This window comes from Canis lupus, chromosome 10, assembly GCF_048164855.1.
Source record: "Canis lupus baileyi chromosome 10, mCanLup2.hap1, whole genome shotgun sequence".
Taxonomy (NCBI): domain Eukaryota; kingdom Metazoa; phylum Chordata; class Mammalia; order Carnivora; family Canidae; genus Canis; species Canis lupus.
The window spans coordinates 51,405,006-51,475,968 of record NC_132847.1 but is presented as its reverse complement, the minus strand read 5'-3'; the positions used below and the strand labels follow the sequence as shown (position 1 = coordinate 51,475,968).

General features: G+C 39.9%; 4 protein-coding genes across 5 annotated transcripts; 3 read left to right on the top strand and 1 right to left on the bottom strand.

Moving 5' to 3' along the window:
* Positions 1–967: 967 nt before the first annotated feature.
* Positions 968–12,945, top strand: NDUFB6 (NADH:ubiquinone oxidoreductase subunit B6). Its single transcript, XM_072841619.1, has 4 exons — positions 968–1,393; positions 4,662–4,754; positions 9,012–9,056; positions 12,752–12,945. The coding sequence occupies exons 1-4, from the start codon at positions 1,214–1,216 to the stop codon at positions 12,818–12,820; spliced, it is 387 nt and encodes a 128-aa protein (XP_072697720.1). The 5' UTR covers positions 968–1,213; the 3' UTR covers positions 12,821–12,945.
* Positions 12,857–14,175, bottom strand: SMIM27 (small integral membrane protein 27). Its single transcript, XM_072841620.1, has 2 exons — positions 13,956–14,175; positions 12,857–13,608 (listed from the first exon to the last, which is right to left on the bottom strand). Exons 1-2 carry the CDS (start codon positions 13,998–14,000, stop codon positions 13,501–13,503), a joined length of 153 nt encoding a protein of 50 aa, XP_072697721.1. The 5' UTR covers positions 14,001–14,175; the 3' UTR covers positions 12,857–13,500.
* Positions 13,815–25,084, top strand: TOPORS (TOP1 binding arginine/serine rich protein, E3 ubiquitin ligase). Of its 2 annotated transcripts, XM_072841616.1 has the most exons (3): positions 13,815–14,001; positions 15,473–15,667; positions 21,839–25,084. In XM_072841616.1, the coding sequence occupies exons 1-3, from the start codon at positions 13,999–14,001 to the stop codon at positions 24,770–24,772; spliced, it is 3,132 nt and encodes a 1,043-aa protein (XP_072697717.1). In that variant the 5' UTR covers positions 13,815–13,998; the 3' UTR covers positions 24,773–25,084. The 2 variants fall into 2 exon arrangements, with proteins under 2 accessions (XP_072697717.1, XP_072697718.1); XM_072841617.1 differs by lacking the exons at positions 13,815–14,001; positions 15,473–15,667 and adding an exon at positions 16,029–16,347.
* Positions 25,085–34,871: 9,787 nt separating this feature from the next.
* On the top strand, positions 34,872–70,724 carry RIGI (RNA sensor RIG-I). The gene is made up of 18 exons (XM_072841618.1): positions 34,872–35,221; positions 36,736–36,870; positions 41,519–41,700; positions 42,679–42,826; positions 43,762–43,875; positions 45,308–45,406; positions 45,829–45,982; positions 46,918–47,176; positions 49,395–49,557; positions 51,412–51,531; positions 54,908–55,065; positions 56,262–56,397; positions 57,581–57,729; positions 60,088–60,178; positions 63,403–63,573; positions 64,701–64,852; positions 67,882–68,025; positions 70,102–70,724. The coding sequence occupies exons 1-18, from the start codon at positions 35,116–35,118 to the stop codon at positions 70,396–70,398; spliced, it is 2,778 nt and encodes a 925-aa protein (XP_072697719.1). The 5' UTR covers positions 34,872–35,115; the 3' UTR covers positions 70,399–70,724.
* The last annotated feature ends 239 nt before the right edge of the window (positions 70,725–70,963 follow it).

Sequence of the window (70,963 nt, the reverse complement as noted above, 5' to 3'; positions counted from 1 at the left end):
CTTTAGACTAAATCGGTTACATTGTATATATTCAGAGACGCCTACCTTCTATCCCTGTCTCCTCTCTCCTATTCCCTTTCCTCCCCTACTGGTAGCATTTTAAAACAAAACAATAGTTTCCTTCCTTTTATTTTTAAAATATAAGCAAACATATATGTATATTTAGTATTACTACCACTCTTCTCTTTTGGGATAAAAGGTAGCATACTGGGATCCCTGGGTGGCGCAGCGGTTTGGCGCCTGCCTTTGGCCCGGGCGGTGATCCTGGAGACCCGGGATCGAATCCCACATCGGGCTCCCGGTGCATGGAGCCTGCTTCTCCCTCTGCCTGTGTCTCTGCCTCTCTCTCTCTCTGTAACTATCATGAATAAATAAATTAAAAAAAAGGTAGCATACTATATACACTTCCCTCCACTTAGTTTTCTTTCACTGAATATATTCTAGAGATCATTCCACGGTTGCATATAGAGCACCTCATTCCAGTGTTGCACCATAATTCATTCAACCAGTCCACTATTGAGGAATTTGGGGATAATCTCCAGCATCTGATTGTAAATAGTGCTTCAGTGAATATGCCTCATATTCTTTTCATATTTTTACCACCGTATCTTTGGGATAGAGTCCTCGACGCGGGATTGCTGGGTCAAAGCATGAATGTGCCAAATTCTGTTAGACATTTAGCTACTCTTTCTGCCTCCGCCGTCCAGATGAGGGAGCGGACTGAGACTGCCCAAGGTCACTTTACTAGTTACTCACACAGCTGGGGGCGTAAACTTGGAAGTACCGTCCTCCGCATTCTCCAGGTCGGGGGAAGAGGAGCACCAAGGCGGGCGAGGGGCTGAAGAATCTGCATTTGGACCTCACATTCATCGGATCACACCCTCGTCCTCCCAGGGCCGAGCACGCCACTCCGACCTGGGACCTCCCCTGCTTCCTTCTTCCGGTCACGCGGCCTCGCCTTCTCCCACAGCTAAGACGCGCCGCCACCCCGCTCGCGGGTAATCGCCGCGGAGACACTGCGCAAGCCCAGCCGCCGCGCGCAGATTGCAGCCGGGGCAGGGGCAGCGGCAGGGGCAGGAGCGTGGTGACGTCATAATGGCGCGCCGCTCCCGGCGTCCTCGCAAGGTCGCCTCGGAGCGGGGCTGGCTGCGCGCCTAAGTGACCTGACGCTGGCCGGGGACGCGCCCGGTCCTGCCTTGGTGCCGGCGGCGACATGGCGGGGTACACGCCAGACGAGAAGCTTCGTCTGCAGCAGCTCCAACAGCTGAGAAGGCGATGGCTAAAGGACCAGGAGCTGAGCCCCCGGGAGCCGGTGCTGCCCCCGCAGCGGGTGTGGCCTATGGAGAAATTTTGGAATAAGTTTTTGCGGGACCAGACCCCCTGGAAGAACGTGGTGAGTGAGGGGCCTCCCCGGCGCTGATGCTCGCGCCCTGCTGCGACCCCCAGCCTGGCTGCTGGGCGCCTCCTGCCCGTTGTGGCCACACCAGGGACTGACATCACTCTGGGCCGGCAAGGCCAGGCGGTTCCTTGGAGGAGAACCAGGTTCAACCGGGACTTAGGCTTAGCAGGTTCGCTAACTTGTCCCGAGAGTCCTGGGCTGGAAGCTCTGGAGTTCAGGAGCACTTGGAGCTTTGGCAGAGTCCTGCCCTGTCGCTGTCAAGTGTGACGAGAAGGAGGCGACTCTTTTTTTTTTTTTTTCCCCATTTGTTTTTATGGAAGTTCAGTTTGCCAACATAGAGTATAACACCCAGTGCTCATCCCATCAAGTGCCCCCCTCAGTGCCGTCACCCAGCCACCCCCGCCCCCCGCCCACCTCACGCACCCTAGGTTCGTTTCCCAGAGTTAGGAGTCTCTCATGGTTTGTCTCCCTCTAATTTTTCCCACACAGTTCCCCTCCTTTCCCTTATAATCCCTTTCGCTATTTCTCATATTCCCCATATGAGTGACACCATATAATGTTTGTCCTTCTCCGATTGGCCTACTTCACTCAGCATAACACCCTCCACTTCCATCCACATTGAAGCAAATGGTGGGTTTTCGTTGTTTCTAATGGCTGAGGAATATTCCATTGTATACATAAACCACATCTTTATCCATCATTTTTCGATGGACACCGAGGCTCCTTCCACAGTTTGGCTATTGTGGACATTGCTGCTAGAAACATCGGGGTCCAGGTGTCCCGTTGTTTCACTGCATCTGCATCTTTGGGGTAAATCCCCAGCAGTGCAATTGCTGGGTCGTAGGGCAGGTCTATTTTTAACTCTTTGAGGAACCTCCACACAGTTTTCCAGAGTGGCTGCACCAGTTCACATTCCCACCAACAGTGTAAGAGGGTTCCCCTTTCTCCACATCCTCTCCAACATTCGTGGTTTCCTGCCTTGTTAATTTTCCCCATTCTCACTGGTGTGAGGTGGTATCTCATTGTGGTTTTGATTTGTGTTTCCCTGATGGCAAGTGATGCAGAGCATTTTCTCAGGTGCTTGTTGGCCATGTCTATGTCTTCCTCTGTGAGATTTCTCCTCATGTCTTTTGCCCATTTCATGATTGGATTGTTTGTTTCTTGGGTGTTGAGTTTAATAAGTTCTTTATAGATTTTGGATACTAGCCCTTTATCTGATATGTCATTTGCAAATATCTTCTCCGATTCTGTAGGTTGTCTTTTAGTTTTGTTGGCTGTTTCTTTTGCTGTGCAGAAGCTTTTTATTAAGTCCCAATAATTCATTTTTGCTTTTGTTTCCCTTGCCTTCATAGGTGTATCTTGCAAGAAGTTGCTGTGGCCAGGTTCAAAAAGGGTGTTGCCTGTGTTCTTCTCTAGGACTTTAATGGATTCTTGTCTCACATTTAGATCTTTCATTCATTTTGAGTTTATCTTTGTGTATGGTGTAGGAGAATGGTCTGGTTTCATTCTTCTGCACGTGGCTGTCCAATTTTCTCAGCACCATTTATTGAAGAGACTGTCCTTTTTCCAGTGGATATTCTTAAAGAGGCAAATCTTTGCTTAGGTTTTGCAGAATGATAGAAGGATTCACTTGAGTGAAAATTCTGTAACTTTAGTTATTTAAGAACACCTATCTGCTTTTTAAGGTTGAGGTTATAGAGGATAACACTACACTCAACTACTAGAAGACACAAGGAGCCTCTAACTGGTCATCTAACCCCATGTGATCACCATAAAAGATGGTGGTATGCTTAATGAGTAATATTCAAGAACCACCTTTCTGAACTACCACTATGTACTTTTAACACACTGTTTAATTTAAAAGTGACATTTCTGGGCTTTACACTACAGAAAGTCACTCATTTAAGAGCTGTCTTTATTTTCAGGGTCTCTGGACATTTTCTTAGGTCATTAAATTACATCAATTTAAGTGATGAACACTCTTATCTCAAAATTGCTTTCAACAAGCCACGACATTGACTAATATAATAATGGTAGTGACACTATTAAGTAACACTTGAGTACTTACTTTCTGCCCTGCATTTTGCTGAGGGTGTGACATGTGTTACTTTATTTAATTCTTTACTTCTGTAAGGTAGAAACTACTCCAAATCCTTAATTTAAATGTGTAGTAGAAAATGAGACCTACAAAAATTGAGTGATTTATTGGTGGTCACAGAGTTAGGAGTTGAAGGAGTTCACATTGAGATCCAAGTGTATCTACTTTCTTACTGTGCTACCAAGTCTTGTGCAAATTTTTCTGAGAAAGTGGTATTAGATACTTATTTATGGTGGTAAAATTAAACTCTAATTCAACTTTGCTGTCACCTTTTGTATCCCTGACATTGTCCCTGACATTGTTGATTTTGGCAGCTACTGGTTGAAAGTGGACATCCCACCCAACAGCCAGTGGTATAAGGAAGTAAATAATTATTTTAGTCTGTTTTTCCATACTTTGAGTTAATTTTCCTTCTATAATCATATATACTATAGCACCTAGGGTCTAGTTATCCCTGGTAATATAGGTACGTTTCAGTCAAATTGGCTGCCTCATGAAGGTTCCATTTTTAGTTCTATTTTACCTTTCTTTTTAAAAATAGTGTACTTGAAAGCATCTTAAAGTGAGCTTGGAACACCTCTATCTATTCCAGTATGTAAAACGTTCTTTTTCAAGCTTTGGTGTGCTCAGGGTTGTGCCTTATACCTAGAATGGTGCAAGTGATGTTGATTGTATCTGAAATTGGTAAATTAGGGGGTTGACTTTATCTGAAAAATTCTGTAGGTTTGATTATTCTAATTAAATTGGTTAAAGTTATTTTTTCATTATTTATGCCATGTTTATCTTTAGTAAACTTATAATAAGGACATTTTAAAAAGTCTTTAAAATACATACATATATGTATATACATGTCTATGACATACATATCTATGACATACATATCTATATCTATATATATATATATCTATGAATACCTTACTGTAGCTTTGCAAAATAGTAATTGTCTTGAGCCTTGTTTGCTCTGAACTCTGTAGGTATGCCCTAGCTGGTCCTTTGTTTAATAAAAATACTTAAATGAGTGAGGTTACTTACAGACTGTAAGGAAATATATAGCAAGTAGACATTTAAAAATAATCATGAAATTATTATATCATTGATGCATTTTTTCTGCCACAAACATAAAAAAATGAGATACCTGATCATGTATGTTTCTTTTCTCCCCAGATTTACAAGGTATACCGACACAGTATCTTTGCTTTTACTCATGTACTTATACCTGCCTGGATTGTTCATTATTATATCAAATATCATGTGAATGTAAGTATGTTTTAAGTATGTATTTTTCAGAGTTATTTTTAATATTATACAAAATTATTTCCTATGTGGGCATGCCTTACCCTGCTTTACTTAGGGGAAATAATCTGCCACTTAAAACTGATTTTGAAAAATAAAAACAAACTGATTTTGAACTACTTTCAATAAAATAGTTAAGTAAAAGTTTTATTGAAACTTAAGGAAAGTGTGGTTTTTAATTTAATTTTATTTTTTTTAAGTTTTATTTATTTATTCATGAGAGACAGAGAGAGAGAGAGAGAGAGAGAGAGAGATAGGCAGAGACAGGCAGAGGGAGAAGCAGGCTCCATGCAGGGAGCCCGATGTGGGACTCGATCCTGGGACTACAGGATCATGCCCTGGGCCAAAGGCAGGTGCTAAACTGCTGAGCCACCCAGGGATCCCTGATTTTTTTTTTAATTAATCTTTATATTAGTTTATTACAACTTGAAGTGCATTTTCTCATAAAAACAATGTTTAAATGATCAGAATGAAATCAACCTCATAATACTAGTGTAAACTTGGGGTTCTAAGTAGGAAGGGAGCAAAGAATTTCTGCTCCTTTTTTGAGCATAGATATGATACAGGATAAAGTCAAAATAGACAAAGGTTATCTTTGTTATCGTCCCATTTCCCTTCCCTTCATTCTGATTTTTCACCATTTTCGTTCTTTAGAATCCAGGATGTCCAAAAGCTTGAACTTTGTCATGGGAAGATCTTGCATGTGGTGATTAAACTGAGGCAGTTGCCATATTTTAAAGTCAAGGGATAGTCTGGTATAGGTGTTGGATCCAAGGCAGGGTGAAGAAGGAGTACATTTAAGGGGGCAGTGGTGGCTGCCCAGCATGGAGTGTTGTAATCCAAACCCATTCTTATATCCAGTGAGGTTATTAGGTCCCAGGGAGAGGTGGATGTTGGGGGTGGTGGTGGTGAGTATACCTGTTTGAAGAGCAGCAGTGGTAGTAACCTGGAGTAGGATATTGGAACCTGAGCAAGGGGAAGAGGACATCTGTAAGAAGGATGGTTTGGGGCAATGATGGAGTGGCAGTCTATAGTAAGATGTCAGGACCTGAATGAGGAAGCTTTGCATTTTTCAATAAGAGAGTGAGTTGATAAAGTGCTATATTTAGGAAAACATAAAAAACATTGATATGATGGGGGTAATTGAAGGGAGGAAAGTACTGATGTGAGGTAAATCAACTAGAGACTGTTGCAGTTTAATAGATTTTAGTTGATGAGAATCTGGTTAGGGTGAAGATAGCAGAAATGAAAAAGAAGAGTGAAGCCCGAAGACTTTTTTTTTTGTATGACAAGCATCTTATTTTTAAAATTAATTTTATTTCATTAAATTGCCAGAACACATTGTTTAAGGAAGACAACTCAAGTTAAGTTGGGAATGAAACCAAAGTTCAGAGGCAGTTAATGACTATAAAATTTTTAGTCTTGGAAGTTATATACATAGGGTTTTGGAAAGGAGTAAATTTGTATAGGAGCATGTGCTGTCAGCATCAGTATTAGGGATGTCCAAGTGGACATGGCCTGTCTTCTATGTTAGAAACATGAAATTAGTGGAGGCTGGTAGGAATTAGAGTTGGAGTTTAGTGTTTTCACTTTATAAACCAACAGAAAATCTTCCTGCAACCATTAAAGAGGGCTAACAATTTATATGTCTGAGGGTCAGAGGATAGTTTGTTTCTCTTGTTAATGGGCTTGTGCAAAATTTTATATTTATTTTCACCTGCAAGTCCACAGGCTATTTCATAATCATTATATGTCTGTTATTTTTTTACTGTCTTAACATGCAAGACTCTAGAGAAGAAAAATCTATTACTACTGTAAGTGCAGTTTTTTTTTAAGATTTTATTTATTTATTCATGAGAGACAGAGGCAGAGGGAGAAGCAGGCTCCTTGTGGGGAGCCCAATGTGGGACTCGATCCCGGGACTCTGGAATCACCCCTGAGCTGAAGGTAGACACTCATCCACTGAGTCACCCAGGCAATCCAGTACAAATTTTTATTTTTTTAAATATCCAAGAGTGGTTTTTATGTTCAGAAAGAACTGTCCACAGTTACCTGGAATATAAATTAAAATTCAGTTTCAAATTTAAAAAATCTCCTTTTTTCCTATTCTTTATATTCAGTTTAAAAATTCTGTTAAATTACTTATACATCTAGTAAAATATGAGCAGTCTCCTTTGTTTGTTCTTATTATCTTTGGAGTAATTCAAGTTGAACTCTCCTAAATTCCACTTACAAATATAATCATATTCTCTTACATGTTTTAAGCTGTGTTTAGACATTTTATATTTATATGTTGAATTTTGTTTTTAAGCATTTATAGGGCAAGTTAATGACACTAGGAAGCAAAATCTTTTTAAACTTATGGTCACAAGCCTCAATCAATTATGCAATTTAACTAGAATCCTAAAACTAATCTTTTAGAACCTCTAATTGCCAGATTGATTACCTTAAACAATACAAATGTTCTAAATAACAGAATATATGGATTGTCCTGGTATTTTAAGAATTTATTAAATTTGACATCTGTTTATTCTCTAGGTTTAATCTTTATTATATCTATATTTAACTAAATTTTTCTAGAATTGGAAAAACATCTTCTAAGAGAAGTAGATTTAATAAGGTGCTGTTACTGGTTTGACAATTAGAGACTTTAATGTAGTTGCTTATCTGAGGGAGTCATACTTCCAGGAGATTTTTCCTGAGCCACAGATGGACATAATTAGCTAAAGGTTTTAATGTCAATAGAGGTCCCAAAATTTCTCCCTTACCTTATTCCTTCTCTGGATTTGGGTAGATCTGCATCCTCATTTATGTTGTAGCCAGTTTGCTTCAGTTAACACCTTTACTGACTAATTGAATTTTACATTCTAGGGACATTTCAGTGTCTTCTTGCCTCTGGCCCCAGTACTTCAAAGACATTTTAATGTATTTACATTGTATTCTGAATTTATTTCCTGCTTGTGGCTCCAGTTTGAGTCTTAAATTATGCCAATCATCTTTTAATAAAATTTTGTTCGTGTGATATCGTATGCAGATGTGTATGCTTAATAAATACATTTATTTAACAAACATTTTTGGTATCTCTTGTGTGCAAGGCACTGTTCTAAACATGGGGATATAGCAGTGAACAAAGCAGATTGAGTCTCTGCCCTCATGAAATGTTTATTCTAGTCTTGAAGACTGGCAATAAATAAGGAGGCATATAATGTTATAGGGGGTGATAATCTATAGAAGAAAAACTAAGCAGGGTAAAAGACTAGATATCTCTGGGAAAGTGCTGTTTGAAAAGAAACATAGGGCAGCCCAGGTGGCTCAGCGGTTTAGCGCCACCTTCGGCCCAGGGTGTCACCCTGGAGACCCGGGATCGAGTCCCATGTCGGGCTCCCTGCATGGAGCCTGCTCTTCCCTCTGCCTGTGTCTCTGCCTCTCTCTCTGTGTGTCTCTCTCATGAATAAATAAATAAAATATTTAAAAAAGAAAAGAAAAGAAACATAAATGAAATAAGGATATGGACCAAGCAGATATCTAAAAGAACATTTCAGGTAGAGGAATCATTTCATATAGGGGCCCCGAGGCACAAGCAGACCCAACTGATTGCACTAATAGCAAAGGAACTACTTTGGCTACAATACAGAGAGAGAGAGAGAGAGAGAGAGAGAAGATCAGATAGCCAAGGGCCAGATTGTATTGGGTCTTAGGTATCATAGCAAGGACTTTGGTTTTTGCTCTAAGAATTCTGAAACTTTGAGCAGAGGAGTGGTCCATCTTAAAAGAATCACTCTACTCTGCCATGTGGAGAGTAGACTAAGAGGGCATGTGTGGACACCAGGACACTAGTGGATAAAAGAAATGATAGAAGCTTGAATAACGGTAGTAGTACTAGGTAGTGAGAAATAGTTGGATTCATGATATAATCTCAAGATAGAAACAACAGCATCTGCTGAGGAGTCAAGGTTTTTGGTCTTTCAGACTAGGAGAATGAAAGTGCCATTTGCTGCAATAAGGAAACATTTGGGGGTGGGGGAGATTACAAGCTGGACCTGGTTAAATTTGAGATGACTACTGGTGATAGCCAAATAAAGATCTTGAGTGAACAGTTGAATGTAGGAGTCTGGAGTTTGGTGAAAGTTTGGGGCTTAAGTTAAAAATTTGGGATATGATCTATTTTATTTTAGAAGACAATCTAAAACTGTAATTAACAGAGCATTACTTTTATTGCAGGCAAAACCATATGCCATTGTTGAAAGGAAGCCCAGAATATTCCCAGTAAGTCCTAATATATCTGATTTTTCTTTTATTACTTTTCTCTCTTTTTCTCCCTAAGTGATCATTAAAGTGCTCCTTTCTCTTGTCATTATAAGTTTGTTTTGTACATTCTTGTAAAAAAAAAAAAAAAAAAAAAGGAGATACTGTAAGGCAGCAGTTACAGTTGAAAATGGGAGGTGGGCATATTTCTTTGGAAGCTGGCTGTAAAATTTAAATGACCTTTATAGTCCTAAAGTGAACTGAAGATACCAACAGTTTTTTACTGGTACCCTGTTTCATGTAGGGTTGAGGATTTAGGGCACTAGCCTGAGCAGACACTTGAGCATGTAACAGCAACTGAATTCCTCTGCTATTAATTCCAAACTGTCATTTCTAAGGGCAGTTTGACATTAACTTCTCCATTTGTGGATTTTATATCTGTTAATGTGTACTTTAAGTTTTGTGTTTGAATATGTAAGCTATTATCCTAATTTAAAGTTGAATCTTTTCAGCATTAAAAGATTACATAGTCATCAGTTGGTATTTTTACTGGTTGTTTGTGAGGTTATTATTTAAGAATAGCAAAATACAGATTAGGTTCTTGTCCTATTTCTAGTCATAGGTAGATAATGAACTACCATCAATCTTTAAGTCCTGTGACTTTAAAAAGCAAAACTCGGTGTTGGTTCTTGCTTCAATCAAATGACATGGTCTCATTAATCCATTATCATCTGCAACAGAAGGGAACTTTAGGGCAAAGCACCAAAATCTACTAACCCTTCAGGTGGACCTCTGCTTTAGGAATTAGGGGATTTCTTCTATATTTTGTAGCATATAATTGACATGTGTCAGGGCCTTGGTAGTCTCAAAATAGCAAATTATCTTACTGGTTTCACCAGTTGAGTAATTTATTTAATCTTCCATTGAAATAATTATCACTTACTTATTTTGCCATTGTGTTCAAAGGAAAAGAAAGTGAGGCTTTCTTTAGAAGACCACAGTGATCCCAAAGCATTTTGCCTAGTCCTGTATTTTTTTCGCCACTCTTCTTGTTTCTGTGCCATTGACCCTTTGAGAAACTTCCCCTGTGAGGACCTAAAGAATGCTCATTTGTACATATATTAGAATAGGATAGGCAGTAACAAACCCTCAGATCTCAGTGGCTTAACAAAACAAAGGTCTATTTCTTATTGACATCTTAGACTGATACACATCAGGTGATCTCCACAATCTTATAGTTAATGCCATCTAGCCTATGAGGCTTCCAAAGATCATGTTAAGGCAGAGTGGGTTGAACATCTCAGGAGGATTTTAAGGTCTAAGCTTGGAACTAGCTTAGTGCATCACTTCTCTTCAGATCCTATTGGCCAGAACTCATTGTCATTGTCACATAGATCTATGTGCTTTCTTTTTTTTTTTTTTTTTAAGATTTTATTTATTTATTCACGAGAGACACAGAGTCAGAGACATAGGTAGAAGGAGAACGCAAGCTCCATGCAGGGAGCCCAATGTGGGGCTCGATTCCGGGACTCCGGGATCATGCCCTGAGCTGAAGGCAGACGCTCAACCACTGATCCACCCAAGTGCCCCTCTATGTGCTTTTTTTTTAAAATATATTTCCCAGCCTACTATGCCTGGAGTCTGTGCCCCAGTCCATCCTTCTAATTACCAAATAGCTCTTCGTTTCCTTCTCCCCACACATATAATATAGTTCTTTCTCTACAGGGAAATCCGAGTCCTGTACCTTCGCTGCAACCAGCCCCAAATGCAGGATCTCCAGACATTGTACAGTAGTGTCTGCCAGGGTTAGATGTGACTTCTTTTGGAGATCTGAGGGTCAATGAACTAAGAAGGCCAGTTTAACTGTATGCCCTGTCTTCCCCTCACTGCCCCCAAACACACCCATTGCTCAGTGGTGGAATTCGGCAAGCAGTCACTAGTTCTTGGCATTCCTAAATCCCAGTGGTCAAACATCAAGGCTCCTAACCGAGTGCAGTAAGGTAGCTGAATGGGCACTGATTTTGTTTTCTGGAATACCTTTGTTCATTGTTCTTCCTGGCTCCTGGCTCTGTCCATCCAGGGTTTGGGGTTTTTGTTTTTTTTTGTTTTTTTTCTTTTTCTTGTCCATTTTCAACCCAAACTGGACAAGCCAAGATACTTCCTTCACTTATACCTCATCTTCATGTAAAAATACTGTCCATTTTCAACCTAGACCACGTCTAAAATGGATACTGGGAAGCATGTCCTTCTTAGGGTTGGATAGCCTTTAAAATCTGCCTCCTGCACACAAGGTTGAGTGCCAGAGGTTGTTTTAAGCTCAAACATTCAAAGACTTTTGTTGCCTATATGTTTATTTGATCTAATTCCCACAACAGTTGGTAATTATGTAAAGAAAAATACTTGATGGGAGTCTATTTGCTTCTAGTCAGTCTCACATGCATCTGTACTTTGTGTAATTGCCAAGTTCTCTCATTTCTTTGTACTCATACAGCTGCCTCTTTAACTCCATGGAGTTATATGGAAGATATTTGAAGAACTGGTTCAAGATCAGTCTGAACTTTGCCATAGGACAGAGTCCTTTTGTTTGGGTTTTATTGGGCTTCTGTTTCTCAATATGTCTTCATTGTTAGCTCTTAGTTTTTAGAGATTCAGAAAGTCTTATTTTCCAGTACTGCAAGGTCCTGAATTTTTTCTTCTTTCCACTTTTGTATCTCCTCTTAAATCTGCCTCTTCTTGCCTGAGCTTATATTTCTTAAAGTACATTCCCAAGGTAGCTAGTAGTAGTCAAACATACTATAACTTTTTTTTAGCTACTTCTCCCAGAACCTCAATTCATTAGACACTTTGCTTCCAAGTTACTACTGCCCCATCTTTTAGCCTCCAATTCCAGCATCCTTGCCTCCAATGTTAAGCCAGTGCCATTGGTTTGATTTTTATTACAGCAGCATTAGTACCACTTTAAGGTAATGCTAACTGTAATGCTAACTGTGTAACAAATTACTCCCCAAATGTATAATGGCTTACACACAATAAAAGTCAAGGAATGGCAAGGGTGGGGTTGGGGTTATTTCTAGTCTACCCAGTAATTCGTAAGACTGTTAGGCTCACAAAATCTGTCTAAAACACAAAGCTGAAACTAAAGCTAAGTAATTTGCCTAAAATGATACAGCTTCCTAGAGAAGGTTCCAGAATTCTCACCACTTGATTCTGGCTCCAAAGCCCATGCCCTTTCTACCATATACATTGTATCTAGGTTTGAAAAGATAACAGTGAACCAGCTACCCAGGCAAAGTTTGCATTCTGTCTCTCATATCTGAGTCAAATAGTAAACAGGTGGGAATACATTACCTCCTTCTATTGGACTGAAGCTGTTTCCTCATAACTTTTTAAGGTTTTTCCTATTTCTTGAGGCTATACAAAATAAACATTATCTCTTTATCACCTATGAAGACCACTTTCTTGCTCCTCTGGAAATTTTGAGTGAAACTTCCCCTTATACTTCCTTCACTTATACCTCACCTTCACGTATACTTTAATATTCTGAATATTGCTCATCTTTGGACAGCTTCTACTTTAAGTCTCTTTCAAAATGTGAATGCCACAACTGAACCACATTTTCCTTGTGAGATCTGACCAAGTGAAACTATCATCTCTGCAGGCAAGATTTTTTTGCTAATGCATCTTTGTTTTTTGTTTGTTTTTTGTTTTTTTTTTAGGGTGATATAATTCTGGAGACTGGAGAAGTAATTCCACCAATGAAAGAATTTCCTGATCAACATCATTGAAGATTACTTTAAGATTTCAAAGGCATACAAAAAAAATTTCAAAGGCATATGAGGCCACGTTTATTGATGCATTACTGTATTTACTGAATATATTTTCTGGAAAAGTAATAAAGTTTACTCTGAGATATGTGTGGTCTATTTCTTCACAAATATTGTACAATTTGCAACTCTTTGAGTTATTTAACAATAAGTAAAAACTGGACAAGCCAAAAAAATATGAGTGATTACCTTTTTCTGACCATTCTTGACTTGAAAAACAGGATGTAGAAAGTAGTCACATGCCAGTTTTTTTTTCTTACATGGTACTTAATCTTATGTGAAGGTATGCAACAGAATGAAATGTTGCAATAAACAAGTATAAGAACAGCAATTCCACAGACTGTTTTAAAGAAGACTGAGGCATTTTAAGAGGTACTTTAGAAGCTCTAGGTTGAAAAGCATGTCATTCCATCTATGGTCCAGTACTCAACATGCTGTCAGATCTAGGTTGGTTTGTTTTATATAAGAATGTAAAAGAAAACCTCTGTGAGAATTAGATTGGTGGTGATTATAAAGGACTACGCAAAAATAAATTTATAAGCATCGCATAATGGATTTTACTTTATATCTAGACACGTGCCAGGGAAGCATCAGGTAAAGAACTATGTGAACAGCATTAAATCCAGAGGAATTACAAATATTCATCCCCAAGATCTGTCTGGGTATTCCTTGCTTAGCTGTCGTCGTGCAGCTACTGTCGATGCATAGATGACATATCCCCAGGAGAGCAATACGACTGCGAGGAGCAACTAAAAAAATGCAAGAGAGGGAATAAAGGCCAAGAAAATTACGTAAGTGATAATTCAGTTCCCTCCCTCCCCCCGCACCGACAGGTCGCCGAGGTGGTACGTTGCTAAGGTGAGAATTACAGTGAAAAACTCGAATAAATGGGGTCCCGGAGGCAAGAACACCCTGCGCCCTTACGTAAGAAGCGGAAGAGCGTGTCTTCCAGGAAGAGGCGGAGTCGAGGTGAGAGAGTGAAAGCCTTAATACAGGAATGGATTTTGGAGTTTCTGGGCGCTGAAGAAATAGGGGGCCTTCCGCCTGCGGGCCTAGGGAGTCGACACCGTGGAGCCCCGCCAGGCCAGGGACTTACCACTGAATAAATCCAGTCCAGGGTGCGGCGACTCACTGGCTTCATGGTAAGGAGGCGGCGGCGGCCTGCGGGAACGGAGGGAAGCTGTAGGCCCTAGAGTCACCTCCGGGGCGGCGGCTGCCGAGCGGCGGCAGCCATCTTTCAGCCGGGCACGAGCGCCCGCCCCTCGCCTCCGGCAGCGTTTCCCATCAGCCCGGCCGGCCTCTTCCGCCCGGAGCTGGAGGCGGGCTCACGTGATCCGGGGGCCTAGCTCGCCGTGGGGGGACAGGGTAAAATAAAGGAGGAAACGTGTTAAAAATGGCCTTTTCCGCCACTTAGATGGGCGTGCCTTGTCAACGGGTCTTTCCGTTGCAGTGCAATATCCGTGCAAGATAATATGCCGTCGTGTGCATTTAAAAATTATTTGAAAAAAATGATCTTCATTTTAAGTATGACACGGGCTTCTAACGCCGGAGAGATGAACATTTCCACCCGCATTTCTTTCCACGTAATACAGAGAGACGTTCGCATATTCATCATTGACTTAAGAGTACCACCCACTTTTATATAACAGCGACGAGTCGTGGTGGGGAGTCCCTGTTCATTGAGCCCTTCTTCCTGAAACAAAAGTCTTGGAGAACGCAATGGCTTGTGGAAGAAATAACGTAACTGCCAATCAACAAGTGTTTTTTGAGCGCTTTTTGTGTGCTTAGGGCGGTAGCACGTGTCAAATTTCAGCCAGAGACGGCATTTTGTACGCGGGCGGTTGTAGCAAGTCCAGCTCTGCAATGTTTTGGGACGCTCTGGTGTGAGGTCTGTGGGTAGAACGGGGCAGTGGGCCGCCTTAGGCCCAGACGTTCTGTCCCTGTACATCTCAGATATCACCTAAAGAGGGCTTTAACCCGGATTCCGGGGAATGGGGAAGTGTAAAGTATTCCTTTGAGAGGAAAAAGCTTGTCTTGGGAAGATTTTAAGGCCCCGTTCTCTTAGGTAATGCCTGTTTACCCCTGGGCTGGAGTAGATTTCTTTACGAAGACCGCGTAGGACACTGCTTGGGCCCTGGCTCTGGATTCCATTCGAATCCCAGAGTTCTGTCCCCGCTGTGCAACTGGAGGCGGTCCCTTCCCCTCCAAGTAACTCCGTTCCTTTTTACACTGGAGATAATTTTAGCAACTTCTCGCAGAGTTTGGTCAGTTTTAAACGAGACCAAGCTAAGTTAGGAGCGAACGTCAAGTATCGCGCCTGTAGGCCCCGGAAACTACTGGTAACGAGAGTGATGGTGGCGGTTAGTGATTTGTGCCTGGGCGATTCTCGGAGCTTTTACGCCCGGAGTAGGGGCGGGGGCGGGGGCGGGGGGGAAGGGCCGGGGCTCGGGCGAGCATTCTAGGCCCCGCCCTCCATGCCGGCCGGCGCCTTTCTACCGCGCATGCGTTACGCACGCGGGTGTTGTGTTTTGACGCGCGGGGAGCTGCGGAGGGGGTCTCGTTTCTGCTGCCTCCCCCCAAGCTGCCATTGGTGATGAGCGCTTTACGTCACAGGGGTCGCAGCAGCCGCCGGGGTCTCCGCTGTCTCGCGAGGAGGGTGAAGCGCCCCCGCCTGCTCCGGCTCCTGAGGGCCGGCGGCGAAGTCGCCGGGTGCGCCTTCGCGGATCCTGCCGTCATCGACCTAGCTTTCTGGGCCGCCGGGAGCTTGGCTCGAGCGCGCCAGCCGGGCCTGCGCCGGTATCCTCCGAGGTGAGTGAGATTCGGAACAATGGGGCGCGGGGGTCGGGAGGGGTGGGCCGGCCGGCGCTCCGGGCCTGGGAAGAGGCCCCGGCACCGGGGAGCTGCGATCTGGGCCTGAGGGGCCGGCCGGGCCTCGGCGGGGCGGGGCGTCGGGGCGGGGCTGGCGGCGGGCGGGCCGGCGGCTCCGGTGTCGCACCTGTGGATTTGTGCCGGCGGGCGGGGGAGGGCTGCGTTTCCTAGAAGCCCTCCCGAGGGGCGCGAGCCTGGCGGTGTACTGGAAAGAGCTCGGCCTCGAGGGGGTGCGGCGGGGGGGGGTGGGGGTGGGGGTGGGGGTGGGGAGCCCGCAGCGAGCACTGCGTTCGCGTCTCCTCAGAGGTGTGCCGGAGGTTAGATCGAGCGTCCTCCTCTCACTGCCTGCCTGTAAAACGGGAGGAGCAGTGTTGTAGTTCGTGTGATTATGTAATGCACGTGGGGCTCATCTGCGGTCCTGGCCGGTGGCCGTTCTCAGCCGGAGGAGGCCACTGTCACCGTGCTGTTACACGTAGGGGGCCGGGCTCGCCTGCCTGTGGTTTCTCCGTCCTTCCAGTCAGGGCGGCTTTCCTCGCGGGCTGCCGAGTCGTAGCCTGGAAGGGGGCAGTACTGAGGTGAAGCAAACAATGCCTTAAGGGCAAAAGGGAACAGAATTTTCGGTAGGTAAATTTCAAGATTATTTAAGTTAAATTAACAGTTACCCGAGATTTAAGTTAACGGCGAAGTTTGGGTTCTTTTTTTTCTTTCTTTTTTTTTTTTTAACTGTTTTTATTGCTTGTAGTCCATGAGATTCAAAGCTGTAGTCAGCCAAAACCATCATGATTAGCTGGAATGAGTGGCTTTAGCGGGGAATGGTTCCCTAAAAGTTCTTTTTATGTCTGGTATTGGAATTAAAATTTATAAGACCTGGTTAATAGATCCTTTAAGATCCGAATGATCCTTTGGAACTGGTGATTACATTGCAGTTGAAGGAGGTACAGTGATTTCGCTAAGGTAATAAAAAGAACCCAGATTATTTTTTAATACTTGGGGTTTATTCTAGTGCATCTTATTTTGTACGCTTTTTAGCCGCCTTGCGTGGATATACGAAATGCAGTAATTATATTTAGAAAAAAAGATGATTTGTGGGCAGCCCCGGTGGCACAGCGGTTTGGCGCCGTCTGCAGCCTGGGGTGTGATCCTGGGGACCCCGGATCCAGTCCCACGTCGGCCTCCCTGCATGGAGCCTGCTTCTCCCTCTGCCTGGGTCTGCCTCTCTCTCTGTCTCTATGAATAAATAAATAAATAAATAAATAAAAATTTAAAAAAAAGATTATTTGTTATAGTTTTCCTGAGTTGTTATAATCAGCTATAGGTGATGGAAAGGACTAAAATTAACTTTATTTTCACATGGGGTAACAGTATTAAATTCTTACCCCATACTAATCATGCTAAGAGTTTACATAGAGTAATATATGCCTTCACACAACCATCTTTTCAGGCGGGCGCTAGTACTTAATCGATTTTAGAATTGAGAAATTTTAAGGTTTTGAGAAGTTAAATAATTTCCTCCAGATCACACCATTAATAAGTGGTTTTGATTTTCACCCTGGCTCTGCATTAGAATTGATATCATTCCCCTATATGTAATCACCATTTTTGAATGTCCAGTTTATAATTTAGCCTTCAGCCCTTGATTCTTCACCCCCCCCCCCAATCTATTTTCCCTAGGTAAGTATGCTTGTTAATATCTGAAATTCCCCCAAAATGTGACAGGAAGCATTCTTACCTTGTTAAAGCCAATAGGTTTAAAATTTGGGGAAGGTTTGGCTTAATCAGTGTATCCTAAAGATGATAAACTTTATTTAGAATTTGGGAGGCTTGGTTAAGGAAATAGGATCAGAAGAACTGATTTTTTCTTTATGTTTATGGAAAATTAACTTGAAGTCCCAATTCCTGGAGTGCCAGGATACAGAAACCTTATTGCAGGCTTCTAGAACCTGAAGCATTAAATCTGCCATCTGTTCCACCTTTGCTACTTAAACCTAGAATTTATAAAGAAACTAGTCATCTTAATCTGTCCCCTAGCTTGTATTATGCCTTAATTTGTATTTTTAAGGCCACTTTATGGAGATATAGTTTATATTCCATCCATAAAGTTTACCTGTTTAACGTTTGTAACCCAGTGGTTTTTAGGGTTTTTAGTATACTTAGAGAGTTGTGCAACTATAATTGAACATTTTCATCATTCCAAAAATAAACTGTGTAATCTCTCTCCCTCCCCCAGCAACCAGCAGTCTATTTCCATCTATAGATTTGCCTATTCTGGACATTTCATATAAATGGCATCATACAACATGTGGTCTTATGTGACTTTTTTTTCTCCATTTTGCCTAATGAAAAGTTTCCGTTCTTATTGTAGCATGTATCTGTTTCATCTTTTTTATTGCTCGATAATATTCCACTGTACGGGTATACCACATTCTATTTTTCTTTTCATAAGTTGGTAGGGTTGTTTCCACTTTTGAGCTTTTATGATAAATGTTGCTATGAATATTCACATGTAAGTTTTGGTATGGACAGTATGTTTTCTTGGATGGGTATTTAATTCCAGGGTCATATGGTAATTCTATTTCATTTGTATCCCAGCAAATATTTTAGCAAAAATTTTTTTAAAGTAATTTCTACACCCAGTGAGGGGCTTGAACTCATGACCCTGAGATCAAGAGTTACATGCTCTACTGGCTGAGCCAGCCAGATGCCCCATTAATAAATGTGTTAATTTTAGCATTAGTGATGCTTTTGAAGGAAAATCTCTTATTTGATGATGTATATGCATTGCCACTGTTTGATGTTTCTGATGAATACTGTTTTTTATATCTAAAGATATTACTATGAGAAATACAACTCTATTTTTTTATATCTTATGGATGTTCCTGATCATTCTTTTGCCCTATACTATACTGTTGAAGTGGTTAACAGGCTTATTATAAAACTAGGGAAGGGAAGAAAAGTTGTGTTTTTGTTTTTAAGATTTTATTTATTGGAGAGCGAGTGCATGCACAAGCAGGGCCAGAAGGAGAGGGAGAAGCAGACTCCCCGCTGAGCAGGCAGCCCCATGGGGGGCTGGGGCTCAGTCCCAAGATTCTGGGATCGTGTCCTGGGCCAAAGGCAGATGCTTAACTGGCTGAGCCACCTAAGATCCCTTCCCTTAAGATTGCATTAAAAAAAAAAAAAAATTCTACTTAGTTGAGATTTTGTTTTAAGTTTACTACCTACAAGTTTCCTTTAATAAAATGCATTCAGGGTTGTATTTTTTATGTGAACTGCAAATGTTCAGTAAACACTACAGTTTTGTATTTCCATGACACAAATCAAGGTACAATGTATTAACTTTAAATTCACCAGTCTTTTAAAAAAGTCTAATAATCTCTTTATTATATAGAAGGGCAAACTAAAAAATCTAGATTTTATTGAATGTTTCCAGTTTATAGTTTTAGGGGAAACGTGGTCAGTCCAGATTCTCTGATAACCTATCCAGTTTCTCTCCACTCTTCATTCCTTCCCCTAATGTACAGACTCTGTGATCCTAAAAATTTTTATTTTTAGGCTTTTTATTTCCTGGGAGGAAGAATAAAAATGTTAGAAGTAGGAGAAAATGCCGAGAAATTTAAATATTATTAAGGTTTAGATATATTAATGACAGTTATTATTGTATATAGTTAAATACATTAATGAAAGCAGTTTATTATAATTACATGCTGTTTAAGAGCAGTGGTGATTTCTGTATTTCTAGTCTAGAAAATAAAAGACTAGAAATATTTGGATCCCTGAAGAAACATTTGTTCAGTATTAATTGATTTCCTATTAAGTTATGTCTCTGAGAAAGTTAAGATGCCCTTAGATGAGCAAGTTTAATTTGAAATTTCTGATGAAATAGTTACATTTCACAATCATGAATTTTGTTGTGGGTTTGTTTTTGTTAGAATTTGGTATGGCCAGTTTTTTGGTTTTTTTTTTTTTAGATTTTATTTATTTATTCATGAGAGACACAGAGAGAGAGAGAGAGAGAGAGAGAGAGAGAGAGGCAGAGACACAGGCTGAGGGAGAAGCAGGCTCCATGCAGGGAGCCTGATGTGGGACTCGATCCCGGGACTCCAGGATCACACCTTGGGCTGAAGGCAGGTGCTAAACCGCTGAGCCACCTAGGGATCCATTCCCTGGCCAGTGTTTAGAAAGTTATAATTCCATTAGACTAAATTGATAGCAGTTGACCATTGATGGAACTTTCTATGATAGAGGAGGTAGAGAAAGATGAATAATAGGCCCAGGAAACCTAAAGAAAATTTTTTTTTTTTTTTTTTTAAAGATTTGATTTATTTTATTCATGAGAGACACAGAGAGAGGCAGGGACCAGGTAGAGTGAGAAGCAAGCTCCATGAAGGGAGCCCGATGTGGGACTCGATCCTGGGATGCCAGGATGACGCCCTGGGCCAAAGGCAGACTCTCAACCTCTGAGCCACCCAGTCGTCCCGAAAGAAACATTTTTAATATATACTCAATGATTAATATAGAGTGCAGCTAAAGAGTGATTTATAAGATAACCAGGCCAAAAATGTGATGCATACCAAATTTCAGCTCTGGCAAATTTGCAAGTTAATGGGTTGGGGCACCTAGGTAGCTCAGTTGGTTAAACATCCATCTGCTTTTGGCTCAGGTCATGATCCCAGCATTCTGGGATCAAGCCCCCTGTCAGGCTCTCTGCTTGGTAGGGGATCGGGGAGCCTGCTTCTCCCTCTCCATCTGCTGTTCCCCCTGCTTGTGCTTCCGTGTGCGCTGTTTCAGACAAATAAATCTTAAAAAAAAAAGGGGGGGGGTCAACATAAACTGATACATTTAAAGAAAACAAAACTAATTAAGATTCTAGTGATCCTTGTGGGGAAAAAATAACAAGGGAAGGGCACTGGAAGCATGATTTCTTTTTTTTTTTTTTTTTTTTTTTTTTTTAATTTTTATTTATTTATGATAGTCACACAGGGAGAGAGAGAGGCAGAGACATAGGCAGAGGGAGAAGCAGGCTCCATGCACCGGGAGCCTGACGTGGGATTCGATCCTGGGTCTCCAGGATCACGCCCTGGGCCAAAGGCAGGCGCCAAACCGCTGCGCCACCCAGGGATCCCTGGAAGCATGATTTCAAGAAACATTGTGGCTGCCTTTGGATTAAATAAAAAAGCTCAAAGACTTAGTAATGTAAGGAATCAGTGAGGAATTGAATATAGTAGTGTAACCATAGTATAATAATACTAACAGCAACTAATATTTACACAGCAGTTGCTAGGAGCCAGGAACTATTCTTTGGACACCTTTACATATATTATTTCATTTAGTCCTCACTAAAAGATACTCTCTCTGTGTGAAAGAATCTTCCACTAAAAACTACAGAATTGGTTTAAACAGGTAAACTTGTGGTATGCAAATTATCTCACCGTAGTTATGTTTAAAGGTATACATTCAGTATTTTACATAAATAAAGCAAGTCAGTAGTCTATATTGCTCAGGGGATATGTATGCAAGAACTAAAACAATAGATAGAAATAACACCAGCTGAGGACTGTGGTGTTTTTGGTTTTTATTTTCTAGAGGGGGATAGGAGGAGAAGATAAGGGATATTTAAAAAATATTGAAATAGCCATGAAAAAAATGTTGCTAAATCTGAGTGGTGGATACATGGGTACTTGGCAGATTGTGTGTGTGTGTATAAGTATATAAATATATATACCTTTATATATTTATATGTATATAAAATTCTTTTTGGTTAAATTCTTTTTTAAAAGAACAGAATGCTACATAATATTTGAGAGCTTCCTGGGTACCAGGCACCTTTTCTAAGGTCTTCATAAACCCTGTGATGCAGGTTCTATTATTGCTGATACATAGTCACACCACTGGTGTGAAACCAGGATTCAAACCCAGGAAATATGTGACTTTTAGAGCTTGTGTTTTAAGTACTATATGACTATGTTACACTGTCCCTTCATATTACAAGGTTAATGAGCTACTCAGCTATTTTCACCAAAGTATGTTTCACAATCATTTATTTGAATTTTTTTTTTTCAGATTTTAGTCTGTTCTTTTTTTCTGGTTACTGATGTATTTTTTTCCCTTTTACAGATAATGGCATCAGCTGCTAAGGAATTTAAAATGGACAACTTTTCACCTAAAGCTGGTACTAGCAAATTGCAACAGACAGTACCAGCTGATGCATCTCCTGATTCTAAGTGTCCTATATGTTTGGATAGATTTGATAATGTGTCTTACTTAGATCGCTGTTTACATAAGTTCTGTTTTCGCTGTGTACAGGAGTGGTCAAAAAACAAAGCTGAATGTCCACTATGTAAACAGCCCTTTGATTCTATTTTCCATTCTGTGAGGGCAGAAGATGACTTCAAGGAGTATGTCCTAAGGCCTTCATATAACGGTTCTTTTGCAACCCCTGATGTTCCACGATTTCGCTATCGTACAACTATGACAAGAGATCGAAGTGCTTCTGTTTATTCACCTAATAATACTATGAGTAGAAGAACAACAACTCCACCAGATAGTGGAGTACTATTTGAGGGGTTAGGCATTTCAACAAGACCTAGAAATGGTGAAATTCCTCAACTTATGAGACAGATTGCAGTAAGGAGGCCAACTACTGCAGATGAAAGATCTTTGCGGAAAATTCAAGAACAGGATATTATTAATTTTAGACGAACTCTTTATCGTGCTGGCGCCCGTGTTAGAAATATTGAAGATGGTGGTCGCTGCAGGGATATTTCAGCTGAATTTTTCCGTAGAAATCCAGCTTGCCTTCACAGATTAGTCCCCTGGCTAAAACGTGAACTTACAGTTCTTTTTGGAGCTCATGGATCTTTAGTGAATATTGTCCAGCACATCATCATGAGTAATGTTACTCGCTATGACTTGGAAAGTCGGGAATTTGTGTCTGACTTAAGACCATTTCTGCTTAATCGGACTGAGCATTTTATACATGAATTTATCAGTTTTGCTCGATCTCCTTTTAACATGGCAGCTTTTGACCAGCATGCTAATTATGATTGCCCTGCTCCTTCATATGAAGAAGGTAGCCATTCTGATTCTTCAGTCATAACAATATCTCCTGACGAAGCTGAGACTCAAGAGTTAGATATCAATGTAACCACTGTTAGTCAGGCACCGTGGGATGATGAAACTCCAGGGCCATCTTACTCAAGCTCAGAACAGGTACACGCTGCCATGTCTTCCCTTTTAAATACTTCTGATAGTTCAGATGAAGAACTTGTAACAGGAAGAGCCACATCTCAGATACAAGGAGTACAAACTAATGAAGACCTCAATAATGACAGTGATTCTTCTTCAGATAATTGTGTCATTGTTGGGTTTGTTAAACCACTAGCTGAGAGGACCCCAGAACTTGTTGAACTGTCCTCTGATTCTGAGGAGTTAGGCTCTTATGAGAAAATGGAGACTGTGAAGACACAAGAACAGTCTTATAGTTCTGGTGATAGTGATGTTAGTAGATGCTCATCTCCACACTCTGTCCTTGGAAAGGATGAGCAAATAAATAAAGGTCATTGTGGTTCTGGTAAAAGAATCAAGTCAAAGAAAGAAGAGAAGCACTCTACATCATTGTCATCTCCCAGAGACCTGAGCTCGTCTATCAGAGGAGACAGGGTGTATTCCCCATATAACCGTAGACACAGGAGGAGGGGAAGATCAAGAAGTTCAGATTCTCGTTCCCAGAGTAGAAGTGGGCATGATCAGAAGAGTCGTAGAAAGCATCATGGGAAGAAAAGGATGAAAAGCAAAAGGTCTAGGAGCAGGGAGAGTAGCAGAGCTAGAGGTAGAAGAGACAAGAAGAGATCAAGAACCAGAGACAGCAGTTGGTCAAGAAGAAGCCAGACTCTCTCTCTCAGTAGTGAAAGCACAAGCAGATCAAGATCTCGTAGCAGTGATCATGGTAAAAGAAGATCACGGAGCAGAAATAGAGATCGTTATTATTTAAGAAATAATTATGGAAGCAGGTATAAGTGGGAGTATACTTACTATAGTAGAAACAAGGACAGGGATGGCTATGAATCATCTTATAGGAGGAGGACTCTGTCCAGAGCTCATTATTCCAGACAATCTTCAAGTCCAGAATTTAGAATTCAGTCCTTTTCTGAAAGAACAAATGCTAGGAAAAAAAATAATCACAGTGAAAGGAAGTATTACTACTATGAAAGGCACAGATCAAGAAGCCTGTCCAGTAATAGATCAAAAACTGCATCTACAGGGCCTGACTGGGTAAGAAATGAAAAGCCCGGAGGGAAACGAAAATACAAAACACGGCATTTGGAGGGTACTAATGAAGTGGCTCAACCTTCTCGTGAGTTTGCTTCTAAAGTAAAGGAAAGTCATTACCAAAAGTCCTCATCAAAATTGGATGGCAACCACAAAAATGAGAGTGACAGCTTTTCAGACAGCCGATCATCAGACAGAGAGACAAAACACAAAAGGAGAAAAAGGAGGACCCGGAGCCTAAGTGTAGAGATAGTTTATGAAGGCAAAGCTACTGATACAACTAGGCATCATAAAAAGAAAAAGAAGAAGCACAAGAAGAAGCATAAGAAACATCATGGGGACAATGGTTCACGTTCGCCAGTTGTAATTACCATTGACAGTGATAGTGATAAGGATTCTGAAGTAAAGGAGGATACAGAATGTGACAATAGTGGTCCTCAGGACCCTCTACAAAATGAGTTTTTGCCTCCTCCCTTGGAACCATTTGAAGCTAAAGATGTAGTTACAATAGAAGATGAATTTGGCATCCTAGACAAGGAGTGTAATATTTCCACACTTAATGACAACTTGAATAATGCCAACAAAACTGTGGATGATATTCCACCCCAGGCAGCTTCGGTTGAACAAACTCTTGATGTAAGAGAAGAGAGTACTTTTGCCTCTGATTTGGAGAACCAGCCCAGTAATGTTGCTATTCACACTGAGCCATCAAGGCAGTTGCCGTCTCCACGGACATCGTTAATGTCAGTATCTCTTGGTAGAGACCACGATATGTCTTAAAACTGCCAAAGCATCTCATTGAGAATTCTGATGGTATAAAAAAAAAACAAAAAACAAAAAGAACAGTGTCATCTACTGCAGTCTATTTAAAGATGACTTTTGGTGAAAACTCTTAGCCCCTTAAAAATATTTTAAGTAATTTTTTTTTGTGTTAAAAATTTGTAAAAATCATTATTTGTTCAAAAAGTATGTATGTCCCACCCTCAGAGATATGCACTTTTAAGTGAGGAAAATGATATTGCTAGCAGTTTATTTAAAACTTGGGATCCTTTTTAAATAAAAAAATATAAATTTTAGAAGTTATTTCATAAAGCCATATGGTATTGACATATTTTTAAAGTAGTCAATGAGTATTTTTGAATTTTTTTTTTTGAGAGTTATTCTGGAAATGTGTTATAAGCTAGGAGAATCCCTTTGGACAGTTTATTTTTCTTCTTAAAAATTTGTATGATTCAAAACCATTTCTTCAGGTTAAATTGAGGCATTTTAATCTGCACAGTTTGACACCTGCCAAAAGAAAAATTTAAATATTTCCTTTATATACTTGTTTATCTGGACTGCCAGTAAAACAGATGTGTATTCAACAAAATAAAAAATAAAACAGTAACACTTTAAAACAATCTAGAAATTTTCCTACGCAGTATTGCCTTAAAAAAAAAAAAAATCGAATTACTTGAACTACTTAGAGGAGCTAAAATCTTCAAAATAGTTAAGGGTATACTTGTTAATACTAAATTTCAAGTGATCTGCATTTTAATTTAGTTCTTTAATCTGATTATGAGGAATATCTTCAGCAGAATGCAGCTATGTAGCATTTAGCTTACTAAAAACAAAAGATCCTTGCCAAAGTTCTTTTACATTGGTACTTACACACAAAGTAATTATGTTTATGTTTTATTCTGTTTTAGAAATGACAAATTGCTCTCCATCTATCCTAAAATAAGATTGCCAGTGAGTAACAGAACTTGGATTAAGTCTAATTCAGCCTTCAGTTTGCCTTGCTACCATATTCATTTGTTGTTCAACAGAAATTGGGATGCCTGATGTGTGGCAGGTTCTATACTATGTTTTTAGGGTTTTAGTGGTAGAACAAAGCAGATACGCTCCTTGCCATCGTGGAACATATATGTAAACATTACAAACCATAAGTTCTTTGGAGGGAAAGTATGATTTCCTAGAAGAGCATACAGTGGGGGCCTAATCTCATGTGGAAATGATGGCTGAATTGAAATTCAGAAAACAGATGTTAGCTAGGAGTAGAGTTGTTCTTAGCAAAGGGAAAGACATCCAAAGATTCAAAAGCAGAAGGATAGCCTTGCATATTCCAAGAATTGAAAGAAGGCAAAGTTAGTCACAGGGCAGAGTGTGGCACTAAGCTTTGTAGGTCATGTTTGTATTTGTCCTAATGGCGGTAGGAAATTCTTTTAAACGACAATCAGAATTGATGTTTGCAATTTTTATAAGATTAGACATTGAGAAATTATGGGAAGACTATAGTTGATCAAGGAATATAATTTGAAATTATGATTTTGTAGTTTAAGTATTAAAAACAATGCTATTTTATTTTCTGATCTTACATATTTTTAAACATTTAGTGAAAACCTATCTTAGTGTTGTCAGTTAAACACATGGATCTCATCTTAATACGTGGCAGCATCATATCATCCTCTTAGGGGTTCAGGCCAAAAATTTCCCGGTCTTTGATTCTCCTCCTTCAGCCCTCTCATTCAATCCCCAAATCCTGGTCACTAAATATTTCTAATGTCTCTACACGGTTATCCAATCTAGGCAGCCATGATCTCTTATCTGTGCTTTTACAGTGGGTCGGCCTGCATCCAGTGTTGCTCTAAACCTACCTGTTTGCCTCCAGCCTTTCTTGATGTAGCAGTCAAAAGATTTTTTTTTTTAAGTTTTTGTTTTGTTTCATTCCCCTATTTAAAAATCTTTCAGTAATTTTCTGTTATTCTTAAGATAGTTAATGAAAGCAAACAAAAATCCAGCATAATATGGTTTACATACCTCTGCCTAATCAGATTCTGGTTCATTGTCAGCTTTTCTCTCACCTCATTTGTGCTCTGGCCATCCTAATCTCAGGTCTATGGAGGTGCTGCTCCCTGTTAATGCAGAGCCTTCATGTGGATCTTTCTTCTGGAAACAATCCCATCCTAAAGGAAAGCTTCTGGTAAAGTGTGCCGTCCTCCATTATTTTCCCTCAATTATTTACACTCTCAATAACCTTGGAGTCCTGTAGTAATTCATTACTAAGTGTTCTCTCACCTGTCTGCAAGTTCTTTGGCAACCATATGTACATTTTCTGGTAAACCACTTCTGTTTTCTTTCATATAGGAAATATTTAAAGCATTTGATGGATGACTAGATAGTAGGGATTTTAAAAATTGGGACCTGCTGTCTGCTTTTAGAGGGTTCCACTGTCTTAACTTTTAGCCTACCAGTATATTCTTTTAAGCTGTTCACCTGATTCAGTGTGTATGAGATATTTTATCTTAACCTTAGATTTTCAGTGTCTTTTTTTGACTTTTCCTTTGTTTAAAGGAAATGCAATCAAGCATTTGCACTTTCTCGTTCGTCAATCCTCAGATTGACAACAAGAAAACTTTTTATTACTTTTACTTCCCAGTCTCAGGAAACTCTGGGAGCCAATCCAAGGGCCTCCTCAACCCGTTTAATGTGTAATAAGATGGGCTGTGTGTACAAAGGGGCAACAATTTATTCAAGGTAAGCTGATGGCCCATTCTTGCAGGTTCTTACATCATGGGGAATAATTGCAGTCCTCTGCCAGTGGGATGGACACCCAGAGCTAGTCAGAAGTTTCAGAAGATTCTCCAAGATACAAAAAATCAAGTATAACCTGGTTCAGTTTGTCACCAGCCCCAGTATCCCCACCAATGTCCCCACCAGTGACAGTAGGGGAAGGGAAGTAGAGGGAGAAGGGTTACTCTTCACACACCAGATTTCATCAGAATTCTGAGCATGGGTCCATTTCTAACATCAAACTCATTGAGCTATGCACAATCGAAACATTAACTGATTAAATTACTATAATGTAGCTATCACTGAGACCAGAACTTATGTAGTAGTACCCTCTTACCTGTAAAGGATAAGTTCCAAGATCCACCAGTGAATGCCTACAACTAGATAGTACCTGACTTTGTATGTACTGTTTTCTATACATACATACCTATGATAAAGTGTATGTTAGGCACAGGAAGAGATTAATAACAATAAAGTTGGACAATTATAGCAGTACACTGTAATGAAAGTTATATGAATGTGGTCTCTCAAAATAACTTGTACTTGCCCTTGTGATGTGAAACGGTAAAATGCCTAAGGAATGAAGTGAAGTGAATGACCTAGGCATTGTGATGTAAGCATCAGGCTACTGTTGACCTCCCCATACTTCAAAAGGCTTCCGAATCATAGTTGACTGTGGGTGAGGGAGCACTATTCTATAGACATGTCCATTGTTTGATGCCTTTAGGAAAACCTGTGTAGGAAGCTAAATCATGATTATTGTGTATGCAGCCTACTTTCAAGTGGTTCAGAAAAAAACTGCGTATATAGATGGAGATGGTGATAAAGTAAATTGTGGCAAAATGTTAAAAATTGAGGGTAAAAATGTAGGAAGTCTTTATACTTAATTTTTGTAGTTTTTCTGTAAGTTTGAAATAATTTCAGAACAAGCTAATAAGGGCAGCCCCGGTAGTGCAGCAGTTTAGCGCCGCCTGCAGCCCGGGTTGTGATCCTGGAGACCTGGGATTGAGTCCCACGTCAGGCTTCCTGCATGGAGCCTGCTTCTCCCTCTGCCTGTGTCTCTGCCCCCCCACCCCCAATAAATAAATAATATTAAAAAAAAAAAAGAACAGGCTAATAAAATTACCCTTACAGGACTGCAAGGTTACCTGTGTGCGTGTGTCAGAGTTTTCAGCCATGTATACTCAGCAAAAGGAAAATGTCAGACAAACATGCAGTAACTATTAAAGCCACTTTGTGAGAAAGAGCCAGAGTCACTAGGGAGGTGTTCTGGTCCCATTTATAAGGCCAATCCTGTTGAGATAAGGATCTTAGTCTGAGATACACAGTTATAACTGCTCTTGTTTCCATGCTCAGAAGCAAGCTGTGAGGGGTATAAAATCAAAGGAGAGTTCTTAAAAATTTAGGATGGAGGGAAGACAAGCTTTCTAGGAAGGAGATCCTGGGACAGGAAAAGTTTAAAGCAAAGCAGAGTAGTAACAGATGCAGCAGAGTTCCTGAATGGTAGAGCACAGAACACAGGTGAGTGGATTCGTGATGGATAGAAGCAGAGGCGAGTCTTATTACTCTAAAGTGACTGAAGTAATGCACATTTGTGAGTAGATGTGTTAAGATGAGGTGGTTCATACTGTAAAACCTGTCATCCTGTCTTCTGAGAGAAGTGGGTCACAAAACTGGGCTTCAGGAGAGGAATGAGAAAAAGGCCACTGAGGGTCATGGAGAGGGTTAGCTAAGAATCACTGATGAGTGCTGAGACCAGAGGCCTCCCCTTAAAGACACAGGATATTTTATGGGACACCATAAAATGATTTTTTTTTCCTGGTAGCATTCACCACTGCGGGAGCAGAAGCAGAAACCAATGTTGGACAAATAGTATGTACTCAGTATTTATACAGTGAATGAATAAATGGATGGTTTATGGTTGGAGTTCTGAATGTAACTAGTAAAAGAGGGAGGGACAAGGGAGTTGAGTAAGCTACTGGTGAATTGATGCATTCTGGCATCTTGGCTGTGTAGGGAAGGAAGTGAAGCTATGAGGTGAGCAGGGGGTTGAAGAATTTGTTTTCCAGTGAGGTTCAAATAGATAAAATGGAAGTAGGTGTAAGAAGCCTGAAGAAATTGAGAGTGCCTAATTCTAGGTATCATTGGAAGTAACTAGAATGGGTAGGGCTGGAGTTGAAGGTAATTGGAATTGTTAGTGTTCAATGAGCTGGAAGTGTCCTCTGCATGAAAGATACTGTGGGTGATAGGAGATAAAGGATGGAGAAGAAAAGGGGGAGTTGTGTCATGGGTATTATATCTTGTCCTTTAAACTATGCTTGTGTTCTGCTGTAGCAGCTGGCACGTGTACAAAGATAAAAACTTGGTAAATAATTGATTATTCTGAGTTTTTAGTCAATGCCTGGAACATTTACATATTAGAAAACAGTATGTGAGATAAGACCATTTAAAAAAGTACAGTAAGATTGGTTTTTACAAGGTCATGGAACTTAAGAAATTCTTACTCTACCTGCCAGGGGTATTAGGGGCCGGTAAATCCTTTGGATCTATACCTGAGAAAAGCAAGAGACCAGGAAAATGGAAGTTGTTAGATCAAGGTCTGAGTTGATAAATTTATCCCCATAAAAGCTGCAGCTGTGATGTTTACCAGAACATTAGATGATGTACTTTTATACAGACACGAGGGGGGCAGATTTTGGTATCTAATATTTGCTTAGAGTAGGCTGCTTCTCTGACCATCTGTACTTTAAATAGGGAAGCAGTTCTCTCCTAGGCAAAAGGATATCTCTCTGCTTTTCTGTCTCTAAAATTCATTTATTCATCAAACATTGAGTACCTGTGGTTCAAGTCTGTGCTAAATGCTAGGAGTTTAACAATGAATAGGGTGAAACCAACAGGAATTTTATAGAAGGTGGAAATGGAACAATTAAATTTGTTCTTAAACAACCAGCAGTAATGTAGAAGTTTGTGGAGTGGGGAATCCTAGATGAGACACTGCTTGAGAAACTGCAGTAGCTCAAACCAGAAATCAGAAGGACCTGTAGAAGAAGAATAGGGATCCAGGGGAGAGGCTGGACTCAGTAAATTTCTGCAGTAGACTAGACCCAATTTGAGTACTGAGTAGATGAGGATGGGCTATGAGAAAGAGGGAAAAGTCTGGTATGAGATTTACCACCACCACCACCACCACCACCACCACCACCCCACCCCATGTGAGAGTTTGATGCCTGAGAGTTCAGTGATAACATTCAAGGTAGGAAATAAAAGAATAGGGATAGTTTGGGGAGGACATTTCAGTTTGATATTGAGCTGCCTAGAGCTGCACTGCCAGTATAGTAGCTACTAGGCACATGTGAATATTATTTGAAATGTGGATAGTAAAACAGGAACTGAATTCTAAATTTTGTTTATTGAGGCTCATGGCTACCATATTGGCCAATACAGATAGAGAGCAATTCCATCATCACAGAAAATTCTTTTGGACAGCATGGAGGACACTCAGGCAGATGAAGATTTCCAGTGGGTGGCCGGAAATAGTATGAATCTTGGAGGAGAGATTGGAACTAGGGAGGTGATTTAGGAGTCACTGGGAAACTAGGGAGTACTAGTGAGGTTGTAGAAGTGGATGAGCTCTCCCAGAGAGTAGAACAAGAAGAGAAGCAGGCATAAATGAAAACTAGAAAATATAAGATTAAGGAGGCTGGCAGAAGGAAAACTTTAAAGAGAGACCAAGAATTGTTCCCTCTGGTCCCATATACTTTCTTGCCTCTTCAATTTTATGTTGTATCTCCTGTATCAAATGCAGTGTCCTGCATGCAGTAGGATATAAACAGAATTTCCAAGAGGTTAGTCTTACTTTTAAATTCTTGGAGCATGTCACTGTTACCTTCATGTGATCATTGAATCAGGGAATTCTCTACTGGGTGGAGCAGATTAGGCCACCTACAAGAATATCTAATACCATTTTTAGAATACAGGACTGGGAAGTACAATCTTTTGACCCTGCCCTATTAATTACCCTCCTCTATACTTTTCCTTCATGCTCAGCTATGATTTTCCAGATTATGTTTAAAACACTCCCTTGCAGTACCCTCCAACCCTCTTGACCTTCTGTCTCTCCTCGTTCACTTAGTTTAGGGGTCAGCGACCTTTTCCTGTAAAGGCCAGATAGTAAATATTTTAGGCTTTATGAGCTATATGTAGTTTCTGTTATGTAGTCTTTTTTTTTTTTTTTTTGCAGCACTTTAAAAATATTAAAACAATCTTTAGCTTGTGGCCTGTTTAAAAATAAGTCATATGCCAGATCTGCAACAGTAGTTTTACCTAGCAAGACCTCTATCTGGATCAACCCAACTCTTCAGTTGTGTCTACATGCATCCTGTTGAGTGTTTTGAAGGAAATCAGTAACTGCAGATGGCTGTCACGGTGAAAACACAATCCCCAGCTTCAACTTCATACGTTAGTGGACAAGTTTCTCTAGTGTTCTTGCTCATTGGTACAATGGGTATATTTCATACCTCACCCTTCCCACTTGTCTCTATCACATGCTTTCCATAGGGCTGGGCAGTTCTGGCCAGCACAAAGGTTGGGTAAGCAAACCCTGTTTACCAAAATACCTCTCTAGCAAGAGGTGTAAATACTAGGAAAGGTAAAGAATTGTAATTTTTGCGTTCAACCTACCATAGAATCCATCTTTGTTCCATCAATGGATGAAGCTCTCTTTCTCTAGGCCTTTAGTTCTCACACTTTTGTATGCATCAGTGTCATTTGTAAGTTTTGTTAAAACAGATTGCTGAGGCCCACACCCACAGTTTCTGATTCAGAACATCTGTGATGCCAAGAATTTGCTCTTCTAACGAGTTTCCAAGTGGTTCTGATGCCACTGGCCTACAAACTACAGTTTGAGAACCACTGTTCTAGGTCATTCCCTCCACGTGTGCTCAGGATTTCACTTACCCCACTTTAGTAGAAATACTGATTTTTGAAGTATCCTCCATTTTTCTTTAATCTCATGTTTTTTTTAGTTACTTTGCTACTTAGAACAAGGTCTGGACCAGCAGCATCAGCATCACATCAGTGTCAGCTTGTTAGAAATGCAGAGTCTCAGACCTACAAGGTCAGAATCTGCACTTTAAAAGACCTATGTGGGCATTCATGTGTGAGAAGCCCTGCCTGTGGATCATTCTCAGCAGGCAAGTGAGCAGGTTCTTGATTTTTCTCCTCCAAGCCTGCCCATCTATCTTCCAGTGTCCACGTTACTGATGGCACCACCATTCATGCAGCTGCTCAGGCTAAACAGGAATTATTCTTTCTCACATGTCCTACATCCAGTTCACCACCAAATTGTGTGATTTTAGAATTATATATCCTGCAATTTCACTTATACAGGTTTGTTCTTGATCCAAGATACCATCATCTCTCTGGTGCTGGTCCCAACTTCTTACCTGGTTACTCGGCATCCAGCCTGTTCCCCTGAAGCTTGTTTTCTTCCAGTCAACCACAGTGCTCCTTTAAAAACAGATCTTCTACTTCCTCTCAAAATCCTACAATGGTTCTCTGTCATATTTAATATAAAATCCAAAGCCAAAGTTGTCCAGTGGTCTGTCAGACTGTATGTGAACTGCCTTGGCCACCTCTCCTCCCCTCAGACCACTTCACTCTAGCAACTCTGCTCACCTCTTTTACTTTCGCAGGCCTGGTTCACTCCTGGGTTTTTTGTGCTTTTTCCCTTTTCCTTTCCTTTCCCCTTTCCTTTCCCTTTCCTTTCCCTTCCCTTCCTTTACTTTCCCCTTTACTTACTTTCCCCTTTACTTTCCCTTTCCCTTTCCCATTTACTTTCCCTTTCCTTCCCTTTCCCTTTCCCCTCCTCTCCTCTCCTCTCCTCCTCCTTTCTCCTTCTCCTTTGCACTTTGTTTAGTAGAATGCTTTTTCACCCAAATGACCTGCTCTCTCACTTCATTTAGGTCATCCCTCATTAGCTCATCTGATATAAGCAGCCCTCACGACTCTATTCTCTTATCTGGCTTTATTTATTTCTCCTTCTTGAACTTACTCATATATTTTGTCTGTCTGCCACGCTGGACTAGACTAAGCTGTAAACCTGTCTTCTCCATTTTAGTCACGGTGCTACCATTCTTCTAGTTGCTCAAACCAGATGCCTGGAATGTAGCTTTGAGTCCCCTCCCCCTTTCCTTTCCACTGCTGCTCACTCCTATTGCTAAAGTATATCTGAAACATTTCATTTCTTACACTCTCCATGTCTACTGTCCTTATCTGTGATCCCATCATCTCTTGAGTCTCCTCTCATTGATACTTGTTCTGCATAGGAGCCAGGGGGCAAGTCTTTTCTAAAAATGTGATCAAATTACTCCTTAAAGTCCTGCTATGTGTTCCTATTGTACTTTATCCCTTGCCTTACAAGGCCCTGTTTACCAATGCAGCAACACTACATGCCATTTATCCCTTGTTCACCTTTTTTTTTTCTTTGATTCATTTGTGCTCTCTATCCCCCTGCGTAGAATCCCTCTCTTCCTACTCTTTTGGTTAATTCCTCCCCCATTTTTAAGGACTCAGCTGAAATGTGACCTACCCAGAGATATATATGCCTTTACCACTGTATTAAAATAGTTTTTTCCAACCTCCATTATTTTCTGTCTCGGACCCTATTTGATTTCTTTGTATCATTTCATATTTGCTTGAAAGACACTTTTAAGAAAATGAAATGGTAAGTCACAGTCTGGGAGAAGGTATTTGGGTGGGATACATGCATTCGACAATGGGCTCATCTCCAGAATAAATAACTTGTAAATCTATAATATAAAGGAAACACAATCAGGCAAAAAGATGGGAACAAATGCCTCACAAAAGAAGATGAATGGCCAATAAACACATGCAAATATGCTCACGTTAACTGTTCGAGGAGTTAAAGTCAAAACCACATTGATAGACAATGATGGCAAATTGACCAATGTAGATCTACTGGATCTCTTCGTCTACCGCTAGGAATGCAAAACGGTACGTCTGTTTTTGAAAACGGGTGGCAGGTTTCTGTGGAGTTAAACATTCACTTACCATAGGACCTACACGCCCTGGGGGAAGCAGTTACCACCCATATACATTTTTCAAAACTCATGGAATCGTACACTTAAAATTTGCGCATTTTATTGAATCTAAACTTTGCTATAAAAGCAAAATGGGGGGAAAAACCCCAAAATGATAATCAGAAAAGTTCCCGGGGGGTTGTCCTCGGTCCTTCCGGAGGACCCAGAGGGACCCGGTCGCGGGCGCCTCCAGATTGGCAAGCCAGGCACTCGGAGGACGCGAAACGAAAGCTCGGGAAGAGTGCGGTTGGCCCGGGAGGCGGGGCAGCGGCCGCGCACCCCCACACCCCAGGCCCGCGGCCGCCAGTTGCGGTTTCGATTTCCCATCCGCAGTTGGGGTTCCCCGGCGGCGGCCCCGCCTCTCAGCGCTGGGTCTGCGTCCGCTGCCTGAGATCCCTACAAGCCCGGCACAGGCATTTAAGGGAGTGAGCGCGGGCGAGGTGCGGACGTCCCCGGGAGCTGAGCTGCAGAATGACGGCCGAGGAGCGGCGAAACCTGCACGCCTTCCGGGACTATGTCATCAAGACTCTGGACCCTGCCTACATCCTGAGCTACATGGCCCCCTGGTTTAAGGATGGTGAGTGGTCCCCAGGGACGCCTGCCCCTCGGAGCAAGGAAACCACTCAGGACTCTGTTCTCCCCTTTTAATCAACACAAGTAGCATGCTAGGAACGCGGATGTTGAGGCAGGATCCTCAGGATTGTAGCCTGGAGTTCGCCAGGACAGTCTGAGGAGCCTTTAGGGGTCCAGATGGAGAAACAGCCCCAGAGAAGGGAAATGACTTGTGTAGGTGTGCACCTCTATTTAGGTTCAAGAAGGGGGAAACAAACCATTGTCCATTTTACTTTCTCTAATGCTTAATGTCTACCGTGTCTTCAGCTTTGTAGTGACAATAGAGATTCAGGAGTGAGATGTAGGCCCCTCTTTAAAATACTTTGCAGCCCAAGATTTTGTGGGAGTGGAGACTGCTGAGTATGTAAATGATTGCAAAATGCTTCAAGGTAATTGACAGTGACTTTGACAGTGACTCTTGCCGAGTCTTCTCTGCACTTAGGAATTACTGGAAGCTTGCCAGGGGTAAGAGACTCTGGGCTGAATGGCTGCCGGCTTCATTTCAGGTGTTTCTGTCTAGATTTTGGAGACACCTGATGATAGATCTTTGTTAATTTGAATCCAGGTGCACTGCACTGGAGAGGAACAGAGGCTTTGAGGAAAGAGGAAAAAGGAGGTGATGCCTGGAAGGAGCTGAAAGGAGAAAGGGGGATCTGGTCACTCCTTTTCAGGCTCCAAGTGCGGAAATATCAAGTGGCAGGACATGTGAAGGCAACCATTTGGTCATTGCCCCAGACATGGAGTTAGTGTACAAAGTCATGTGACCACCAGCAGTTTGGTGGATAGTTTTCTGTTCCTCGGCCTTGTGTGTGTGTGTGTGTGTGTGTGTGTGTTTAGCTCCTCTTGCCTTTTCTCCCATATTTCATACTGTCTAAGCAAAAACCTGGAAAGAGGACCATGAAAGTATTTCTAACTCTGCTTTCTGAGTCTGGTGTAATTAAAGATGCCATGGAGTGGTCCCATCTCCTTTATTGTGGGTATACTTTTTCCACACATTGTTAAGAAACTCTCTTTTTAAAGGATTGCCCTAGAATATGTTCCCAGACTTCCCACCAAACTAGAAGAAACTTCTAGAGAGGATGCAGGGTGGAGGGAAGGTAGGTTGATGAAGAATGAGCATCATCTGCCTGAACAGAGACTTTGCTGCCTTCTTGCAGTTCCTTCCATTGCTGGGATTTGTTACAATCGCCATCCCCATTTTTTTTTTTTTAAAGATTTTATTTATTCGTGAGAGAGAGAGGTAGAGACATAGGCAGAGGAAGAAGCAGGCTCCTTGCAGGGAGCCGGATGTGGGACTCGATCCCCAGCCCAGATCCTGGGATTGTGCCCTGAGCTGAAGGCAGACATTCAACTACTGAGCCACCCAGGTGTCCCTTGCCATCCCTATTTGAGAAAGTCTGACAACCCTTTTCAGGTTTTTTTTTTTTTCTTCAGTGATTAGTGGTTCTGCAGTTTGATGAGCCACTCTTCTATTTGTAGATGAGGTGCAGTATATTCAGGCTGAGAAGAACAATAAAGGCACGATGGAGGCTGCCTCACTTTTTCTTAAGTGCCTATTGGAGCTCCAAGAAGAAGGCTGGTTCCGTGGCTTTTTGGATGCCCTTGGTCATGCAGGTTAGTTCATTCTTCTTACTCATAAATCAGGATATTAACTGACTGTTTCAGAATGCGGTAAAAGTGAAATGCTATTAATTTTGAGCTATCCTCATGTGCTTCATGTTGCTTAATCTGAGGCAATGTAAAGATTACTTTCAATCACGATATAATTTGCCTACCTGAAATATCCAAAGGAATCTGCAGATTGTTGGGAGAGTTTAACAAGCTTATTAGATATAAGATTAGTATACAAAAATTAATTGCATTTCTGCACCATACACAAAAACAAACTCAAAATGGATTAAAAACTTAAATGTAAGACCTGAAACCATAAAATTCCTAGAAGAAAACATAGGCAGTGATATCTTTGACATCAGCCATAGAAACATTTTTTTACATTGATCTACTTTAGCAAGAGAAATAAAGCAAAATTAAACTATTGGAACTACATCAAATAAAAAGCTTTTGCACAGCAAAGGAAATCATCAACAAAATAAGACAACCTACTGATTGGGAGAAGATATTTGCAAATGTATCCAATTAGGGGTTAATATCCAAAATATATGAAGAACTTATACAACTCAACACCAAAAAGTCAAACAATCTTTTTTTTTTTTTAAAGATTATTTATTTATTTATTCATGAGAGGCACAGAGACAGAGAGAGAGGCAGAGACACAGGCAGAGGGAGAAGTAGGCTCCATGCAGGGAGCCTGATGTGGGACTCAATTCCGGGTCTCCAGAATCAGGCCCTGGACTGAAGGTGGTGCTAAACCACTGGGGCTGCCCCAAAGTCAAACAATCTGATTAAAAAATTGGCAGAATGTTAAGCAACTACAAAATACTAAATAAAAAGTTTGGCAAGCCCCCCCCCCCAAAAAACAAAAGACAGAAGACACGAATAGACATTTTTCCGAAGAAGACCAACAGACACGTGGAAAGATGCTCAGCATCACTAACCATCAGGGAAATGAAAATGAGAACCATAATGAGATGTCACCTCACACCTGTCAGAATGGCCAAAATCAAAAGCACAAGAAATAATAAATGTTGGTGAGGATGTGCAGAAAAAAGAATCCTAATGCATTGTTGGTGAGAATGCAAACTAATGCAGCCACTGTGGAAAACAGTATGGAGTTTCTCCAAATATTAAAAACAAAATTACCATATGGTCCCATAATTCCACTACTGGGTATTTATCCAAAGAGAATGAAAATACTAATTTAAAGGGATATAGGAACCCTATGTCTATTGCAGTATTATTTACAATAACCAAGTTATGGAAACAACCCAAATGTCCATCCACAGATAAATGGATAAAGATGTGCTATATATATACAATGGAATATTAGTCATAAAAAAGAATGAGATCTTGCCATTTGCAACAGCATGGATGGATCTAGAGGGTATAATGCTAAGTGAAATAAGTCAGAGAAAGACAAATACCATATGATTTTATTTATATGGGGAATTTTTTAAAAAATATTTATTTATTTATTTATTTATTTATTTATTTATTTATTTATTCAGAGAGAGAGAGAGAGAGGCAAAGACACAGGCAGAGGGAGAAGCAGGCTCCTTGCAGGAAGGAATGTATTAAGGAAAAACCTAGCAAAAGATGTGTCAAGTCTGAATGGAGAAAATTATAAAATGTTATTGAAAAATATTAAAGAAGTCCTATCTAAGTGGAAATACATACCCATGCACATGGAGAGAAGGACTTGATACCATAAAAATATCTGCTCTCCCAACGTTGATTTCTATATTCAATACAATTTTAATAAAAATCCTATATGCCTTTTCATGTGCTTGAGAAATTTATAAAGGATTCTAAAATGGAAATGGAAAAATTAAGATCCAAGAATAGTCAGGACATTCCTAAGAAGAATTAAGTAGGCTGAGGCTTTCCCTTCTAGGTAGCAAGATTTATTATAGAGCCATAGGCATTGAAACAGTGTAACATCTCAATGTGTAACATTGGTACTGGCATCTGCCAACTGGCCATTGAAATAGAATGGAGAGCCTTCAATTAAACTCATATATAAATGAAAACCTGATATATTTGAGATAACTGGGAAAGGAAAATCCTTAGGAATAGAAGGGTTTTTAATAAATTGCAGTGGGCCAGGATGCCTGGTGGCTCAGGGCATGATCCTGGTGCAGGGATCAAGTTCTGCTTGGGTCTCCCCACAGGGAGCCTGCTTCTCCCTCTGCCTGTGTCTCTGCCTCTCTCTCTCTCTGTCTGAGACACACACACACACACACACAGAGAGAGAGAGAGAGAGGCAGAGACACAGGCAGAGGAAGAAGCAGGCTCCATGCAGGGAGCCCGACAGGGGACTCGATCCTGGGTCTCCAGGATCAGGCCCTGGGCTGAAGGCGGCGCTAAACTGCTGAGCCTCCCGGGCTGCCCGATAAATAAAATCTTTAAAGAAACATTGCAGTGGGCCATTATAAACAGGATAATGTTAAAAAAACAAACCCTAAATTACATATCCATGTAAAATAAATTTGTATTTCTTAGCTCATTGCATTCACACTTACACATGAAATGAATTCATAAGAATTAAAGATGTAATTCTAAAAAGGCAAAAATTTAACAATTTTAGAAAAGAATATAGAATAATTATTTATGACCTTAGAGGTATGGCAGGATTTATGAAACAAGACATTAAAGCATTATCCATAAAAGACAAATTGATATGTTTGATGACATTAAAATTAAAAATATGTCAAAACACACGAAAATGAAAAAACAAGATACAGACTGGGAGAGGTTATTTGCAAAATATATTATTACCAAGATGATTATATCTAGAATATGTTAAAAAGCTTTAAAGTCAGTTAGAAAAAGAAAGAAAACAACTACAGGTCAAAAGTGTGAACTGACATTATAAAGAATAGTAAATAAGGAAAGGTTAATAAACATGGAAAGATTCTTAGCCCAAATAGCAATTAGGGAATTGTGACTTAGGAACTCTATAAGATAGCATTTTATTAACTACTAGATAGCAAAACTTAGGAAGTCCAACAATGCTAGGGCTTGAAGAGAATATTTAATAATGGGAAATCGTAACTGTCACTACAAGTATTTTGAAAAACATTTGGCATCATATATAGTTCAATTATCTTAAATATCCTCCTGTAGAACAGTTTCATTCTTATGTATGTGACCTAGAAAAACTCTTACGCATATATTCCATCATGCATATACAAAAATATTCATAGAATAATTGTAATAACTAAAGCAAGCAAACAAAACTGGAAGCAACCCAATGTCCTTCAAGAAGAAAACGGATGATAAAATTCTGTAATAGTCACATGATGGTCCACTATACTGCAGTGAAAATGTATGAACACAGCTACAGATGACAACACAGGTGAAGCTTTGAAATGTAATATTAAAATCTATAAAAAGCAGAGAAAATTACATTTAGTAGGATATAATTATGAAATTCTAAACAAGTCAAACTAAACAGATTTTTTTAAAGCCTTTATTTAAAAAAAATTTTTTTTTTTTTTTTTGAAAGAGAGCATGGTTGAGCAAGGGGCGGGGCGGCGGGGCAGAGGCAGAGGGAGAAGCCGACTCCCCTCTGAGAAGGGAGCCTGATGCCATCTCAGGACCTTGAGATCATGACCTGAGCCAAAGCTAGACACCTAACCAAGTGAGCCACCCAGGTGCCCCAGAACACAGATTGTTGAAGGAATCAAATGTATGCCATGCAACTATTAAAAAAATGAAGAGAATAACATATGAAATACAAGGTAGTAGTCTCTTTGCAGGGAGGAAGAAGGGTAGGGAAAAGGCACACTCCCACAAAGTGTTGGGAAATTCTAGTTGTTAAATTGCATACTGGGTTCCCATGTGTTCATTTTGTTAGGTTCTTTGTAGCCAGATGAAAAGAGTGTGGGCTTTATAGTCAGACAAATCTAGTGATTTTGTTTGAGAACTTTAGATGGAAGCATTCTTGAATTATTAAAGGTGGAAATAATTGTTTTTCCACCTTAAATTTCCCATTATACTTAATATCCTTTTCTGGGAGTAATATAGAAGATTAAGTTCCTCAGGGTCAGGAATTAAGATTTATATTTCCTTTTGCCAGCTTTGCTATCTTGCACTGGGAAGTTACTTAATAATTGCATGATGATTTGGGACACCTGGGTGGTTCAGTGGCGATCACCTTTGGCTCAAGTTGTGATCCCAGGGTCCTGGGATCAAGTCCTGAATCAGGCTCCCCACACGGAGCCTGCTTCTCCCTCTGCCTGTCTCTGCCTCTCTCTCTCTGTGTCTCTCATGAATAAATAAATACAATCTTTTTTAAAAAATTGCATAATGATTCAACTCACTGGAAGACAAGTCAGAGGTTGTAGGTAAAGTCCATGGTGCACTTTGGAAGGAGAATTTTATACTAAGACCAAAAGTAAGACTTCACATTATCCTTAGTACTTTCTCCCAAGAGATGATAAATGTTGTTAGAGGACCTAAAGTGTTGGGTGCCTATAATGAATGTTGAATTTTCTTTTTGGAAGATCATTAATTATTGAGGTGATTTATAGATCTCTTTTGAGGTCTCTTATTATACATTCAAACATGATTTCTATGATAATAATCTTGAAATGTCTTTTAGTTGGTTTTATAAAAGCCCCCATTTTCTTCTTCTTTCCAGGTTATTCTGGACTTTATGAAGCAATTGAAAGTTGGAATTTCCAAAAAATTGAAAGTCTAGAGGAGTATAGATTGCTTTTAAAGCGTTTACAACCAGAATTTAAAACTACAGTTAATCCAAATGATATTCTTCCTAAAATATCTGAATGTTTAATTAGTCAGGAATGTGAAGAAATTATACAGGTAATTTAATTAGATTAATATATTTAATATAATTATAATTAATATAAAATACTAAATTGGGGGGAAGTTATTTGAACATAGGAAATGTTTTCGGTTTTCTCCACTGATTTTGACTTGAGAAATATCATTGAAATCCACAGAAGTCTTCAAATCTAAGGCATAATTACCTAGAATAGTATTTTTGGTTGTGAATCAAGTAATTTTTAATGTCACAAGTTTTTTTCAGGTTTGTCCTATTTTTAGTTAAAATTATTACTTTTGTGAATAATATCTTTGCAAATTTAAATAAAGTTGAACAGTTTAGCAAATAAAACAAAAGCTATAGATTCTAGTGGTTAAGCCTACAGGCTCTGGACCCAAATTTTGTTAGAATCCTAGTTCAACAGTTTACTAGTGGTAAGATCTTAAGCAAGTTAGTTTTTTAAACCTATTTCTTCATGTGTAAAATGGAAATAATAATAGTACCTTATTAACATGATATTTTTATGGGGGTTAAATGAGATGATATATGATGACATATGTAAAGTGCTTACATATGCCTGACACATAATAATAAATTCTCAATAAATTTTAGTTATTATGATTAATAATAAAAATCATGTAGGTCCCACTACCCTGAAAAAAAATTGTTAATATTTTGTTATATTCTTCCAAATATCTATGCCAATATACCCATATTTTGAATGGTTGTCAAATGGATTGTTTCTTAATATTGCTGATGATGATAGATACAATATCTCAGAGGACTTGAGAACACCTGGCTTGACATAGCGATGCCAGGTGTAAAGACAAAGACGAAAGAGGGTCTTAAAAGACACTGTGTTGGATGGGGCAAAAATGATCATGAATAAGACCTATTGAACCATAGGACAGAATGATTTTAAATCAGATAGTGCTGGAATTGGTATTTCTTCAATAAATTAATAAAAGGAAAACTTTTGAAATGATTGATTAATCAACTGCAGTTGTCTTGCTCAGATTTGTTCCAACAAGGGGCTGATGGCAGGTGCGGAGAAAATGGTTGAATGCCTTCTCAGATCAGACAAAGAAAACTGGCCCAAAACTTTGAAACTTGCTTTGGAGACAGAAGAGAGCAAGTTCAGTCAACTGTGGATTGTGGACAAAGGTAGTATATTCCAGGGAAGAGCTCTGAAGGGTTGGGAGGGTCTGAAAACATGCTCTACCTTTTTCATAGTTCTACTTAGGGTCTCTTCCATTCCCACCTGTCTTTCACTCACTGTCAGAGGCATTTTGCCCTTCAGAGACCCATGGCTACATCTTTAGTGAGAGAGCAGCATGAAATTTGAGTTCTGGGAGACAAGTGGCAACTTGCCTACAGAAGTAATTCAGTTGTAAATAACCCTTAAGATGGACCAGGGCAAACTGCTTTCACCCAGAATTAGCCCTCTAGCCCAAAGGATTTGGGGAAGGAAGAATCTGAGCTCACTCTCTGGGTTTAGATCTTCAGAGAAGTAGCTTTAAAATTCTAGAGTAAAAGGTTCAAACTTCAGGATATCTGTACCATCTGTGGTTTCCTGAAGCTAACATCTGCTCAGAGCATTGTTTTTTAAAGTCTAAGTTTGGTAATCCAACTGTCTGGTCTTTGCTTTTCCTAAGCTTCTTTAGATCACAAGTTGTTCTAGACAATGTCTGTATAAATACACATCTGATTTCTTGGATTAGGTCAGGAATGGAAGCCATAAATGTCTGCTAAGTGGTGCTTCTTTACTGTGCATGAGAATCACCTGGAGATTTTGTTAAAATGCAGATTCTGACTCAGAGATACAAGAGCCTGCATTTCTAACAAGTTCTGGAAATTGCTGGCCCTTGTTCCACACTTTGAATAATAAAGGCCTCAATGACATTGGAGTTCAGGCTCCACATGGAGACATCACACTCAAAAAGATTCTTTTAATTGTTTTAGAAGGTGAAGGGAGTAGTTGTAAGAAATCTGAATGGAAGTTGAAAATTTTAGTATTATAACCTCTTTGTAGGACTTGCGCTGTCAAGAAAATCATCAGATTAGATGAAGAGTCTAAGATGTTTTTTCGTCTCATACAGATGTTGAACTGAAAGTTCTTGAGGATGAAGAAATAGAAACTTCCGAAGTACAGATTTTCTATAAGGAAGAACCAGAATGCCAGAATCTTAGTCAGGACCCATGTCCACCTTCAGGTACCCAGCAATGTTCTTTTCCATAACGATGTTCTTCAGGTTTTTTTGTGTGGGGACACATCTTGCAGTGCCAAAAGTCACAGTGTTATGAAAAGTTTTTTAAGGAAAAGTAAGAAAAGATCATTTTTTAAAAGAAAAGATAATTTATATTAAAATAGATATTTTTTCTGTAATTATAAATATTAGTCTCTCTCTTACAAAGCTGTTGTCAGCCTTATTTTCATCACTGTGCCTGTCTACATCTGTGCCTGTCTACATTGAAAATGCAAACGCAAAAAGAGTCCTCCCAGAAGCTTAGTGTCTGTGAAATCCAAAACCAGCCCTGCTCTCCAAAGAAATACTTCTATTTGTGAGTTGCTTGCTCACTCTCCTTACTATCCCAGGGCTGCAATGTAAGTTATTGATGTTTGTATACTGCACAAATGTGCCTAGCTGAGTCTGAGATCCAAACAGTGCACCAAGAGTTCTGTATCCTCCCAGAGGCTCTCTTTTTTTCTAATTTACATAAAGGTACTCTATACTTAGTTATAAGGCTCACCTTCTGTTTCTGGAAGCATTTTTTCATGAGAGACCAGAAAGTTGCATAATGAGCCACAGTAAAATATTATTTACATAAGGACATCAGGGAAAACATTCTGAGTAGTATGAGAAGAAATCCCAGGACCCCAGGATTTTGCAGAAGAAATGTCATTTTTGCAGAAGAATTATTTCTGCAGTCAAATGATACAAGTATTTTGTTATTTCAGGGTAAAATCACTGAATGTAAGTTGCTTTAAATTTTTCTGACATGTAAAGGACCTTAGTGAACTCACTTAACCTTTTAGAAATTTTCCTTTTCTTTAAAATAGGTTGGAGTCAATAGATGATTTCTAAGGTCTTTTCTAGCAGTAACATTCTATATGCTTATGTTAGTGAGAAAAAGCCTCTGGTTATTTTTTGATACTTCTGGTCCTATTGAGAGAAGATACCATATGAGAACCTGAAGAATTATAAAGCATGGTTGCTCTTCAATAAGAGATTGGTTTGAAAATTCAATGTTTACAGTTTATTGCTTTTCAGAGATCTGGGAGGGATTTGTTGTTTTGTTCCACATAGCATTTCCTTTTAACCAGTGGCCATCTGTCTTGCCCTGAATTAGGCCATTCTTGCTTTAGTTTCTCCTTACTAGACTTCCAAGATTATTTAAGAAAGAAATCTTTGTGGCTTTTTTGAAAGAATTCTTGCCATTGGTACTTTTGTCATTGAGGGAGAATTTTGGACTTCATATCAATGCAGAAGCTGGAATGGTTAACAAGAGACAAGGATTCTAAATTTTCTTAAATGAGGCCTTTTTTGCTAAAGTCAATTTCAGTCTGTTTGATGATAGATAGCTCTTCTTGATTCCTGAGAGCAGTAACTATTTGGTAATTTTGTTCCTTTTGTATTACATAAGTGGCTTCTACTTGCACCCCACTGAAGCCAAGAAATTACCAACTAGAACTTGCTTTGCCTGCTAAGGAAGGAAAAAATACAATAATATGTGCTCCTACTGGTAAGTTGATTGCTACTACCTACAGTGGTTTGTTTCTGGGTTTGCTTCCTTTTTTTTTTTTTTTCTTTTATTGAATACTGGGATAAAATGGGCAAGTTTCCATTTTTGCCTTGTTCCGTATATCTTTTGAGAAAACTTTCCTATTAGTATAGTGTCCAGGTATTTTAAGGAACCTGAGGAGAGAAAGAAAAATGCCCTCTTTTAGCGTGCTTTATGCCTTAACTGTTTGCATAGTTACCTAGGAAGTAGCTTGACATTTTTCTGTCCTGGTATAAATTCTGCTGCAGTTAACCCATGGACATTCTTAGTTTACTAGTTGGTGCAGTGGTTTTAGGGGAGCCAAAAATAATGACCTTTCTGTAGAAATATTTTAGTATAATATCAGTTACATATTTTCTTTTTTTTTCTTTGTTTGTTAAAAGGTTGTGGAAAAACCTTTGTTGCCCTTCTTATATGTGAACATCATCTTAAAAAATTTCCCCAAGGACAAAAGGGGAAGATTGTCTTTTTTGCTATTCAAATCCCAGTGTATGAACAGCAGAATTCTGTGTTCTCCAAATATTTTGAAAGACTTGGGTAGGTATAACAGTTGGTCCCATTTCTTTTTCTCTAGCTTCATGTAACTGGTGTGTATTCAGCTTTAATTTTTGAAAAGCTGGGATTAAAAAATGTATAAAAGATTTAGCTTTTATGTAATCTAGATGTTATTAATTTTTCATGGATGCAAGTCTGTTTTGTTAGGTATGCTTGATATCCTAAACTCCTTTGGTTAGCTCTTGCCAAGTGAGTAAATGACTTGAGATCAATTTTCCATTTAAATGACACATATAACTTTTTTTAAAATATCGGTTGATTTTAATTTGACAGAGCACAAGTAGGCAGAGTGGCAGGCTGAGGGAGAGGGAGAAGCAGACTCCCCACCGAGCAGGGAGCCCAACGCCAGGCTCAATCCCAGGACCCTGGGATCATGACCTGAGCCAAAGGCAGATGGTTAACTTTCTGAGCCACCCAGGCGCCCCCACATTTAACTTTTTAATGATTTTATAACTTCCTTAATATTACTCTTTTCTTTAAATACTATTTTCTTTATTTTTTTTTAAGATTTTATTTATTTATTTGACAGAGAGTATAAACAGGGGGAGTGGCAGGCAGAGGGAGAGTGAGAAGCAGGCTTCCTGCTGAGCAGAGAGCCTGACATGGGGCTTGATCCCAGGACCTCATCATGACCTGAGCTGAAGGCAGACACTTAACTGACTGAGCCACCAAGGCGCCCCTACTACTTTTTCTTAAGACTTGAAGGAATTAGCATACTCTACTAGCAGTTATAGCTAGCTTGCATTTATCAACCATTTACTATGTTTATAGCTCCATGCTAAGCACTTGTCTCCAGATATATTCCTTTTGGAGTTAGGGAGAACTCAATTAGTTGATGCTCTGACTTAGTGTTTTATGTCTTTGTGACTCCTCATTCACATCATGGTTGGTAATAGTGAATTTCTGTCATTCCCCAGGTACAAAGTTGCAGGTATTTCTGGAGCAACATCTGAGAATATCTCAGTGGAACAGATCGTTGAGAACAATGACATCATTGTTTTAACTCCACAGATTCTTGTGAATTGCCTTAGAAATGGGACTATTCCATCACTCTCTGTCTTTACTTTGATGATATTTGATGAATGTCACAACACCAGTAAACACCATCCTTACAATATGATCATGTTTAATTATCTAGATCAGAAACTTGGAGGATCTTCAGACCCACTGCCTCAGGTATCTCCAGAATCAGATGGATTCCTCAGAAGAGCCATAACCTTTTTAAATCTTATTTTCTTACCCTACTGACCACATTGAGGATAGTCTTCTCAGGTCCTAAGTCCATATCATCTAGCTCATTGATTAATTTTTTCATTTTTTTAAAGATTTTATTTACTTATCCATGAGAGACATAGGCAAAGACATGGACAGAGGGAGAAGGAGGTTCCTCGCAAGGAGCCCAATGTGGGACTTGATCCTGGACCTAGGATCATGCCCTGAGCCAAAGGCAGACGCTCAACTGCTGAGCCACCTAGGTGTCCCTCATTGATTAGTTTTGACTTGTTCATTCATTTATTTACTTAACAAATATGCATTAGGTGCCCCTTTGTGTTATCCACTGTGCTAGGCACTGGGGCTACATATATAAAAGACATATACCTCAAACAATTTAAGTTTCATGGGGAACCAGACATGTAAGAATTATGTCACAATATATGGTGATGGCATACTATGGACATGATACAAGGTATAGTCAGAAGAGAAGTGAAAACTCGTAAGTGTGCTATGAAAGTGAGCCAAAAAAAAAAAAAAAAAAAAACAAAAAAAACAAAAAAAACAAAAAAACAAAAAAAACAAACAAAAAAAAACAAACAAACAAAAAAAAAAGAAAGTGAGCCAAGACCCAACAGAAGTTAGGCAAAAACTAACAAGAATGTATAAGGTGGATAGTTGGATGGTTTTCAGGAAAGGCTACTGTGTGTCTGGAGGCACAGAGGTATGAGAGAACATGTTGTGCCCAAGAGCCCTGAAGCTCTTCAGTATCATTTGAGTGTGGAATGTGAAATGGTAAATAGCAGTAGGTGAGGCAGAGTGGAATAGAGGGAATGATCGATAGAACAAGATTCTAGGAGAGATCAGAGGGTATGGGATAAGTAGGCAGGTATGTTCATTAGTACAGGAGAGCATTTTGGGCGTCATCAGAGGTGAGGGTGTGAGAAGAGTAAAGATGAGAGGGTAGTTCTGAGTTGGGGACAGGAAAGGTAGGGAATCCCTGGCATTTAATATCTCTTTTAAATGAGAGGTAGATGCTTTGCTGAGAATAATCAGGATGGGAATGGGGAGGGAGCTCAGAGTACATGGAGAGGATTTGAAATGAGAGAATCAAGAGGAATATATAGAAGAATTGCTTGGTCATATTGGGGATCCAGATGAAGTTGGAAACCATGACTTTATAGTTAATATACCAATATCACAATGGGTAAAGTTCTCTAGCCCTAATAACTACCTGTGTAGGAAACATAGGTTAGAAGAAATTCGTATGGTACCCATAGACAAAATTCCATAGCAAGCACATATCTTACAGTTTCTTCTAGAAAAAAATGCTGGTTAATTAGATTCCTTGCTAATGAGTCAACTATTCAGTATTTACTGAGTGGCTATTTGAGTAAGGCATAAATTGTTAGGTGACCATTAAGCTAATTTTTTTTACAAATGTTACCTTATGAAATTCACACACCTACCATTTTAAATGGCTATTGTTTCCCAGCCTTAAAGAGAGCTGAAGTTCGATCCCGGGTTTTAGCACCAAAAAAAAAAAAAAAAGAGAGAGAGCTGAAGATACTTGTCCAATGATCCACCACCGGTGTGGCATGGTTGAGTTTAGAATGAAGTTGTGTCTGATTTTAGTCCCTGTTCTTATAGTATGTTGTTCTACACATCATGGGGGACACAGGAATAGAGAAAAGTCCTGCCTTGAGAGTGTTTCTGCTCTTGGTTTTTTAGCTAATTCATGTTCATTTGAAAACTTGTGACTCCTGCATTTATTCACTGCTTTGCCTGCATTATTCACTGCTTTGCCTGGGGAATTTCCATTTGAAATATCTTAGAGAACATCAGGGGAAAAAATAGTGTTCTTGTGCTTTATATGAAACTAGTAAGGCGGATCCCTGCTCAGCGGTTTAACACCTGCCTTCAGCCCAAGATGTGATCCTGGGGTCCCGGATCCCAGGACCCCAGGATTCCTGCATGGAGCCTGCTTCTCCCTCTGCCTGTGTCTCTGCCTCTCCCTCTCTCATGAATAAATAAATAAATAAAATATTAAAAAAAAGAAATTAGTAAGAAACAAACAAATAAAAAACCAAAACCCTACTTTAGCAGGAAAGGGTTGCATGGGGGATTGTGGAAATGGCATGCTGTTTTCCAGATGTCTGACAATTTGTAATGCTCCTCATAGGTTGTTGGGCTGACTGCCTCAGTTGGCATCGGGGATGCCAAAAACACAATGGAAGCCATGGAATATATCTGCAAACTGTGTGCTTCTCTTGACACATCAGTGATAGCAACAGTCAAAGACAACTTGGAGGAATTGGAAGAAATTGTTTATAAGCCCCAGAAGTGTAAGTGGAATCCAGTAACAAGCCCTTCAGGACTTTGTTACCCTCTGCTTTTCTTAGTTCGGAGCCATTTGAATGAATACTGAATTTTTACTTTTTCTGTTTAGTAGAAAATATTTAACCCCAAATTTGGGAAATAATTACATTTCATGCCTCTCTTCTCAGCTGAGCTCTTCATCAGTGGGTGAACCTCAGGAGTGGACTGTCAAAAGCAAACATTCTTACTCTTCAGTTTGATTCAGTTCTTTTTTTGTTTTTGATAAAGTTCTTATAAGGATACTGACAGCAAGAGAGACGTGATGAGAAAATCAAATCACATAAATGGCCAAGAGCTGGTCTCAGTCCTTCCCTGTGTTGCATTCCTAAGGAGGAAGGATACTGTGTGGCCATTCATTATTTGAATATGTATCTGGGGATCCCTGGGTGGCTCAGCGGTTTAGCGCCTGCCTTTGGCCCAGGGTGTGATCCTGGAGTCCTGGGATCGAGTCCTACATTGGGCTCCCTGCATGGAACCTGCTTCTCCCTCTGCCTGTGTCTCTGCCTCTCTCTTTCTGTGTCTCTCATGAATAAATACATAAAAAAACCTTTAAAAAAATGAATATGTATCTGATGATTTGGGTTGAAATGAAATTATTCTTAGTTCATCATATTTTTTCTCAGCAGATCAGAATATGATTTTTTTTTAGAATATGATTTTTTTTAAAAAGATTGACTAGCAAATATTTAATAAATTCCAATGCTATACTAACCCAGCAGGGGAAAGTGGGAGAGTAGACATATATGCCTTCATCCTTGCTCTGGGGATAGTGTATGACTGTATAAAGCAGAACAAAAACACATGAAATAGCCAAGGAGAGGCAGTTCAGTTCCTTTCTGGGAGCTTCCTGTAAAGAGGTTAAGGAAGGTACCCAATCTAAACTTTTCAGTATCAAGTACAAATTTCTTTTTTTTTTTTTTTAAGATTTTTAATTTATTTATTCATGAGAAGACACAGAGAGAGAGAGAGAGGCAGAGACATAGGCAGAGGGAGAAGCAGGCTCCTGCCTGCAGGACTCGATCCCAGGACCCCAGGATCACAATCTGAGCCAAAGGCAGATGCTCAACCACTGAGCCACCCAGGTGCCCCTCAAGTCCCTTCTGCCCTCTGTGCTTCATCTCCCCCTCCCATAAGTCCAACCATGTTGCATACCTCTGGTTCCTCAGGAGTATCAGTGTTTCCTCCACTCCTCTTCCCCTATTTATCCCACAACATTTCCTCCCTTGAAAGAATAAGAGATTCTTTTCCTTGTGCTCCATGACACCTTTCATATACTTAATGTTACAGCACTTCACTGTGATTATTTGGCTATGTATCTTTCTCTGCCCTGAGGATACAGTCTTCTGTGAGCACAGGCTGTGTACTTTTCAACTGTTGATCTCCAGAACATGGCACGTGGTAGGCAGTTAATAAGTTTCTGCCAAAATAATATAGTACTGAATTTTAGGAAGTGTGAGCACTTCAGGGGGTTGAGTGGGAAAGGAGAAAATCAAAGAAGAGAGGGTTAAAATGTGTTGTATTTGCAGAGATAAGATGGATACCAGCCTTGTCAGAGTAGAGGCTCCATGTTGAGTAACAGGAAAAGCAGAATAAAAAGTTGGATTAGACCCAGATCATGAAAGACAGAGATATTAGGATCTGTGCAGTAAGCACCAGGGAGCTATTGCCAAGTTTCTGAACATTTGATATATCCTTTAGACAATCTCCCCGTGAGCCTCAGATCTTGCAGAGGAGGTAACAGGCAGAGAAACGTGTGCAGATGCCTACTTTGAACTATGATGTGTTCCTAAAAAATGCTCACTTTGTTTTCATGGCTCTAGTTTTCAGGAAAGTGGAATCACGGACTACTGACAGATTTAAATGCATCATTTCTCAGCTGATGAGGGAGACAGAGAGTCTGGCAAAGAATATCTTTGATGAACTCGGTACCATAACTCTCGGTGAGATAAATCTCATTTTATGTTCTCTCCACTTAGGAATAGCCATATAGTGTTCTCTTTTTGCATCTCTTTAGTTCAGACAGTCTTAAGACCATATCAAGAGGTTAACTTCTTGATTATAGGTTATTCGGGAACCTCCTCATTATGTCCTCCTTTAGTCCTTGTTTTTTTTTTTCTTTTTTCTTTTTAAATCCACAGTAAATCTATGTGGATACACATAGCCGAAAAATACCATGTTTAAATCAGTTCATGGCTTTCTTAATTTTCCAGATTAGTTTTCTGTTCTGATTTCCCCCTTTATATGAAAGAAACCACCATTTCCTTGATGGCTCAGATTGAAATAGGTGGTGATCTTTGATTCTTTCTTCTTTTGAGACTCTCTCATGAAGTTACCAAGTTCTATTCTTCTCTCTTTTGTTCTTTCATTCATTCACCAGATATTCATTGTGCCAGCTAATGGAAATAACAAGGTTAAAGACATAGTCCCATCCTCAGGGAACTCACAGCTAAATAATGAGAGTCAGATGTGAGTAGCTTCCACATGGCAGGGCAGAGGGACACCTGTGTGCCCTGGGAGCACGTGGGAACTTTGACCTGGAATGGGCCTTTGGGAAAGCGTTTTGGGGTGGGATGATGCCTGAAACAGTCTTGAAAGTCAGCCAAATTAAGAAGGAAAGATAACCAAGTGAGGTTGAAAAGGCATTAAGGCTTTAAAGGAAGAAAAAATTTTAGGAACTGCAACCATTTCATGGTACTCCTAATGCACGAGTGGTAGAAAGGAGTGACGCTAAAGAGAGAGGCAGGGGCAAGACCAGGAAAGGCCTGGTAGCCAAACTGGGTTTGACTTTGTCCTAAAAGCAGGGGGAAGCATCCAAAGATTTTAAACTGATTTGTGATGTGATAAAGATACCAGTGAACAAAGAGAGTCAAACAGAGGCAGTCAAGACAGGCTGGTGGAGGGAGGAGGCATGTGCTGAGCAAGTGTTGCAAGCAGGAAGCTTTCCAATTTCATGGCTTCTGGTTCTGAGTTGGGAGTAGGGGTGATCTCCACCAAGCTTCTGGCATGTACCCTTGTAGGTATACCAGTGAGTAGTGCTGGTTCCAGAACTAGGAGCAGTGTTGGAGATGCTTAATTTGTGAATTCACCTTTACTCACATTTATTTTGCTTTTTTTTTTCTCCTCTTCTTCCAAAGCTTGATTTAGGACTTACTGTAACAGCTGTCTGGCTGTTTCACCCACCCCTACCCCCACTCACTTTTCCAATCAGCCTCCCATTACCTGGGTGGTCTTTCTTTCTTTTTAAAGATTTTATTTATTTATTCATGAGAGACAGAGAGAGAGAGAGAGAGAGAGAGAGAGAGAGAGAGAGAGGCAGAGACACAGGCAGAGGGAGAAGCAGGCTCCATGCAGGGAGCCTGACATGGGACTTGATTCCTGGTCTCCTGGATCAGGCCCTGGGCTGAAGGCAGTGCTAAACCGCTGAGCCACCTGGGCTGCCCCTGTCTTTCTGAAATACCAGTTTTATCATGTCAGGATCCTGCTTGAACCTCTCTGCCTTTTAAGCAAAGCTCTCTAAGCCTCTAACCTGCCAGTGTGACCCCGGCCTGCACAATCTGGTTCTACTCATCTTTCCAGTTTTACCTTCTACTCCTTCCCTGCTTGAATCCTTTGATTTAGCAGTACCTTGAACGTATTCATTCACTTGTCATTTACTTGGTGCTGAGCAATATGCCAGGTGATGGGAACATAGCATGGACCCTGAGACTGAGACATAACTCCTTCCCTGTGATATTTCCAGTCCAATGGTAAAGCCAAAATTAGATAAGTAATAATAAAGCTAAAGTAATAATAAAGCAACAGCATAGGGGTAGGTGGGTGGTGTTTCAGGCGGAAGGAAAAACATGTGCAAAGGCCAGGAAAGTGGAGAGAGTATGAGGACTTCTGTTAGTTCTGACAGATGCCGGAAGTGGAGCAGCTAGAGATGAGAATCAGAAGCAGGCAGAGGTTAGATCACAGAGGGTCCTGGGAGCCGGGTAGGATTTTGGCCAGAGGATTCCACTAAAGGCTTTTAAGTAGTGGGGTAGCGAAGTGTTTCCTCTGCAAATTTAGAAATTCTCTCTAGCTGCTGAGTGGAGTGGATTAGAGGGAATAAGGCAAAAAGTAGGGAGACCAGTTAGGAGGTCGTTATTTTATTCACGAACATTAGAACATGGTCTGAACTGGGAAGATAGCAGAAGGGTAGAGGGATATGAATTTCTACCTTCTTATTCCTCCCACTTCTAACTCCCTACCTCCACCTTTTCCCCAGTACACATCCTGTGAACTGTTCATTTCCAGATTGCTTAGGTCATTTTCATACCTATTCACATTCAAGAAATACTTGTTAATTCATCTAGTTTACTGCTGGCTACTTTGTTTGTAGTTGGGGTTGGGAAAGAAGCATGTCAATGCAATTTGAATAACCTCCTTTGTTTCTCCTGTTAAACATGAATGGGTGAGAGGAGCAATTTAACCTGGAAACATAGCTCTTGGTTGTGAGTTTTACTATGCTGTGCTCTTTCCCAGTGAGCCCTGAAGATCTGATCCCAGAGTAACTCACAGACTGGAGCCGCTTGAGAACAGGCTTCTATCTTCTGCATCTTTTTACCACCAGCACCCTGCACACACACACAGCCTGGACCACAACAGATGCTCAATTTTTGGACGGAGCAACTGAGGTGTAGCTTAGGAGATGCACACATACAGAAGCCTCCATGACGAGCATCTTTTGAGTGCCTCTTCTTTGCTCCGCCCTGTGAATGGTGCTGTGGAAATCAGGTGGCTTAAGTTCATAGCAAGGCAGAGTAGGCTGTGTTGAGTTCTGTCTCTCTTGCTTTTAAATATCTTCCTAATGAAGCTCATGAGATCTATTATTTTTATTTACTGCTTCATTTTTTAAAGGCAAAGTTAGATATTTTCATGCCCATTGTTTTACTTCTGGGCTGCTTTGGTTGTCAGCTCACATTGCTGGTAAGGCTTGGGTATCAGACACACCTGGTTTTGCATTCCTGCATTCCCCCCAGGTACTAGCTATGTCACTTTGGGTAAATTGCTTTGCTTTTCTGAGCTAATGGTTTCCTCACCTGTAAAATATAACATCTACCTCAGAGGTTTGTGAAAATGAAATTATTAGTGTAAGACACTTTGATTCATGGTGCAGAGAAAGTATTCAGAAAGCAATCATATGCAAACACAGATACACTTTGCTGGAAACCAAATATTTCAGGAGGAATACTCTGCTTACAGAGAGTAAGAAAGAAAATTTGAGTATGAGGCATGCTTAGAACTTTAAATGACTGACCATATGGCACCATAAAAAACTTTTTTTTTTTCCAGAAAATGTATCTCAAATTCAAAATAGGAATTTTGGAACACAGAAATATGAACAATGGATCGTTTCTGTTCAGAAGGCATGCATGGTGTTTCAGTTACCCAACAAAGATGAAGAGAGCAGGATTTGTAAAGCGCTGTTTTTGTACACTTCCCACTTGCGGGTATGTGACTTTTTTGCAGACATATGTTAGTGTGTAGCACCTACTGGGAGCTTTGCTCTGGGAGCCAAGAGAACATCAACTTTTCACTCTGTTTCAAGAGCTCATTTAGGAATTTTCCGAGGGCTTCCTATGAGGCAAACTTTAAAGTTATCCCATTCAGCATCTTCTCTGTCTGCTTACTGAAACTTAATACTAGCAGCCACAGGATAGAAACAAAGGCTAGGGTGCTATACTATGTGCCTCTAGCATTCCCATTATTGACACGGTTGGAAAAAGTTGAGGGATGATGACATTACTGTAGATATGCCATTGGTGGCAGCCATGTTGAAAGTTCAGTAAGTATCTCCTGTTGCCTTACCTTTTTTTTTTTTTTTTTAATTTATTTATGATAGTCACACACAGAGAGAGAGAGAGAGAGACAGAGACATAGGCAGAGGGAGAAACAGGCTCCATGCACCGGGAGCCCGATGTGGGACTTGATCTCGGGTCTCCAGGATCGCGCCCTGGGCCAAAGGCAGGGGCTAAACCACTGCGCCACCCAGGGATCCCCCCTGTTGCCTTACCTTGAAGCATATATTTTCTTACCTTTGGCAAAGCCACATGCTCAGAAATACAGGGTCCTTGGTCGTTTTCCGGTTAACCAAGAAGTTAAGAAACAACAAACATCACCTCTGCTTATTATGCTGTTGAAAATATTTAAAAATGGACTCAGTCAGTATGCATTTATAGAATTTTAATGAACCTAGTTGAATATTTGGTGTAGGTAGTTAGCACCTTCATTCTGAATGGTGCAGTTGCAATTCAGTGATGGCTCTGGATGTATGAAGAGATAAGTTGAATGTCTGAATCACGAGGCAAGTTGATGTGGAAGTTGATTTGCTTTTGTTTTCTGTTTTTTAATCTTTGACATGCATTTTTCTTGTAATTTTCTTTCTCCTCCAAGGTGGAATTCTAGAATCCAAAATGATCCTAATTAATTAATGATTCTAGCTAATTAAGATATTTTAAATAGTATTTGGTTCAAAGGTTTTATTCCAGTACCATTAGAAACATCTTTAAAAAACTAAGTTGGAATAGATTTAAGAAGAGTTTATTTTAAAAATTAATTCCATGCTAAGTACAGCTAATTGAATTTCAGTACAACAAATGCATTAGACATTGGAAACACACTGAAACTCAATTTTCATTTTAAACAGAAATATAATGATGCCCTCATTATCAATGAGCATGCACGAATGAAAGATGCTCTGGATTACTTGAAAGACTTCTTCACTGATGTCCGAGCAGCAGGATTTGATGAGATTGAGCAGCATCTCACTTATAGATTCGAAGGTGGGTAATGTTTCTAGAGGAGGAAGCTATTGCAGCCTGGTGACTCCAGTGGCAGGATATTTACATTGTATTATATTTAGCATACAGTGATGCTCAATGAGTTGCCCTGGGCTTACGAAGATAACTGTGGACAGCAGGATTATTAAGCTTCAGTAAAATCTGCTACTAATGGAAAAAATCTGCTGCTTACACTATTTCTTATTTTGAAGAAGGAAAAATAGGATTTGCAAAGGATACATCTCATGGAAATTATAATTAGTAGTGGCATTTTTTTTTGTTAAAATTTTAGTAATTTATCAAAGCTTTAAAAATACAAAGAAAGCGTTTTAATGGTATTAAAGAGATTATAATTTATGTATACTTCTATATAAAGAAGAAAACTAAGGTGGCCCATAATCCCACTGCTTTTTTTTTTTTAAATAAATTTTTTTTTAATTTTTATTTATTTATGATAGTCATAGAGAGAGAGAGAGGCGCAGAGACACAGGCAGAGGGAGAAGCAGGCCCCATGCACCGGGAGCCCGATGTGGGATTCGATCCCGGGTCTCCAGGATCGCGCCCTGGGCCAAAGGCAGGCGCCAGACCGCTGCGCCACCCAGGGATCCCCCACTGCTTTTGTATTAAGAAAAATACTTGAATATTTGAAAAAAAATTTTTTTTAAATTTTTATTTATTTATGATAGTCACAGAGAGAGAGAGAGAGAGAGGCAGAGACACAGGCAGAGGGAGAAGCAGGCTCCATGCACCGGGAGCCCGATGTGGGATTCGATCCCGGGTCTCCAGGATCGCGCCCTGGGCCAAAGGCAGGCGCTAAACCGTTGCGCCACCCAGGGATCCCAAAATACTTGAATATTTGAAATGAAAAGTAAATCCTTCTCCCTCTCTCAAAATTTTTGCCCCAAAGGTAATTACTGCTAATAAGTTTGTTTGGCCTGTATCAAGTTTTAGTATACAAAAGTGTAGCCCAGTGATGTGCTGTTATACATTGAGCACCTAGCTGTCTGGGGAAAAACAACTATGCATTGATTGCTGCGTTTTATGTATGCATTAAAGCAGTGGCCATTACTCTTAAGATTCTGGTCAGAGATTGAGAGATTAATGGTTTGAACTGTAGCTAAAGGTCACAGTGTGTTCTAAATTTCTAGAATTTATAAGCCATTTATAGAATGTTCCCCTTTTACAGAAAAGCTGCAGGAACTGGAAAGTATTTCCATGGATCTCAGCAATGAGAACCCTAAACTCAAAGATCTCTCCTTCATCTTGCAAGAGGAGTACCACTTAAACCCAGAGAGTAGAACTATCCTCTTTGTGAAAACCAGAGCACTTGTGGATGTAAGCTTCTTTCTTCATGTGGATAACAAATGGACGTAGTACCATTTTATTGGAAAGAGTGTTCTTTCCTCACGGCTCTGTACTCACCCATATATATGTGGGTCTGTTTCTGGACTATGTATTCTGTTCTGATTATCTGTTTGTTTATCCTTACACACTAATACCTCACTATCGTAATCACTTTAGTTTATAGTAAGTCTTGGTACCTATAGAGCAAGGATTTCATACTTTAAATTTTTTTTTGTCAATTAAAAAAAATTTAGTCATTCTTTGGGCATGTGGTGGTATCTCACTAGGGTTTGAATGTTCATTTCACTATGTTTGCGTTTGAACTAATGCCGTTGAACATTTTTTATGAACTTATTAACCATCCATATATCTTCTTTGGCGAAGTAACTCTTCACATCTTTTGCGCATTTTAAAACAAGATTTCATTGAGTTGTTTACCATGTTATTGTTGAGTGTTTGAAAGTTTTTAAATATATTCTGGCAAAATTCCTCCTCAGAAATGTGATTTGTAAATATTTTCTTCTGGTCTTTTAATTCTCTGAACAGTTTCTTTTACAAATTGAAAATTTTAACTTTTTACAAAGCCTACTTTATCAATTTTTTCTTTTTGTGGATTGTGCTTTTGGTACTGTATATTTGAACCCTTTGTTTACTCAAGATCACAAAGATTTTCTTTGTTACCTTCTCGAAGTTTTATAGTTCTTCATTTTACGTTTAGGTCTACAATCCATTTTGAGTTAGGGGTTGAGATGCTTTTTTTCTTTTTGTATATGGATATCTAGTTGCTGCAGCACTGTGTGCGGAAAAGACTGTCCTTTCTCCATTGAATTGCCTTTGTAACTTCTTAAAAAATCAGTTGACTGTATTTATGTAGGCGTATTTCTGGATTTTCTGTTCAGTTTCATTCATCTATATCCATCTATCCTCTGCACATCCCATACTATCTTGATTAGCTTTGTAGTGTGAGTCCTCCAACTTTTTTCCTTTTTTCAAAATTGTTTTAGCTATCTTCTTTTGCCTTTTCAATTATATTTTAGAATCAGCTCATTCATATATATGAAAAAAAAATCTGCTGGGATTTTGTTTGGGATTGCATTCAATCAATAGATAAAATTGGGGAAAAGTAACATCTTGACAATATGGAGTCCTCCAATCCATACCTCTCTCTCTTCATTTATATAGAGTTTCTGTATTAGTTACCTATTACTGATAACAAATTACCTCAAAGCTTAGTGGATAGAAACAACGGACATCTATTATCTTACAATATCTATGGATTGGGAATCTGGAAATAACTGGATGTTTCTGGCTCAAGATCTCTCTCCAGGCTGTTGAGTCATCTCAAGGTTCTACCTGAGAGGCTCAACTTCCAACCATACCTATCTGCCTATTGCCAGACCTCAGAAGATGTGCTTCTAAGCTCACTCATGTGGGCCTTTCCACAGGGCTGCCTCAGAGCATGGCAGCTGGCCTCCTCTAGAGTGAGTGACCAAAGAAAGATTCAGAGTATGCCTAATATGGAGATCATTTTGTAACTTTGACTTGGAAGTGATCACCCCTTCCATTTTTCATTCATTAGAAGCAGGTCAGTAATAAGTTCAGTTCATGCTTGAAGGGAAGGGATTATACAAGAATCTGAAGACCAAGGGTAGAGATTACTGGGAGCCACCTGAGAGGCCACCTACCTCATCTTCTTTGGTTTCTTTTATCACTGTTTCATCATTTTCAGCATACAGATTCTGCACATATATTGCTAGATTTAAACCTGTGAATTTTTTTTTAAAGGTTTTATTTATTTATTCATAGAGATGCAGAGAGAGAGAGAGGCAGAGACACAGGCAGAGGGAGAAGCAGGCTCCATGCAGAGAGCCCGATGTGGGACCCAATCCAGGGTCTCCAGATCACGCCCTGGGCTGCAGGCGGTGCTAAACTGCTGAGCCACTGGGGCTGCCCTAAACCTGTGAATTTTTTAATGCTATTGTAAATTGTACTTTTAGTTGCTTGTTGCCAGCTAATAGAATACAACTGATTTCTTATATTGATCTTATGTCCTGAGATCTTGCTAAACTCATTGAATAGTTCTACACACTCACTGTTCTGAACATTCTTTTCATTTAAAAAATGTTTTAGAGATTAAATTGTATCGGATCACAAAGATCTGAACCACTATAGTTAATTATTGCATAGAATTCCATTCCGAAAAAGCTTTTTATTCTCACATTTGTCAGTCAGAAGACTGTTTACTAACTTAAAGGTTTTTTCTTCTTGTAATATTTCAATATTGAATTAATAGTTATACAAATGTGTTCTACAAGTAGTGTCCAACAGATAATTGTTTTTGATTTTTAGGCTTTGAAGAAATGGATTGAAGAAAATTCTGAACTCAGCTTTCTAAAACCTGGCATATTGACTGGACGTGGCAAAACAAATCACAATACAGGTACTATAAACAGTGAATTAGAGTTTTGGTATACTAAATATATATGAATATTTATAATATATTCAAGTTCTTTTTTAATGCTTGTATCAGGGTTCAACTAGAGAAGCAAAACCAGCAAGTGATTATATACACATACATATGTACATTAATATGTTGTTTATGTACACAAACACAAACTCCTAGGGATTTGGGAATTGGCATACACAACTGGACTGGCAAGCAAGTCTGAAATCCATAGGGCAGGTGGTCAGGAGCAGGCCTGAATCTCATAGGCATGAGCTGTTTGGAATCTCTGAGTTCAGACACTACTGCCTAAGCCTTTTTTCAAAGGACCAGTTGATTTATATCAGGCTAACCGAGGATGAAATACCTTTTTGTAACCTAAATATCAGGTGATTTAGGAACTTTAATTATATCTGTGAATTCCCTTCACAGAAGTACCTAGATCAATAACTGGATACTATAGTTCAGCCTAGCCATGATGACACATCAAAAAGCCCTCACAGTGCTCAAATACAAAAACTTACAGACCTCTCCTCTTCCATATGTCTTATGGATGAAACCAAGACAGTATTTTTAAAAATATTGTTTGAACATTCACTCTTTTTTTTTTTTTTTTAATTTTTATTTATTTATTTATTTATTTATGATAGTCACAGAGAGAGAGAGAGGCAGAGACAAAGGCAGAGGGAGAAGCAGGCTCCATGCACCAGGAGCCTGATGTGGGATTCGATCCCGGGTCTCCAGGATCGCGCCCTGGGCCAAAGGCAGGCGCCAAACCGCTGCGCCACCCAGGGATCCCTGAACATTCACTCTTTTTCTCATCCAGTAGATTAACTAGAAATAGAAATGTTCTTTTTTTGTTTTTTTAGACTATAGATGCTTTTATGTGTATTATATTTTTTTTAATTTAAAAAATGTTCAAGCACACAATCCTGCAATCTAGCTACAGTGGTTGAAAGATGAAAGGCTGCCTCTGTAATTCTCCAGGAGGATCCTGGGGTGCCAGCCCTCACCTGACATTCCCCTAGCCATGCACCCCCATCCCTCAGTGACCAGCCAGGACAGATCTTCACTTGTTACCCCTATTTAGTTTTCTTTGTAATAAGCAGTCCCCATCCCATCAGTCCTCAGTTATCACTCCCTCCCCCTTTTTTTAAAAAAAGATTTTATTTATTTGTTCATGAGAGACACACAGAGAGAGGCAGAGACATAGCCAGAGGGAGAATAGGGAACCTGATGTGACACTTGATCCCAGGACCCCAGGATCATAACCTGAGTCAAAGGCTGATGCTCAACCACTGAGCCATGCAGGTGCTCCTTGCACTTTACCCTGGTGCAAATTTTAACCTTCGTGAATCTAAAAAGTTAATTCAGATTTTGAAAATGTAGCTTCCCAAATGAAGTCCAACACCACATTATTGCAGTTGAAATTCAAAGTTCTCTACAATCCAACTCTAACATGAGTTGATTTTCAAACTTTGTTATTTCTTCACAAATAAGCACTCAAAATATTTTGTTTGTTTGTCTATCCATCTATCCATTCATTGTCTATCCACCCATCTCCATCCATCCACATTTTTTTAAAGGTTTTATTTATTCATGAGAGACACAGAGAGAGAGGCAGAGAGAGAAGCAGAGAGAGAAGCAGGCTTCTAAAGTCAGGAGCCCCATTCGGGACTCAATCCCAGGACCCGAGGATCATGCCCTGAGCTGAAGGCAGACGCCCAACCACTGAGCCATCCAGGTGTCCCTCCATCCATCCACATTTATTTAGAAACGTACTCTTTATCAGTCATTGTACTTCTGCCAAGCAGCCTTCTCCAGGCTCCCAAGACTAGCAGAGGTGTCTCTCTTCCCTATCTCATAGATGAAGTTCTGCCTCCATTTCATTGCTCATCACGTTGAATTATAGCTTCCTATTGATACTCTTCTTCCACAAGATCCTCACAGACAAAAATGGACTTTAACCATTGTATTTTTTAAAAAGATTTTATTTATTTTATTTGTCAGAGAGATAAAGAAAGAGAGGGCACAAGCAGGGGGAATGGCAAGCAGAGGGAGAAGCAGGGAGCCCCATGTGGGGCTCAGTCTCAGGATCATGACCTGAGCTGAAGGCAGACGCTTAACTGACTGAGCCACTCAGGTGCCTCTGACTGTTGTATTTTTATCTGAGAAACTATAATTGCAGAATAAATGTTTGATGAACAAGTGGATGAGCAAGTTAAAAATGAATGAAGTATGGTGTCTGTCTTGGGCATTCTCATTGTTCAGCAGAAGATGATGGTAAAAAGAAATTGTTTTTCAGATATATCTGAAGATTATGGCTGCCAATAGACTAGGAAAAAATTAGAACTTTTATAAATTCTATTAAATCAGGGGGCACCTTGGCTCAGTTGGTTAAGTGTTTGCCTTTGGCTTGGGTCATGATCCCCGAGCCCTGGATCAAGCCCTGTGTGTGTCATGCTCCCTCCTCAGTGAGGAGTCTGCTTCTTCCTCTATGCCTCACCCAGCTTGTGCGCGCTCTCTCTCTCTCTCTCTCTCTCAAATAAATAAATAAAAATATTTTTAAAAATTCTATTAACTCAGAAGTGGAGACCGCTGAAGTTCTTTTTCTTCTCATCATATCAGTGGCTGAGAACTGCACACTGTTAGGGTTTCAGACCTAAATTCAAGGCCTGGTTCTGCCACTAATTAACCTGTCAGTTCATCATACCTTCAAAACCTCAAGGTCTTAATCTGTAAAGGGGAATTGTAATGCTTACCACATCAACCTAAAAGGGCTCTATGAAGTTCCAGAGAGTAAGTTGTTGTGAAACTGTTTTGTCAGCTATAAAGTCCTTTACACATGCATAGGCATTGTGATTAATAGCTTTGCAAAAAACTATTAATTGTTGAAAGTTGTTGTTGATAGTTTAAAAAAAAAAAATCAATGTATGTTTTGAGATAGCATGACTGATGTCCCACAACTGGTTAGTGCCATAGCTGGGATTTGAACTCAGGCAGTGTTGTGGCAGGGTCCAAATTGTTAAATACCACCATAATGTCCTCTCTAAACAAGGATAAGAATAGGCCTTATTGTCTAGCGTTGTTTTGACATCATGACTATAAAGCGCTTATTACAGTATTTGGCGTGTAATAAGCATTCCATAATTAATGGCTATTTTTCAAGGGTAAAATTCCCTCTTTGGTGAGTTGTATAATGCCCTCTGACTCTGACACAGGAATGACACTCCCAGCGCAGAAGTGTGCATTGGATGCATTCAGAACTGATGGAGATAAAAAGATTCTGATTGCCACCTCAGTTGCTGATGAAGGCATCGACATTGCTCAGTGCAATTTGGTCATCCTGTATGAGTACGTGGGCAATGTCATCAGAATGATCCAAACCAGAGGTGAGAAGAGCTTTGATGCCATTAGTAAATGACTGCGAATTTGTCTGATTTGTGAGCGTGTCTGTCATTTAGAAACTTACTCTCTCCCAGTCATTGTGCTTCTGGCCTTACTCCTTTACTAAGCCATAGTGGCTTTATGACCTCTGGCACAGTGGACGCTGGCATCTTTGGCCCCGATGGCAGCTTACTTGATCAGGATTGGGTGGGTACAGTTCTGCCCACCAATATAAACACTATTTTGATTTTTGTTTATGATGAATACTGTTTAGTTGACCAAAATTGACTGACATATTTATGAAAAGATAGTTCCCATTTGGATTGAGACTTTGGCAGCCAATGTGTAGACTTTTCAGGTTGTACTTATGATGATGGGCCCCTGCATTCTAGAATATATATATCTCATGGAATTCTTCTGTCTCGCTTGAACTAGGTGATCTCCTAACTAGCTTCTCTTCCTTTTTCCATTTTCTATAACAGTAGCTGCCCACTTTAATTTCTTAAAAATAGCTCTGGGCATGTCACTTCCCTGTATAGAGACTCTAGTAGTTCCCAATTTACATGATGTCAAAAAGCTCAAATTCCAGCACCAGGTTATCTTACCAGTCTGTTTTCCATTCTTCCCCTTTATTCATTATCCATTTCTCCCAACCTGACTTCATCATTTTCTCCTTGTTGAAGAAAGTGCTCATGTACTGCTACTGATAATCTTTGTTTTACTATTCTCTCTCTCCTCCCCTGCTTCCATATCATCTGTCCCCGATTCCTTCAGCTGGCAATAAACTTTTGAATACCCATGATCCTTTACATGTATCTTTCTTTTTGCACTTATTATTTCTACCTATATTCTAGTGGCTGCGAACATACCTATCTCCCCACTTCCTTGAAGGCTCTTAAGGGAGACCCCCAGGAAACCAGTCTAGGATAAACTAGGCTCCTAGTTTAACATGTGGTTTGATATGGAGTTACACACCTGCATTGGAGTCTATGCTCTAACAGCTCAGCTTTCCTATCAAAGCAGGTTTCAGTGAATCAAAGTTGAATTTTAGAAGTACCCCTTTGTTTACCTTTTTTTAGATTTATCAGAGTTTTAAGTCAAAGACACCAATAAAATATTTATTTTCTGATAGGCAGAGGAAGAGCAAGAGGTAGCAAGTGCTTCCTTCTAACTAGCAATGCTGATGTAATTAAAAAAGAAAAACTAAACATATACAAAGAAAAAATAATGAATGACTCCATTTTAAGCCTTCAGATGTGGAATGAAGCAGTATTTAAAGAAAAGGTAAGTCTTTTAATCTGTGTCACTCTTTCAGAATCTGACCATGAGTAACAAATAGAATGTGAACATAGTTGGTGCCTTTCATCATATTGCTCCATTGCATTAGAACAATAAGTTTATGCTTAAAATTTTGTCCTATAGTGAACATCAGATTCATTCTGCTTTAGGTCTCAATGAGATTAAAATATATGTTGTTAGTGCTAATCCTTAAAGCAAGGTTTTTAGTTATAAAAGGGCAAACTGAGTTAGATGACCCTTAAGTCGACAGCTCATCTTGAGGACTCCAGCCTAACATGGCAAGACACAGCCCTTCTCGGTCTTTTCCTCAGATCTCTCTCTCTCTCTAACATCGCAAGTCCTCAGAGAAAAGCTCCCAGTGCACGGTGCATGTGTTAGAATGCCCATTTGTAGGTCTGGGTAGGAATGTACCCTGTGGATTGGCATATCTGTTCGGTTCAGCCTCTTGGTTCTCAGTGAAATTACATTTTACTGTAGTTTCCTTTATATCATAGAAGCATGGAACTGGATTGGGGAAAGTCAAGAAGCACAAGCATGCACATGCACACTGGCATGCATACACATGCACCCCCCACTCACTTTCTCCGGACCCTTTGTAGAGATTGTCATCTCAGGATCTCTGCCACTTAGAAGATGTGTGACCTTAGGTAGTTACTCTGTCTCTTCAACTATCTGTCTCCTCATTCATAAAGTTGGGAAAGTTGGTATTTAATTCACAGGGCAGTTTGGGGGATGAAATTGGTTACATTTGAGAAGCAGTGGTCTAAAGCAAATTAACACTTATTTTAGGTTTAGGACACAAAATTACAACTTTGTCAGTGTTAACTCATTTTTAAAAACATTTCTTCCTAAAGTTTAGAAATTAAAATATTTAAAAACACTTCTTCCACATTTTCATTGAGAACTGTAGGGAAATTTTTTAGTTCCTCTTAATTTTCCTCCTGAATTATGCTGAGAATAGGGGTTTTTTCCTGAGCCACCTTCCCATTTTGTAGCATATGTTGATGTTGGCAATAAAGATCTTTAAAACCTTAATAGCTTTAATACATTTTGAAATGCCATAGTTTTTGTCTCTTCAACTGGGTGAAAACTACATAGACTCATGTGTGACAGGAGACATAGAATGAAAGCCTTTGAGGGAGATGGAGGCTGGGCCAGACATAGAGTCGGATAAAACCATAATAGCTTTAATACATTTTGAAATGCCATAGTTTTTGTCTCTTCAACTGGGTGAAAACGACATAGACTCATGTGTGACAGGAGACATAGAATGAAAGCCTTGAGGGAGATGGAGGCTGGGCCAGACATAGAGTCGGTTGCAGCCAGCTCACAAGGATGAGAGTAGGATGAGGACAGAACGGGTTAAATATTTGTTGAATAGCATCTGGGATTCCTCTAAGAGCCATAGAAAGCAGGCAGAGGGGGGTAAAACAAAGAGAAAGAGCCCAGAACCAGCGTGGCTAGGACCTATTGGTAGCTGGTAATTCCGTGAGTGGGGGTGGGAATCCTGGTTCCCCACAGGGTCCCCACTGACATCACAGGCAAAGCTGTCTACCTGTTTCAGGGCTGAAAGCCATGGCTCCCTACTTGGCCTCCTGTGACACCACTAGGTGGGAGTGTAGAGATGCTTCATTGCCAACTCTGCAAGGTGGAGATCCAGGTGCCCCCTCAATCTTTGCTGGCACGAGCTGGGGTTAGGCTGCAGTTGTCTGTTTTATTCTGTGATCTTTGGCAGGAGTAGAACAGCCATTGTTCTAGACAACATTCTAGACAAACTTCATTGTCTTGCTAGGCTGCCCCTTTCCCAGTCCTTCGGCTAGAGAGAGTAGGCTTCTGTCGTTTTTATTTGTGTCCTTAGGCATTTTTGGTTGCTGGTTCCCTCAGCTTGGAATCTGACATATATAAGGTGAAAAGAAAATCCAGGAAGCTCACCACCATTTTGTTCCTAGAGTTTCGGAACTTAGAGCTATTTGCCTTCCTCTCTTCAGTCTTCTGAATCTTCTTAGGTTTATTTTATCTATAATGTCCAGGTTCTAAGTTATACTTAGGCATGCCCGAAGTTTTGAAATAGAATGCGGTCATACTGTACACATATTTAACTTCACAGTAATTCAGTGATAGCCTCTGTGATTGGAAGGGGAGAGAGAAAAATGATTTAGGTGATGGGGACTCTTCTGCCTGCTATTCCATTTAGTGGGTTTCTGCCCTAGAAGTGGGTGTAATTATGCCTGAAACAGTCAATACATATTTATTTGTGAAGGATTTAAAAAGCTTTGCCAACTACTGAAGTAGAAAGCATGGTTTACATGCTTGTTTATAAACATCTTTAATACTTTTTTTAAAAAAGATTTTTATTTATTTATTCATGAGAGACACACACACACACAGAGAGAGAGAGAGAGAGAGAGAGGCAGAGACACAGGCAGAGAGAGAAGCAGGCTCCATGCAGGGAGCCCGATATGGGACTCGATCCCAGGTCTCCAGGATCACCACGTCCTGAGCCGAAGGTGGCACTAGACTGCTGAGCCACCCGAGCTGCCCGAACATCTTTAGTACTTTATGTGCATCTTTTTTAAAAGAAATTTTATTTATTTATTGCAAGAGAGTGGAGGGGCACATATGGAGGGGGAAGGGTGAGTGAGAGAGAATCCTCAAGCAGACTCCCTGCTGAGCATGGAGCCTGATGTGGGGCTTGATCCCAGGACCCTGAGAACATGATCTGAGCTGAACTTAACTGACTAAGCCACCCAGGCACTCCTTTTATGGGCATCTTTGATGCAAAAATTAAAAGACTCATTGGAGGTCACCATTAAGCACTAACAAAGAATTAGGAGAATCCAATATAATTATCTATGTGATTTTTATAAACAAAGCCAGGTACTGTATGTTCATGGAAGTTATAGATTAATGAATGATTATGTACTTATGTGTACATGAGTGCGTGCACGCCTCCTAGCTATACCATTATTGCTGATGAGGAGAGTTTTGTTTTTGTTTTGGGTTTTCGCATATAGGTTCTCCAGATACAGATTCAAGAAAAAAACATCAGAGATAGTCAAGAAAAAGTAAAACTTGTACCTGATAAGGAAAATAAAAAACTGCTCTGCAGAAAGTGCAAAGCCTTTGCATGTTATACAGCTGACATCAGAGTGGTGGAGGTAAGTGGCCTTTTAACAGAGTACTAGGTCATTTTTTAGCACTAATTAAAGCTTATTTTCTATCAGTGGGTTATTTATAGCAAGAATATTATTATTTTTGTTGATATCATGGCTATGGTATTTTAAAAAGCCAAAAACATTTTGAAAGGAAACCCTTAGCAATGAAGAAGAAAAAGAAGCCATTTAATTAAATATTGTGTAGCCATTGAAAATAATGGTCATGCTAAATGAATGGGGTATCCTGGATTTCATCCTAGAACAGATAAAGAATATTATTAGAAAAAGTGGTAAAATCTGGAGTTCAGTTCATTGTCATGTTCCAATCCTAATTTCTTAGTTTTGACAAATGTACTACAGTAGGTTAGATGTTAGTATTCAGGGAAGCTCAGTGAAGGGTATACAGGAATTGTCTAGACAGTGTTTACAGCTTTCTATAAATCTAAAATAATTCCAAAGTAAAGTTTATTAAACAGAATAATCATGAGGCTTATGTATAATAAAAAACTTCTTACAAAGATGTGGTTTATGTATACAATGGAATATTACTCAGCCATTAGAAATGACAAATACCCACCATTTGCTTCGATGTGGATGGAACTGGAGGGTATTATGCTGAGTGAAATAAGTCAATCGGAGAAGGACAAACATGGTCTCATTCATTTGGGGAATATAAATAATAGTGAAAGGGAATAGAGGGGAAGGGAGAAGAAATAGGTAGGGAGAAATATCAGAAAGGGAGACAGAACATAAAGACTCCTAACTCTGGGAAACGAACTAGGGGTGGTGGAAGGGGAGGAGGGTGGGGGTGGGGGTGACTGGGTGGCGGGCACTGAGGGGGGTACTTGATGGGATGAGTACTGGGTGTTATTCTGTATGTTGGCAAATTGAACACCAATAAAAAATAAATTTATTATTAAAAAAAACCTTACAAACTAATGGTGAAATGGAAAAAATAACAAGGATACAAAACTGTAAATAAACTGTGACTACAGTGGTGTGAAATAATAGTGACAATACCGACATCACTATCAAAAAGCATTAAAGAATTATCATTGTCCAGAAAAAAGAGTACAGAAAATATACTAAAATGTATTACTATTTTGCAAGGAGGCTCCATGATTTTTTTTCCTATTTTGTTTCCTAAACTAGTTCTTTTTGGGATATGGGTCACTTTTATAATGAAAACAAAATATATGCTTATTTTAAAAACACCTACAGGTTAGTTTTCTATATTTTTTTCTTAAAAATTTTGGATAGAAAAATTTCCAAAAACAAAAATTGAATGTAAAAAAAAAAATTGAATTTGACTCCACTGCTGCTGAGAGAGGGGAGGCTGGTTCAGATGATGTTATTGGGGTTGTCTTTGGTTTCATTCAGAAAGCTGCTGTCTCTGTCCATCTGTTTGAACCCGAAGCATACTATCAAGGGTGATACTAGCAAATTCCCCATGCCTTCATGAGTCTGCTTCTCTAGCTGGAAAAGTTTCTTTCAGCTTCCATTTGGGTGATTTTTCTATTGAAATGGCCCTTTATGACTGTATGTTTTCCCAAGGGGCTGGTATGTTGGGTGTGCATTTGTTTTGTACAGAGTGGCCTTTCTCAGCTTTACTCTAAAGTTGACTGTAGGTAGAGCCTCTGGACACAGTCCATGACCCTCTTCAGATCCACATTGACCCTTTGGTGTTCTCTGTATCCTTTGGATTGTGCCTGTCAGGTGAACTCAGGCTTTGGAGATCTTCAATAAATACCCCCTTTTTGTTTCTAAATTAATAAAGAGTATCTACTTCCAGCTCAGTTGCCTGGAAACTTCTTAGCCGTCCTCTTCATGAGATGGCCCCTGTCACCTCACTTGTACCCCCAACCCCACCTTACCTCCATCCTTGTAACTGGGAGTCAAGCTGCATGGATTCTAGTCTGGCCTTCAGGTGAATGTGTATTTCCTTCTTACCCCATCTGTAAAATAAGTGGATCCTACCCACTCTTCATCTCAGATTATTGTGGAGTTTTTTTTTACATCGCAGTTCTGGACTGGTTCTGACATTCCGTTTTGTGTGTTATTTAATCTCTTCATCCGTAGGAATGCCATTACACTGTGGTTGGAGATGCATTCACGAAGTGCTTCGTGAGTAAGTTACACCCTAAACCAAAGAGCTTTGGGCATTTTGAGAAGAGAGCAAAGATCTTCTGTGCCAGACGGAACTGTGGCCATGACTGGGGAATCCATGTGAAGTATAAGACATTTGAGATTCCAGTTATCAAAATAGAAAGCTTTGTGGTGGAAGATATTGCGACCGGAGCTCAGAAACTATATGCAAAGTGGAAGGACTTTCCTTTTGAGAAGATACCCTTTGGTTCTCCAGAAATACCCGAATGACCTTGGGACCTCAATCTTGAGCTAAAAGGAATGGGTGACCTTGAGAGAAGAAATGAACCTCAGTGGGTAGTCATGGCTCGCTTTTACCAGCATGTATCTGTCACTTAACTTCACCCTGTTTACTGTTAGCAGTTTGAACTGTATCCTATATATAAAGCACAAGTAAATGAATCACAGCACTAATGCTCCATAGGCCAGTGGAGCTCTGAGTACTTGGAAAAGATTAAAAAGCCTTCTTTTCCTATCCTTCCTTTCACAGCTCAGTGCCAATGTACCCCCCAGTAACCACTCAGTACACATTACAATAAATAGAATGAATAAATGGATACCATGTTGAAAGTGTTTCTATCATAACTGACTTTTGCCCTTAATATACTGGAATTATTCCTGTTACGATTACCAGTGATTCTGGTTGCCAAATCCACTGGGCACTGATGTCCTTCTCCTTGATCCCTTTGCCACTCTTGGCTCTGTTGAGGGTCTTTCCTGGAACCCCATCTTGCCTTCTATTTCTTCTAGTTCTACCCCAGTCTCTCCTGTTGGTTCCTCTATGTTGCTAATTCTG

What these genes read in the sequence shown, in the direction of transcription:
- NDUFB6 (XM_072841619.1), top strand. Translation starts at nt 1,214, where the DNA reads ATGGCGGGGTACACGCCAGACGAGAAGCTTCGTCTGCAGCAGCTCCAA. An exon ending in AGACCCCCTGGAAGAACGTG is followed by an intron (nt 1,394 to 4,661) that starts GTGAGTGAGGGG and finishes TTTTCTCCCCAG; the next exon opens with ATTTACAAGGTATACCGACA. An exon ending in GGAAGCCCAGAATATTCCCA is followed by an intron (nt 9,057 to 12,751) that starts GTAAGTCCTAAT and finishes TTTTTTTTTTAG; the next exon opens with GGTGATATAATTCTGGAGAC.
- SMIM27 (XM_072841620.1), bottom strand. Translation starts at nt 14,000, where the DNA reads ATGAAGCCAGTGAGTCGCCGCACCCTGGACTGGATTTATTCAGTG. An exon ending in TGGACTGGATTTATTCAGTG is followed by an intron (nt 13,609 to 13,955) that starts GTAAGTCCCTGG and finishes GCATTTTTTTAG; the next exon opens with TTGCTCCTCGCAGTCGTATT.
- RIGI (XM_072841618.1), top strand. Translation starts at nt 35,116, where the DNA reads ATGACGGCCGAGGAGCGGCGAAACCTGCACGCCTTCCGGGACTATGTC. An exon ending in ACTGTGGATTGTGGACAAAG is followed by an intron (nt 42,827 to 43,761) that starts GTAGTATATTCC and finishes CGTCTCATACAG; the next exon opens with ATGTTGAACTGAAAGTTCTT. An exon ending in AAATATTTTGAAAGACTTGG is followed by an intron (nt 45,983 to 46,917) that starts GTAGGTATAACA and finishes GTCATTCCCCAG; the next exon opens with GTACAAAGTTGCAGGTATTT.
- TOPORS (XM_072841616.1), top strand. An exon ending in CTGCGCCGGTATCCTCCGAG is followed by an intron (nt 15,668 to 21,838) that starts GTGAGTGAGATT and finishes TCCCTTTTACAG; the next exon opens with ATAATGGCATCAGCTGCTAA.